The 72,089-nt window shown below is 38.1% G+C and overlaps 1 long non-coding RNA gene, 4 other non-coding genes and 1 gene segment (V, D, J or C); 2 read left to right on the forward strand and 4 right to left on the reverse strand.

The window, feature by feature from the left end:
- Positions 1 to 15,428: 15,428 nt before the first annotated feature.
- Positions 15,429 to 15,500, reverse strand: trnac-gca (transfer RNA cysteine (anticodon GCA)). Its single transcript has one exon. It is a non-coding gene; the product is annotated as a tRNA-Cys (tRNA).
- A 1,833-nt stretch (positions 15,501 to 17,333) lies between these two features.
- On the reverse strand, positions 17,334 to 26,437 carry LOC131350303 (T cell receptor alpha variable 12-2-like). The segment is given in 3 exon segments: positions 17,334 to 17,426; positions 25,968 to 26,257; positions 26,393 to 26,437. Coding segments are annotated over 3 exon segments (423 nt in total).
- A 7,520-nt stretch (positions 26,438 to 33,957) lies between these two features.
- On the forward strand, positions 33,958 to 34,039 carry trnal-uag (transfer RNA leucine (anticodon UAG)). The gene has a single exon. It is a non-coding gene; the product is annotated as a tRNA-Leu (tRNA).
- A 321-nt stretch (positions 34,040 to 34,360) lies between these two features.
- Positions 34,361 to 34,442, forward strand: trnas-gcu (transfer RNA serine (anticodon GCU)). The gene has a single exon. It is a non-coding gene; the product is annotated as a tRNA-Ser (tRNA).
- A 3,328-nt stretch (positions 34,443 to 37,770) lies between these two features.
- On the reverse strand, positions 37,771 to 37,842 carry trnap-cgg (transfer RNA proline (anticodon CGG)). The gene has a single exon. It is a non-coding gene; the product is annotated as a tRNA-Pro (tRNA).
- Positions 37,843 to 61,421: 23,579 nt separating this feature from the next.
- Positions 61,422 to 68,268, reverse strand: LOC131350301 (uncharacterized). Its single transcript, XR_009204164.1, has 2 exons — positions 68,130 to 68,268; positions 61,422 to 63,329 (listed from the first exon to the last, which is right to left on the reverse strand). It is a non-coding gene; the product is annotated as an uncharacterized LOC131350301 (long non-coding RNA).
- Between the last annotated feature and the right edge of the window lie 3,821 nt (positions 68,269 to 72,089).

A 72,089-nucleotide genomic window follows, 5' to 3' on the forward strand; every position in this document is an offset into this window, starting at 1 on the left:
AGAGCCGAAGTCTATGAGGCTGTCACGTGACGAGCAAGTTTCCCCGCACAGAACCAGATAGGATCTTGCGCATGCGCGGTCAATAAAAAATGAATCTCTCCCGAGTCATATTACGGATTCATTCAAAATGAACGAATCTTTCAAGGAACCGAATCGGAGCAACGGAGGCCAGCTGTACGCCAACTGCATCTTGTTAAAACGTAAAGAAAACAAAAAAAATCTCTCACTTATGGTGTTCTAGATGGCTACTTAATTTACACCTTAACACGAAGCAGGATGTAAGCCTAAACATATCCTGTTCTCCAAAAAAGATGATGTACTGTACATTTCCTCCCGCCGCCCCATCATAAGTGCTTCTTCTCATCGCAGTTTCATAATAACACATCTAACATTCTGTCACGTTCCTTACAGTAAAAACAGCTTGAGTAAAATAAAGGAAAGGTTTGTTTACTGGTTAAAAGGTTTGCATTACTCATTACGATATTTATCTTAAACGTCAGAGAGACCCTGATGTTTTTAGTGTTTTTTTTGTTCTGCTGTAGGTACTTGTGCTCTGAGACTCTGGGACTCAGAGACTGAGGGAGATGTCTGTTGTTCTGTCTCTGCAGGAAATTGAATCGCTTTTGGGATTTTCTGGCCCAGAAAAGATCCTAGGTGATTTGCCCCATACCTCAGACCAGCAGAGGAGTAATTTCTCAAAATGCCATGGTAATGCAAAATTATTAGTAGATCTACTTTCAATATAACAAAACTGTGTCAGTGTTTTTGTACAGTTCAGCTGGATTTCCTGTCACTGTGGCCCTCAGAACACAGTAGTATAGAGCAGAGTCTGATACAGCAGCAGAGGAGACGATCAGATCCACTTGTTTATCATCAACATTAACAGACATTCTTGATGGATTGTTGGGACTGATTGGTGTTCCTCTTTGGTGAATTTACAGAAGGAACTCAGGTTTAGATTTTGAATATTGCCTGTACCAGTGGAGGTAGTTGTTTGCTGAACTTGTGCTGGGTTTGTGTGTGCAGGACAGAGTAACATCATCACCTTCATCTACAGCTTTGTGAGTGAAACGTGGCTCTATTGAATCTGCCATGGAGTCACCTGTCATAGAGAAGAGAACATAAAGCATTTAACCTTTAAATAATCAACAGGAAATACTTAAGTCAGACCCACACTCTGCATTTTCACACTGCATCACCACACAGACTAATATTTAATATAATATAGTTAATATTTCTGCAATAACAAAAAGTCAATGTTAACTCACCTAGTGAAAGCCACAGATACATGAATATAACAGTGAACATGATGACTGGTCTTAGCTCAGTGAAAATAGTGGAGATCTTTCTGTAATCTAATATGTTAACACCATAAAGCTTCAAAATTGCTCCACCCCACAGCATCACATGACAGTGTCACCAATGTTGTTGTCAGATTGTTGATTCTTACTGAAACATCCTGGCTTTACATTCAGCCATAATCCCACAGTCATGTTTTAGTATATATACAGTAAAAGACACATTAAGCTTTATTAATCAAATGTACATGCAGTTAATGTGACAATGAACTTTCTACTGAACTTTCTATTCTCTATAGGAGTTTCTTTATTTATCCATTTCATTTGTACAACTGTATCTGTACAATGAATCTCATTGTTCTACAATCAAACTCACATCTGTTCTGAGGGGTTTGTAAAAGGTCATTGCTCTAGCTCACATCCAACAAAGTAACAGTGATCTGTACAAACATAAAACACACAAGACTGAAGGAATAAATGAATCTACCATTTTATTTATTTATTTGTTTGTTTGTTTGTTTTATATGACTATTAATTACAGTGAATCATGGACAAAACTGGCAAGAAAAGATCAATAAACTTAATTTCATGTCATATGCACCCAAACATCCAAAACAATGGATCTGTGTCTATAAAATACTGTTTATTCATAACAATGTAGATTTGTGACTTTAATGTGATGAATGTGCAGCTTATGTGGTTTTTAAACACATTTTATTTTTATTTATTAGTTTGCTTGCTTGCTTATTTTTTTATTTATTCAGTTATACCACAGAATTACCACAAACATTGTTTGTGTCTGTGGTTATCTGATAACAGGTTGGTAAAGGAAGGATCTTTGATGTGGTTTTAGAATCTTCATTTATACTGGTTTATACGTTTTTGTAAAGCCTTTCAGTGACTCCGTATCACTGTGCTGTTACTCTTAGAGCACAATGATAGAGTGCAGAATCTGAGAGCTTTAGTCCTCTGATAGTAAGTTCAGTAGAGTCTCTGCTTGTTTTTGACTCTAATCGATGGTCATCAGGAGTGCTCCCATCAGCACTATCTGACCTTGCACCTTTATACAGTAAAAACTGTGGTGCTCTGTTAGGATATTGTTTGTACCAGTAAAGCCAAATACGATCACTGCTTGACTCATATGAACATTTCATAGTAACAGTCTCTGTTTCCTTCCTAATGATGGTATCTTCATTTGTTGGCTCAATTTTATCAGCAAAAATGCCTGTTGAAAAGAACATTAAGAAATAAAACTGTAAAGCATTTTTTTAAAACCAAATATTGACCTGAAAATGAGAAAATTACTATATACTCGAAAAACGTAATTATTACTTAATACAGTGAATTAACTAATGAAAATGAATGACCTGTAACTAGAGTGAGAATCAGTGGTATGTATCTCACTATGTACAGTAAGTTGTATAGTTGATCCATTTCTGAACACAGCTCTGTGAGGATTCTGTATAATAGTGCTGTATGTGCTGAACTTTACACGTCTCTAGAAGGACACACCCAGGAAGTGATGCTGTTGGAGCATAATTTTACACAGATCATCACTTCACAGTATCAGTGACAGTGAACTGAGTCACTAATACAACACAGAACTATTCCACTGTTGCTGATCAACTTTTTGTGTGATTTGGTTTGGATATTTTTGGATGTTTTATTTACCTTTTGCTCTCTTTTTGATCTTTTGTCTATTTCTACACCTTAGTTTATTAGTTATTCCTCTTTTTTTATTTTTTACCATGAATGGTCTTAGCTGAATGGAAATATTTTTCTGTACTCTAATATGTTAATTCCATAAAGATTCATGAAGCTCCACCCACAGCATCACATGACAGCGTCACCAATTTTGCTGACAGATTGTTGATTCTTACAGATAAATCCAGGATTTACTTACAGTAAATAAAGTAATTAAAGTTATTTAATTACACATTAAATTAGTGGTGTCTGCATCTACATCTGGAACCAATATTCCATTTAACTCCAAACTAGTTTCTATAGAAAACAAACATAACATTTAAAACTAATCCATTTGACATAGTCATGTTGTTTGCATGTATTTTTCAGATCCCATTTAGAATAAACCAAATAAATCAAATGTCACATTAATATTCTAACTTTAATGGTACAAGAATGTCCAGAACAGAGCGTTTACTGGGTTTCTGATCCACAGTGTCCACTGGGTCCATGCAATAATAACCAGTTACACAACAAACTAGCTGTATGAGGAGTTGTTAGTGAAGTGCAATTTGGGCTTTATTCTACAAACAATACAACATTAGACTCTTACTACATTTGATGGTTAAATGATGGTTAATGTGAAAGGATGATGAAGTGAATGTAAAAGTGTAAATACCTCCATCTTGTGAGAAAAGAATGACTCTTAAGTTGGTAAAAGGAAAAGAAGAGTAAAGCTCAGTGTAATCACTGCTTGACTCGTATGAACATCTTCATCTGTCAGCTCAATTTAATCTGCTAAACTGCCCATTATAAAGAAGAATATAAATAAAATAAATAAATCTGTCAAGTATTTTTGTGAACAAAATAATACTGTCAAGTATTTTTGTGACTATGTTCACTCTTTCCACACTGGTAATATTTGTGTATAACTGGTTTTAGTTTAACTTTTCTAGTAATATATTGCCTCTAGTAGGCTACATAAAACAGAAATACTGATGAAACACTATACTTTAACTAAAAATCCAAATCTACAAAGCTCAGAGTGTCTATTTTCATATGAGACATAAACCACGACTGTGGAGTTTAACCTGACTTCTTCTTCTTCTTCTACTTTCGGCTTTTCCCTTCAGGGGTCTCCACAGCGAATCATCTCTCTCCACCTATCTCTATCTTCTGCATCCTCAACACTTACACCTACTAGCTTCATATCCTCATTTATTACATCGATATACCTCCTCTTTAGCCTTCCTCTTTGCCTCCTTCCTGGAAGCTCCATGTCCAACATTCTCCTACCAGTATACTCACTCTCCCTCCTCTGGACATGTCCAAACCATCTTAATCTGGCCTCCCTAACTTTGTCCCCCAAACGTCCGACATGAGCTGTCCCTCTGATGTACTCGTTCCTAATCCTGTCCAACCTTGTCACTCCCAAAGGGAACGTCAACATCTTCAGCTCTGCTACCTCCAGCTCTGACTCCTGTCTCTTCCTCAGTGACACTGCCTCTAAAACATACATCCTGGCTGGTCTCACCAATGTCTTGTACACCTTCCCCTTGATTCTCGCTGAAATGTTTCTATCACACAGAACTCCTGACACCTTTCTCCACCCATTCCAACCTGCCTGCACTCGCTTCTTTACCTCTTTCCCACACTCAACATTACTCTGGACTGTTGACCCCAAGTACTTAAACTCCTGTACCTTCTTCACCTCTTCACCCTGTAATCTTACTGTTCCACTTCCCTCCCTTTCATTCACACACATGTACTCAGTCTTACTACGACTGACTTTCATTCCTCTTCTCTCCAGCGCAAACCTCCACCTCTCCAGGTTTTCCTCCACCTGCTCCCTGCTCTCACTAAAGATCACAGTGTCATCTGCAAACATCATTGTCCAAGGAGACTCCTGTCTGACCTCCTCTGACAACTGGTCCATCACCATAGCAAACAGGAAGGGGCTCAGAGCTGATCCCTGATGCAGTCCCACCTCCACTTTGAACTCCTCTGTCTGACCTACAGCACACCTCACCACTGTCCTGCTCCTCTCATACATGTCCTGCACCACTCTGACATACTTCTCTGCTACTCCTGACTACCTCATACAGTACCACAGCTCTTCTCTTGGCACCCTGTCATACGCTTTCTCCAAGTCTACAAACACACAGTGCAACTCTCTCTGACCATCCCTATACTTCTCCATCAACATTCTCAGAGCAAAAATTGTATCTGTTGTGCTCTTTCTGGGCATGAAGCCATACTGCTGCTCACAAATTTCCACTACCTTCCTTAACCTAGCTTCCACTACTCTTTCCCATAGCTTCATTGTATGGCTCATCAACTTTATCCCCCTATAGTTGCTGCAACTCTGCACATCACCCTTATTCTTAAAGATCGGCACTAATACACTTCTTCTCCATTCCTCAGGCATCTTCTCACTCTCTAAAACCCTGTTAAACAAACTAGATAAAAATTCCACTGCTGCCTCTCCTAGACACTTCTGTGGAGTTTAACCTGACAATGAAATAAAATACTGAACATGGACACAACAAAACAGGTGAAAATTCTATTTAATGCTGGTGATTATTGTTTATTGACCAGTTGATTGACTAACAAAGATTAGCAGTCCAATTTCTCCTAACATCTAATATCTGAATGTCATCTAGAATGACTACAACACTTGATTTATCAGTATTAACAAATAAAACAGTTGAGTATTGGAATAGTGTAGTTTAGTTTCTGTGGTTCTACAAAACCTACACAGAATCCTGCACTTCCACAGAGGACCTGTCAATCTGATTAGATATTGTTTAATTAATATTAGTTCAGTTGATAATTTGTTAATTTTTTGTGTGTCAGGATGGCTGAGTGATCTAAGGCACTGTGTTTAGGTTGCAGTCTCCCCTGGAGTTGTGGGTTCAAATCCCTCTTCTGATACTGGTTTCTTTCCGTTGTGTCATGATCCTGTACAGAAGTCTGTTGTTAAACAGTTAAGGGTTTCTGGTTTGTTGAATGGCAGAATGGGGTTCAAGCCATGAGCAGGACCTTTAAAGTAATATATGTACTCCCACTGAAAAAAATTATATGTTAATTTATCAATTTTTTATAGTCAGATGTAAGTGTCAGGACATAAAAAGTCTTTTTGAGACATTTCAATATAAAACAATAACACAAACATGAAACAAGCTCATTTATTTGAATACCCCGCCCAACCACCATTATGTATGCAAATATATTCAGGTCACATGACCGTAAAAGCACGTGTCCGAACATGACGGACATTTCCCAAGAAAGCACAAACACGGTGAGCAAAAGTTTAATACTCAGTTAGATAGTTGAAAACATTCAATCAATAAACAAACAAAGCTAGTGGCTCGATGCACAAACTTTATTATTTTAAACTGTATTTATTGTACACTTTCTGGTAAGGATCCTTGATTGAAGTAAGAGTGATGAAGTTTTTTGTGTTTTTCACCTCATCTGTTTCATCTGTTGTAGTGTCTTGTGCTCTGAGACAGAATACTCTTTTCATATTAAACAATGGTATAGCTGCACAGGATGCTTTTTATTTCTTTTTTATGTTTTCTCTCATATATATCTGCAGGAAATTGAGAATTCTGCCTATAGATTAATCCTTCTACACTTGTCCTCGCACTCCTCCACCTTCTCTCTGTATGTAAACTCAATATTTTGCTGATGAGACTCAACACTGTATTGTCATCAGCATACTTGAAGATATGATTCATGCTGTGTTTTAAAGAAGATTTGTGCTTCAGCAAAGTTTTTATGATATTCAGACATTTTAAACAGTTTACAATTCATACCTAAGAACGGTGGAAACCAAAAACTTGTAAAGAATAGAAACTTTCCCTTCAGGGGTCTCCACAGCGAATCATCTCTGTCCACCTATCCCTATCTGCTGCATCTTCAACAATTGCACCCACTAGCTTCATATCCTCATTTATTACATCTGACGATTCTCATCATTAAATTTGGCAATGTTTTACGCCGGATGCCCTTCCTGATGCAACCCTCTTTATTTATCCGGGACCGGCACAGAAGTCACTGGACTGTGACCCCCATGGCTAGATTAATATGTTAACACCATAAAGCTTTAAAATTGCTCCACCCCACAGCATCACATGACTGATTGTTGATTATTAAGGCTTAATTAAGCTTAAGTTAATACTCAGCTGCAATAGTTAAACATGAAAAATAAAACTTTTTACTGTATTTGTTCTTATAACAGTTTAGTATTTCTTCTCTGAAATTATCTTAGGCACTAAGAGTAACCAGGGCAGGGGTTAGGATATTATATCAGCAGTATGTATGATAGAAGAACAAGTAAACTCTATGTCACAAAGGTTTTACTGTGAAAAGTAGCTTCCATCATCTCAGAGAATGTGAGCAGGTTGTGTGGTAGTGTCTCTAGTACTTAACCCACAATAAGATAAGCGACTGCGCCATCTTGTGTTCACTGAAGAGAAAAACACAACACATTAATAAATAGTTTTTTAATTTAGCAATTTAAAATCTCTCTCTCTCTCTCTCTGTCACACACACACACACACATTTTCATGAAAAAAAGGGATTTAAGGGAGAGACACACTTCAGCAGGTAAAAGATAGTGTAGTGTGTGAACATTATCTGTGAGTGAGCATGTAGTGAACACACCCCTATTACACCAATAAACTTATCACATGCAATTACAATTGTGTAGTATGAAAGGTTCAGTGACAACAGCCTATGCAAGATTATAAAGGAAATAAAAGATTTAAACATTGCTTGGTGAAATATGTTTATGGCTTGTTAAAGTTGAGGTGTCAAAATACATAAAACTTAAAATAAACCCCAGAATTCAGCCAAAGTGATATCTGTCATGTTTTCCCAGAGAGCCACACATATGCTCTGGATTAATAATTTAATATATAATATAAAATTATAGATAAATATATAAATATACCTTATATTTAAATTTCATTTACAAGACATCTGCAGTGTAATTACTCCAGTCAGAACAGAGAGGATCATGAGTCCACTGGCATTGTGGAATTCTGCTATGAGGATTGACCTGAGCCTTGTCTTTAGTGCACTTGTTATCAGTCAATATGGAACTGTACCATGAGGGTAGAAATCTTTCTTTATAATAACAATGACACAACACCACACTACAAGAAAACACTTTAAGCAGAAGGATTTTAACAGTGTGATAGCACAGTGACACAGCAGGTAGTGTTGCTGCATCACAGCTTCAGGATCCCCAGTTTGATGATGTGTTCAGGTTACTGTCAGTTTGTGTGCAGTTTTGCATCACCTCCAAAAAACATGACAGTAGTAAATTTACTAATAAATTCACTATGTGTAAATAAGTATGTGAAAGGGTTTGTGTATGGAGCTCTGCAAAGGACTGACATCCCATTCAGGGTGTTTCCTACCTCATGTGTGGGACGGACTCCATATCAACCATGATCCTGATCAGTAGAGAGAAAGAGAGAATCCCCCAAAAGGGCATGTAACTTTCTCTAAATCATTGGCAAAACTTCTTTCAATATAACAAATCTGTCTGAAAGTTTTTGTACAGTGCAGCTGGATTTCCTGTCACTGTGGGCCTCAGAGCACAGTAGTATAGAGCAGAGTCTGATACAGCAGCAGAGGAGATGATCAGATCCACTTTATTATTCGTTTTATCTGGTTTTATGGACAATCGTGGATGAGGTGGTTGAGCCTCAGTGACATAACTACCACTTTCATCAGTTAGCAGCAGAAACTCGGGTCTTGATCCAGGTTTTTGTCGATACCAGTGGAGACTGTTAACTGATCCAGTATATGTGCAGGACAGTGAGATGTTGCTGCCTTCCATTGAAAATACATTGGTTTGATCTGGTTTAATGTTATTGTCAGCAGCCTCTGCTATAAAAACATTACAACAATATTGTGATATTTTAATCATAAATGACACATTTCACATGGAAAATTGTCTTCTTAATTAGAAAAAATAATATTTTGTGTGCAGTGTATATGACTTACCAACATCAGCAAGAGTGAAAAACACCACGAAGAGGAACAACATTGTTTTCCTGAGTGTTTAGTTCAAACCTCTAGCTTTAGAAATGAATGTCAGTGTTACTATTTGATGTACATCTCCACCTCTAGCTCCACCTACTTGTATTCATGCATATTCATGACAGATCTGCTGTTCTGAATACTGTTTATATCAAGCTTGTAGAAATATTTTTGTATTAATAAAACAATGTGGTCCTGAGAAGCAATGGATTCGTTCATCCCATTTACTCAATTTTTCTGTGATATTTTGACATTAAAAGTTACAACACTTGTTTTGGGGTCTCTCTCTCTCTCTGTCTCTCTCTCTCTCTTCCTTTCTTTAGTAGGTGGTTTTTGGGATTGCACTGTGTGACACTGATTTTGGAATATGGAAGAAATATTTATACAAATACCTATGTCTTCATAGGCCCCATATATTTCTCTTTCAAATACTGCTGAATTTGTCATTTCCATGTTTTTTTTTCCTCACAAGAAAACAGATGTTGATAGTAGCTGTAAAACTTAACAACTCCACTGAATTGGCCATTAAGAAAGTCTTGTTGTACATCCTGTCCTAACAGGGAAGTAAACACACAAAATTACTTTAGATTTACTTAAATACTTGATTATTAATCAGAAGATAATATTTGAAACCTCTTCTTCTTCTTTCGGCTTTTCCCTTCAGGGGTCTCCACAGTGAATCATCTCTCTCCACCTATCCCTATCTTCTACATCCTCAACACTTGCACCTACTAGCTTCATATCCTCCTTTATTACATCCATATACCTCCTCTTTAGCCTTTCTCTTTGCCTCCTGCCTGGCAGCTCCATGTCCAACATTCTCCTACCAATATAGTCACTCTCCCTCCTTTGGACATGTCCAAACCATCTTAATCTGGCCTCCCTAACTTTGTCCCCCAAATATCCAACATGAGCTGTCCCTCTGATGTACTCGTTCCTAATCCTGTCCAACCGTGTCACTGCCAAAGAGAACCTCAACATCTTCAGCTCTGCTACTTCCAGCTGTGACTCCTGTCTCTTCCTCAGTGACACTGCCTCTAAAACATACAGCATGGCCGGTCTCACCAATGTCCTGTACACCTTCCCCTTGATTCTTGCTCTTACTCCTTTCTAAACTGTATCTTACCACATCTAGCTCCACCCACTTTTACTTAGTCAGAGTCATGTCAACTGTTCTGTTCTAACTCCTATATATATAACCCTGTGCTATTTCTCACACTTCATGTTCCAGCTTGGTCATAAGAACTAATATTAAGATGAACATACCTAGAAGAAGCATTAACAGTAAAAGATTAAAGATCAGCATGATAGAGATGGTAATCTGCTGAAAGATAAAGCTGAAGGAGTTTACTGTCATAGCCTGTGGAGCTCCACACTTCCTGCAGCTGACACTGTTGATCAGAATATGTCTCACCAGGGGGCAGAGTGATTCCTGGGTTTTTTAGATGTAATGTTTTAGTTGTAATTACTGCATCACACTGAATGATTGACAATGTTATTTTATGATAACTTAGAAAATATTCTTCACTAGATTATACTACACCTCTTGATTTAGACACTTCTGAATGTTGTGAATTGTTGACGACAAATCTTAGTTTGTTTTTATACATGTAAATTGTTGCGTCTGCACAAAGTGACCATGTGCTGTTTTTAATGATGAGACTGACAGGAGTTTTTCTATAACACAACTTTACTGCTTATGCACCGGATACAAGAGGGGAAAACATTGTTTACACCTACTGCGCATATGTAATAAAACAGAGAATCAATACAGAGTGCCGTAAGGCCAAACTGTGCAAAATTTTGATAGCAATACAGAACATACTCCTCCCCTTTTACTTTCAACATCAACCTCAACAAATACATTTTTTTTAAACATATATATATAAAACTTCTAACACTAGGGGAAAGAGGGTAGACTGCCTTGTTTCCCTGATTGAACCCTGGGGATTATTCTGCCCCAACATTGTGGGTCAACCACTAACTAGAGATCTAATCTTTGTGGTGGTTTCCGCACTCTGGTCGGATAACGATGAAGATCAGACACGGGAGGTGTTGTTACAACAGTGTCTGTTGTCACTGGTGTAGGAGATATATTCTCGGAGTTATCTGACTTTTATTGGAAAGTGGTGCGGGCAAGATTTCTAGTACTACATCCCTACCAGAGTCAATGTGAGACGTGTGTTGTTGTTGAACTTCCCATTCACTGGGATTATCACTGGAGATTGCTGAAGACAATAACTGGTCAACGTGTCTCCTCCATTGTCTCTGTGTCTGTGCCGTGTCTCTGATTGTCCTTAGTTTCAACAATGTATGAAACAGGGCCAGTCTGTGCAAGAATGGTTGCAGGTACCCACTTTTCTCCCTTCCCGTAATTACGAGCAAGTATGCTGTCACCTCTGCTGAAACTCCTAAATTTTGCCTTACGTCATCTCTCCAGCTGCCTACGCTGCTGTAACAGGACCACCTGTTTGGTTCCTTTTGGTATCAACAGATCCAGTCTGTTGCGCAGTTGTCATTTCAACAGTGTTGTAGCTGGGGAGACTTTTGTGACTGCATGGGGAGTGTTCCTGTAAGAGAACAGAAAAGTGTTCAAGTGCTGATTTAGGGAACCCTTAAATGTCTTTAGGGCCTTCTTCAGAATCTGAACAAAACATTCTGCCAGGCCATTGGTGGATGGATGATACGGTGCAGATCTTATGTGTTGAATCCCATTCACACACAGGAAGGACTGAAACTCTTCTGACACCAGTTGAGGGCCATTATCACTTACAAGCTGCTGAGGTAATCTGAAATGACTGAATGTGGATCTAAGCACTTCAGTGGTTTTCTCAGAGGATGTGCTGTTCATAACTGCTACCTCCGGCCATTTGCTCTGAGCATCGACAATCACTAGAAACATGTGACTCTCTATTGGACCTGCAAAGTCTATATGTATTCTTTGCCATGGCTCCTCTGGGAAGTCCCATGGGTACAATGGGGACATCTGTGGCATGTTTCTTACATTTTGGCAATCTGGACATCCCTTTGCTTCCTCTTCAATCTCTGCATCTATCCCAGGCCACCAGAAGTAGCTGTGTGCCATCTCTTTCATCCTCACTACTCCCGCATGTCCTGCATGAAGTTCCTTCAGCAAAAAGTTCCTCAAAGTCAGGGGTATAACGACACGATAACCCCATAGTAAGCAGCCAGACTGTACAGTTAGTTCATTTTGCCGAACCAGATAAGGTTTTAATTTTTCTGTCATCTCTCCTCTCTTGCCTTGAGAGATCCAGGTCAAAACTTCTGACAAAACTGGGTCAGTTCTGGTGAATCGTTTCACTTGAGCCGCCGTGACAGGTGCACTTTGAACTTCTTTGAAGTAAAAGATGTCAGCTTGACCACCTTCTGATGGTGTGTCCGGCAGGGGCAGCCTGGACAGTCCATCTGTGTTGCAGTGCTGCTCAGATCTCCTGTATTTGATGTCGTATTGATGTGCCGACAGGAACAGAACCCAGCGCTGCACGCGATTTGCCGCCAGTGAGGGAATGACAGTTTGAGGGCCAAAGATAGAGGTAAGTGGTCAGTGGTCAGCAAGTAGAGTGAATCTGCGCCAGAACAAGTATTGATGAAATTTCTTGACACCAAATATGATGGCTAAAGCTTCTCATTCAATTTGGGCATAATTGCTCTCTGCTGAGTTCAGGGTCCTTGACGCAAAAGCAACTGGTCTTTCTTCACCGGATGGCATAACGTGAAAGTACCGCCCCGACACCGTATGGTGAAACATCACATGCTATATTGGTATAGAAGGGTTATAATGTGTGAGGGCCTTGGACTGTGTTAATACACATTTCACATCCCTGAATGCCTTCTCACATCTGTCGGACCATTTCCATTGTTGGGACTAGTTCAACAGTTCGTGTAGGGGACGAAGCCTGCTGGCCAGGTTTGGCATGAACTTTGCGTACTATGTCAGTAGTCCCAGGAATGAGCTCAGCTGGCACACATTCTTTGGGGACGGTGCATCCATAATAGCTTTTACCTTAGATGGAGCTTTATGGAGACCAGCGCTGTCAATTACGTGTCCAAGACATTCGGTGGGTTTGAAAAATTCACATTTGTCTTTCTTTACCCGGAGACCATGCTCTTTTAGCCGCTGTAGCGTTGTATTTAGGTTATGGAGATGATCCTCATCATCTTTCCCTTGATTAACAGGTCATCCAGATAACACTATACTCCATTTAGGCCACTCAGGATCTGGTCCATGGCACGTTGAAACAATGCTGGAGCCGAAGTTATTCCAAAAGGTAGCCGCTGATATCTATATAGGCCCTTGTGTGTCACGATGGTCAACAGCTCTTGGGAAGCAGGATCAACCTGCATTTGAAGGTAAGCATGACACAAGTCTATTTTGCTGAATTTCTGGCCGCCCGCTAATCCAGCAAAAAGATCTTCAATTAATGGCAAGGGGTACTGTTCCACAGTTAAAACAGGGTTTATCGTAACCTTGAAATCGCCAAAAATTCTGACCGTTCCATCCTTTTTTAATGCAGGAACAATAGGTGTGGCCCACTCACTGATGCCCACTTTCTTCAGTACTCTGGTGTTCTCCAGGCAGTCCAGTTCTGTTTCCACCTTAGGCTTAATTGCATAAGGAACAGGGTGGGCTTTAAAGCACTTAGGTTTACTGTCAGGTTTAATGGTCAGCTTTACAATGATGTCTTTCATGTTCCCCAGCTTGTCTCCAAACACCTCTGCATGCTTCCTCAGGATGTTTTGTAAACTGGTAGACTCTTTTGCTACTAAGTGCACTTCTTGCCAATTTAACTTTATTTTCTCTAGCCATGCTCAGCCCATCAAAGCTGTGTGACTACTACCTTTCACAATATACAGGGGTAATTTTACCTTCTGGCTTTTCAGCTTTACAGTTACATCCACCACCCCTAAAAGAGGCACAAGCTCTCCTGTGTATGATTTCAGAGTCAGCTTTGCTTCCTTGGGATGGAGGTATGGCCACTTCTCTCTGTAAGTTGACTCAGTCACGAGTGATACAGCTGCTCCTGTGTCCACCTGCATAGGGACGGCCTCCCCATTTAACAGTGGCGTCACCCAGTAGCCATCAGAATTTGAAGACACAGACATTATGTGTGAGAAGTCATTTTCTTCAGATTCATCCTCTTGTTTCCCCGTATTTTCTACTTGATTGATGTGTTTCTTTTTAAATTTCCTGACATATCCTTCTTTTTGTTCCACCTGTTTAGTTGGCTTTACTTTCTCATTTATGTTCAGCTTTTTGCTTTGACATGCACGCTCAACGTGTCCCTTTCTTCCACAGTTTCTGCAGTCTTTGTCTTTGAACCAGCATTCTTGTGCCGGATGACCACTCTTTCTGCAGCGGTAACATGTTCTCTTGCCATCCTGTTTTATTTTCTGCTCGCTCTAATGTAAGATAGACAGGTGTTCAAAAGGCTGCGCCAAGCAAACCTGAAGCTGAAACCTGCAAAATGTTGTCTCTTCTGCTGCCAGGTAGTCTACCTTGGCCACATCGTCTCAGAGCATGGTATAGCCGCCGACCCAGAGAAGGTGCAGGAAATTCGAGAATGGCCACAGCCTGTGAGTGTTCACGAAGTTCAACAGTTTGTGGGTCTTGCATGCTACTACAGGTGGTTTGTCAAAGATTTTGCTGCAGTTGCAAAGCCCCTTCACAACCTGTTGAGGAAACATGCCCAATTTCACTGGACCCCTGAGAGCCAACAGGCATTTGATAAGTTAAAGAAGCTGCTCACTACCACCACCATCCTTGGCTACCCTATGGACATTGGTGATCTTGTTCTGGACACAGATGCTAGCAATTTCGGAATCAGACCTGTGCTTTCTCAATTACAACAAGGGAACTGCGTTCTGCTCAGACAGCCGATCCGGAAATTGCTCCCATCAAGAGGTGGATGGAGGAAGGCAATGAATGACCTTCCTGGGAGAATGTGTCCCCCTATGGCCCAGCAACAAAAGCCTACTGAAGCCAGTGGCAAAGACTGTACCTGAATGAGGGCCCTGAGTTTTATCCCCAGATAATCCTTTTTTTCCGGGATGATGTAATGCGCCAGATGCACGAGGAGCCAGTGGGTGGACATTTCGGTGTGGAGTGAACACTGTCTTGGTTGCGGACCAGGTATTGTTGGTACCAAATGTGAGAAGATGTTTCACTTTGGTGTCGCACACGCACATGGGTCTGCCATTATGGGGCACCACTTACACTCTATAGTGACCAAGGCACCAATTTTGAATCAGAGGTCTTCCAGAGCATGTGTGAGTTGCTAGACATTGACAAAACCCACACAACACTTTTCTGACCTCAGTCAGATGGACAGGTCGAGCAAATTAAAGGTACTGCAAAGCAAACCCCGCAGGGGGCACCTGGATTTGAACCAGGGACCTCTTGATCTGCAGTCAAATGCTCTACCACTGAACTATACCCCCACAGGTAAGTGCTAGCAACTGACAACAGATTGCCCTTTCAAAGCGTTTTAAACCTGTCATTTTAATATTGGACCAAGGGTGCATAGATTAAAAGTCAATCCGCAGTTTCCTACTGCGATGGGATTATCTACACATGATATCGTTTGTAGGCTTGGTCATTTCCAAACAACTTTTAATGTTGTAAACTGTTAACCAGTTAAGGATACCTGAATCAGCGGAGTCAGGCAGCGGTATGCGGATTCGTCCAGGGGGCCGTCTGATCCGCAATAAAATTATCTAACGCACTCTGCTTGGTCCCAATGAAAAGAGTGTCAACTGGTCTAGGTGGTCTACTGGTGTGGGAATTATTTGTTACAATGAAAACAGTCCCTGCTGGTAGACGTGGCATAATGATCAGGGTAACATATTACTGTGAAGACAGTCCTTGTTGGTGCAGGGTGTGTGGAATTTGTTCATAGCAGACTTTGGGCACCTTAACACAAATCAGTCGCCCCTTGAAAGCCAAAGCCTATTTGAGCATCTTTGCTATCCAAGAGCATCCCTTCAAGGCCACAATTTACCCATCTTTGTAAATTCACCACGTTGTTTAATCCATTCCACAGATAAGTGAGGCTGTCGGAGGACAAAGGTAGGTCTTACCCTGGATTACATTGTTGTCGTTGCTAATACTTTTATTTAGTGAGTCCCTGCGAGTAGAGCTGGTATAATGATCAAGGGATTTTTTTAAATGTGGAGACAGTCCTTGTAGATGGTGGAGGTGTTTGGAATATGTTCTTGGCCATCAATGGGCACCTTAACACAAATTCATTGAGTCTATAGGCAATATGCTTAATCTTTTTGGTTATGCCCACGGACGACTCAACAGTCTAGAGCGCAGAGCGCTTAATGCCACTCTACAGAAAATCCTAGCCACGACCTCCGAGCAATGTCATTGGGAGTGGGACCTTATGGTTCCTTATGCTGTAATGGCATACAGAGTGACCAAACACAGCTCGACTGGGCTTACCCCAAACATGATGCTTTTCAGCCAGGAGATAATGGAGCCCATCGACCTCATGACAGGGAAGCCCCTAAGCAACACAGTGACTGAATCAGTCCCACAATATGTGATTCAGATGAGAGAATGTTTGGAGTTGGCAAATCAGGTGGCGAGGAATGCACAAGGCCAATCTGTGGAGCGTGCTAAACAGTATGATAAGCGAGTGACCAGAACATGCTACAAGGTCGGTGATGCAGTGTGGTATCTTGTCAAAAGAACCAAGCAAGTGAAAAACAAGACCAGGAAGTCTCTCCCCAACTACGATGGCCCTTACTTTATCTTGGGACATCTTGACAACCTAGTGTACTGAATCCAGAGAAATCCTAGGACCAAAGTAAAGGTCGTCATGACAAGCCCAAACCCTACCACTCTCTGCAACCCTTGGAGAACAGCTGGGTGTTTAAAGACTCGGACGGTTGGCAACCTCAGGAAGTTCCTGCCCTAAGCCTGGAAGCTGATGGAACTGGACTTCACCTGAATCTGTCTTGTCTCTTAGCAGAGGAAACTGAAAATTTCAGTGGCACGAACAGCACGCCTCGCATGGATAATCCCGCTGAACCGATGACAGAGCAGGACACACAAAGAATGTTCAGTCGAGTGGGGGTAGCATGCTGCAACAGGATTCGACAGGGACTGTTAACAACCAAATGGGGGGTAGGCCAATGGTTGGACATTGTGTTGAATGTATTTCTGCCTTTCATTTACACCGTAGATCTATGATAATATCATGGCTAATGTGTGTGTTGATGTGCCGTGTATCCGTCATACTATGTTGCTGGAGTGGTGTTAAGGGTTTAATCACCATCCAGAGTGGGGGTAGTGTTGCGGGAGTGGGGTAAAGTAAGAGCTGTTGCTTTAAGACCACTGTCTATGGGGAGGTTGTAGTCCTGAGTGAAATGCATTATGGGTAGAGTAGTGCGGAACAATGTGCTCAGAAGTGTGTGCGCGCTCGCAGTTCATCTAGTTTGGAAAGCAGAGAAAAAAAAGCTTATTTGCTATTTATGTTAGAGTTCATGTAAGTTATTCCATCCGGGAGTAAATTTTGAGGGAAGTAAAATGGCATGCATCAGCTAACTTTGTCCGTCTCATCCTTTTTTTCGAACACTGAACTATCGAACTGCTACCCTGCCACTGTGAGTTATTGGAGAGGAGGAAGTAACACAGGGTTCTTGAAAGTGTCCTACTACTGGGGTAAATATTACATTGTATTGTATATTATGTTATATTATACTGTATATTTATTGTACATTTATTGTAAAATCAGTGTGACATTAAAGGATAAAGATCGTCCTCCCGTGAGGGGCTGAGTGTTGTCAGAAGGAGCTCTTTCTCCCCGCAGGACATGGTAACCATAGTAACCAGTGATTTCCGGATTGAACCTAAGATTTCCAGCCCAGCTACAGCTTAAAACCCGTCCATTTAAAAATGAAATAAAATAAAATACCAGCCCAAAATGCATAGTGTGATAACTAATACATTAACAAACAGAAAACCCAAAACAAAAGTGCAAAGGGCACTATTTAGACACACACACACACACACACTGACAGACCCGCAGCACAGGCGATCTCACCCAGTGTCCAGCTCTTCAAGTCCTGCAGAAATCCGCGGAAGTTTTGATAATTTTATGATCATTCCTAAATATTATACAACATTACATTAGTATTATGGACTGTAAGATACTGAGCCAGGAAGTGTGATGAACGAACGAACGAATCCGACCCAAAGACGGTACTGACTGCAGAGCCGTAGCCTATGAGGCTGTCACGTGACGAACAAGTTCCCCAGCACAGACCCAGATAGGATCTTGCGCATGCGCGGTCAATACAAAATGAACGAATCACTCCCGAGTCATATTACGGATTCATTCAAAATGAACGAATCTTTCATGAACGACACATCACTATCAAACACAGTGATTCATAAAAGCATTGTTAAACATATATAAACAAAAAGTGACCATGTGCCTTTATCATGAATTAAAGTTTAAACCTATTTTCCTCTACTAAAAATTAAAAGGCAGAAATCCCTTAGATTAACCTGAAGAAACCCGAAAACATTTGGTGAATTCCTCCAGAACACATTTAAAACGTCGCCATATAGCGCAAATCAAATCAAAAACTGAAACTATTATGCTATTCCAAGTAAACAAATCCACTAATATGTGTAAAATGGTGTTTGATCCTTTACAATTAGAATTTCAGACTATGATCCTGACAGGTTGGGTCTTGAAGGTTATCTGTGTTTTGTTATTTTGACATTTTCATTTCACACTGTAGTGAATGACTCAAAGTTTCTGATACTCTTTAAAAGGGATTTGTATATAAGTGAGAAATTAATTTCATGTATTTGAGTTGAGTTGAAAATCAACATTTTAAAAAAAAAATATTTGATCCCCTGCTGATTTTGTACATTTGCCCACTGACAAAGAAATGATCAGTCTGTAATTTTAATGGTATTTTAATGTATTTGAACAGTGAGAGGCAGAATAACAACAAAAAAATCCAGAAAAACGCATTTCAGAAAAGTTATACATTGATTTGCATTTTAATGAGTGAAATAAATATTTGATCCCCTATCAGTCAGAAAGATTTCTGGCTCCCAGGTGTCTTTTATACAGGTAAGGAGCTGAGATAGTAGGAGCACTCTCGGGGAGTGCTCTTAATCTCAGCTCATTAACTGTTTGAAAGACACTTGTCCACCGAAGGAAGCAATCAATCAGATTCCAAACTCTCCATCATGGCAAAGACCAGAGAGCTGTCCATGGATGTCAGGGACAAGACTGTAGACCTACTCAAGGCTAGAATGAGCTACAAGACCATCACCAAGCAGCTTGGTGAGAAGGTGACAACAGTTGGTGCAATTATTCCCAAATGGAAGAAACACAAAAGGACTGTCAATCTTCCTCGGTCTGGGGCTCCATGCAAGATCTCACCTCATGGAGTTTCAATGATCATGAGAAAAGCGAGGAATCAGCCCAGAATTACACTGGAGGATTTTGTCAATGATCTCAAGGCAGCTGGGACCATAGTCACCAAGAAAACAATTGGTCACACATTACGCCGTGAAAGACTGAAATCCAGTAGCGCCCGCAAGGTCCCACTGCTAAAGAAAGCACATGTACAGGCTCATCTGAAGTTTGCCAGTGAACATCTGAATGATTCAGAGGAGAACTGGGTGAAAGTGTTGTGGTCAAATGAGACCAAAATCCAGCTCTTTGGCATCAACTCAACTCGCCGTGTTTGGAGGAGGAGGAGGAATGCTGCCTATGACCCCAAGTACACCATCTCCAGGTGACAGGACAACTGCACCGCATCAAAGGGACGATGGACGGGGCCATGTACCGTTAAATCTTGGATGAGAACCTCCTTCCCTCAGCCAGAGCATTGAAAATGGGTCGTGGATGGATATTTCAGCCTGACAATGACCCAAAACACACGGCCAAGGCAACAAAGGAGTGGTTCAAAAAGAAGCACATTAAGGTCCTGTAGTGGCCTAGCCAGTCTCCAGACCTTAATCCCATAGAAAATCTGTGGAGGGAGCTGAAGGGTCAGCCACAAAACCTTAATGACTTGGAGAGGATCTGCAAAGAGGAGTGGGCCCAAATTCCTTGAGATGTGAGATGTGTGCAAACCTGGTGGTCAACTACAAGAAATATCTGACGTCTGTGATTGCCAACAAGGGTTTGCCACCAAGTACTAAGTCATGTTTTGCAAAGGGGTCAAATACTTATTTCACTCAATAAAATGCAAATCAATGTATAACTTTTTTAAAATGTGTTTTTCTGGATTTTATTGTTGTTATTCTGTCTCTCACTGTTCAGATAAACCTACCATTAAAATTACAGACTGATCATTTCTTTGTCAGTGGGCAAATGTACAAAATCAGCAGGGGATCAAATAATTTTTTCGCTCACTGTATGCTCTGGATTAATAATTTAATTTATAATATAAAATTATATATAAATATATAAATATACCTTATATTTAAATTTCAATTACAAGACATCTGCAGGGTAATTACTCCAGTCAGAACAGAGAGGCTCATGAGTCCACTGGCATTGTGGAATTCTGCTATGAGGATTGACCTGAGCCTTGTCTTTAGTGCACTTGTTATCAGTCAATATGGAATTGTACCATGAGGGTAGAAATCTTTCTTTATAATAACAATGACACAACACCACACTACAAGAAAACACTTTAAGCAGAAGGATTTTAACAGTGTGATAGCACAGTGACACAGCAGGTAGTGTTGCTGCATCACAGCTTCAGGATCCCCAGTTTAATGATGAGTTCAGGTTACTGTCAGTTTGTGTGCAGTTTTGCATCACCTCCAAAAACATGACAGTAGTAAATTTACTAATAAATTCACTATGTGTAAATAAGTAAAAGGGTTTGTGTATGGAGCTCTGCAAAGGACTGACATCCCATTCAGGGTGTTTCCTACCTCATGTGTGGGACAAACTCCGTATCAAACATGATCCTGATCAGTAGAGAGAAAGAGAGAATCCCCCAAAAGGGCGTGTAACTTTCTCTAAAGCATTGGCAAAACTTCTTTATATATAACAAAACTGTGTGAAAGTTTTTGTACAGTGCAGCTGGATTTCCTGTCACTGTGGGCCTCAGAGCACAGTAGTATAGAGCAGAGTCTGATACAGCAGCAGAGGAGATGATCAGATCCACTTTCTTACTCGTTTTAGTTTGTTTTATGGACAATCCTGGATAAGGTGGCTGAGCCTGTATGAAAAGTATACCGCTTTCATCAGTTAACAGCAGAAACTCAGGTCTTGATCCAGGTTTTTGTCGATACCAGTGGAGACTGTTAACTGATCCAGTATATGTGCAGGACAGTGAGATGTTGCTGCCTTCCATTGAAAATACATTGGTTTGATCTGGTTTAATGTTATTGTCAGCAGCCTCTGCTATAAAAACATTACAACAATATTGGGATATTTTAATCATAAATGACACATTTCACATGGAAAATTGTGTCTTCTTATTTAGAAAAAATAATATTTTGTGTGCAGTGTATATGACTTACCAACATCAGCAAGAGTGAAAAACACCACGAAGAGGAACAACATTGTTTTCCTGAGTGTTTAGTTCAAACCTCTATCTTTAGAAATGAATGTCAGTGTTACTATTTGATGTACATCTCCACCTCTAGCTCCACCTACTTGTATTCATGCATATTCATGATAACTGTACTGTTCTGTATACTGTTTATATAAATCTGTAGAAATGTTTTTGCATCAAGGGTGTAACTTGGATTTGAGAAGTGGGGGGGGCACAAAATGGGGGAAAATGTTTTTGATTTGAATCCCATTTCCTGCATTTACATACATTTAGAGACTTTGGTGATACAAAATCCAGGAAATAATGAAGTTGATTATAATAATAAATTCGGACAAAAAGAATAGTAGGCTACTAAACTGTGTATATAAAAAGATGTCTTACTTTCTTTATTGTTTAATAGGGGCCAATCACCAAGACTTAAAACTCATTTTATAAAGTCAGAAATGTTCATCATTAATGTTTTGTGTGTGAATAAAATGTAAATAATTTGAGACTCAATTTCCTCTTTTAAAGAAACTTTTATTTTAAACTGACTGCTGTACCTGAAAATGTAAAATAAATGACTTGTTTAACAGGACGTCTGTCAGAGACACATCCACCAAACCTCAGGGGTTTAGAATAGAAAAAGCAGAAAGCTTTTATGAACTGTGTGTGTTACAGCATTATTGTGTAATATCAGGTGCAGATAGACAGCAGTAAAATTAATATGTACTTATATGAAGATGTTGATGATTACTTTAATAATTGTCTTTCATGCATAAACCACCACCCTTAGTTAATGAATAAATTAAAATATTTACATTCCTTGTGCTTATTTTCTGTGCAGCACAAATACCTAAGGTAAATCATTTTTATGTCTCCAACACTGTATTACACCAGGGTAGGAATAAACATCTGTAATTCGTTACTGCTGTAATCCAAAAGGCTGGGAAATTGATAACACAATAGATACATTATGTTCTTGGTACACAGGATGCAAGATTCTCACACAATCTCACAAACATAAATATATATATATATACAAAGAAGATTTTTCATTGTTCTCCATCTATCCATTCAATCACATCTTTCCATGCATCATAACTGTCCACCTCATCTGTCCTCTGATATGAAAACCACTGAGTTATGATCATATTAAGTCTAACATTAAACTAGCATCCAGAGTCTGCTTGTCATACATTGCTGAGAGAAAATGCCCGGTTTAAAGTCAACTCGTTTTTATGCTACACAGAATGTTTATGAAAATATGATTATCCTGATTAATTTACTGAAGCAACCACAACTCACATCTCTTTTCTTTCTGGTGGTTATAAGAATCTATTCTCTCTCTCTCTCTCTCTCTCTCTCTCTCCACACTCCTTTGCATTGAAATACTTGCCCTCTATATGTTATAAACAGCACTTTGAAGCCAGATAATTGTATTTACTGTGAATTATTGGAAGTGTTGCTATTTCTTGATATTTTCTGTTCTCAGACATTTTCTGTTGTGTGAAATAGTGTGAGCAGTTAGGAATCTGAGTGATATATGTGAACAGTGAAGAGTTACAGACACAATAAACTGGCAGCAGTACACAATTACAGAGGTGTAAAGTTATTTTAAAGAGTAAAAACATATGCCTGAAAGTATGACAACATCCTGAGTTCATTGTTGAGTTTGTAAAGGTAAATAGTTGATTTACACTCTCATGTTTTTACGTGTTATTTGGTCGTGATGCTAATGCTAATTTCCGTTAACTTGTCTATGGCAATTCCCATTATATGTTAGCATCAAGCTAATAGACAGCGCGCTAATTATCTTCCACATTTTTAGTGGTGTTGGCAGTTATATTCTCTGTTCTCAATCCTTCATAATTGGATTTATAATAACTCAAATATGCTTTTGAGTTATTATATCTTTTGTGTGTGTTTTTGTAGTTTTGTTGTACCTTTATATTAGAGATAATAAAGGTTACAACTGCACAAAGAATCTTTGTCTCTCATTCGCAGAATTTTGTGTTTGTGTGTGTATGTGCGTGTTTGTGTGCGTGTGTGTGTGTGTGTGTGTGTGTGTGTGTGTGTGTGTGCGTGTGTGTGTGTGTCATTCCAGTCTCTGGGTATTGAGGAGTCTGATGGCTTGAGGTAAGAAATTGTTACACAGTCTGGTTGTGAGGACCTGGATGCTTCAGTACCTTTTTCCTGAACATATTTTATAAATTAAATATGTTAAATATCACCTGGCAGATGTAGATTTGTAAATTTAATGTGGTTAATGTGAAGTTGTGTTAATCGCTCAGTATTCTTTGTTTGCTGTTTCCTCCAGCTGTGTATGTTTTCACAAATGTTGTTTGTAGCTGAGGTTTACCAACAAGTTGTTAAATTGAGTCTCTTTCATCTTCTGTGGTTTTAGAAAGTTCATATGTACCATTTTACTGTTTTTGTACAGCCTTTCACTGACTCTGTGTCACTGTGCTGCAGAGCACAAAGATAGACTGCAGAATCTGAGAGCTTTAGACCTCTGATAGTAAGTTCAGTAGAGTCTCTGCTCGTTTTTGTCTCTAATCGATGATCATCAGGAGTGCTCACTAAACCACTATATGACCTGGCGCCTTTATACAGTAAATACTGTGGTGCGCTGTTAGGATATTGTTTGTACCAGTAAAGATAAATGGTCTCACTGCTTGTCTCATATGAACATTTCAGAGTAACAGTCTCTGTTTCTTTCCTGACAATGTTGGCATCTTCATCCGTTGGTCCAATTTTATCTGCAAAACTGCCTGGTGTAAGAAGAACATAAAGAAATATATCAGTGAAATATTTTATGCAAATCACATAAAAAAATAATTATGGTCCAATTTTATTTGCAAAAATACCTGGTGTGAAAAGAATATAAAAAAATATGTTAGTGGAATAGTTTTTTAAAACCAAATATTGACTTAAAAAATCAATAAATGACTAGATGAATAATAGAAAATATGGCCATTAATTAATGCACTGAATTAATTGAATAAATATTATTGTAATAATGAGGTCTGTTAATAAATTGATAAAAATGAATTACCTGTAACTAGAGTGAGAATCAGTGGTATGTATCTCACTATGTACAGTAAGTTGTATAGTTGATCCATTTCTGAACACAGCTCTGTGAGGATTCTGTATAATAGTGCTGTATGTGCTGAACTTTACACGTCTCTAGAAGGACACACCTAGGAAGTGATGCTGTTGTAGTATAATTTTACACAGATCATCACTTCACAGTATCAGTGACAGTGAACTGAGTCACTAATACAACACAGAACTATTCCACTGTTGCTGATCAACCCACTGCATCTGACTTCACCTCTTAAACATATCTTTTGGAGTTAGAGATCAGGGCTGTGTCTCACGACTCTAACGCCAAAAAGACACAATAACTCACAGTACTTTAACCTTTGATACTAACTTTTTAAACTAAATACATTTCCAAGTTTTTTCTATTTTATTTCAAGTAGAAATTGGAATAGAAAAGCTATACTTGTATTCAGGCTGTATAGGTAACAAGAGGTTTTGTGTTTTTGTTAGCTGATAATTCTGAACTACTGTATGAGTGCAGCATTTGACTCTGCAAGCTACTGTTATAAACAGACATAGCTAATGTTAGCTTGCTAGCTAGCTGTCCTCAGTTATATCAGAGAACAAACAACTCCTGTTCAGTCTTCTGCAAGAGTCTCGTCATGATGAGGACCAAAAGAGAAAAATGAAATAAATACATGGAAGTTTGCTGATCTTATGGCAGACTGTTGTACATACATTTATTTTTTTAATTATTTTGAATTATGACAACAATTACAACACAATACATAAACATAGCAACAAAAACATTAATTTGGGGAAACAAACACGTTTTAATTAATAAGGTTCTTTTTTTATTTCCCCTGTTTGAGTAAAAAAATCTATAACAGTATAAATAATAGCAAATAGTTACTTAAATAGTTAAAATGAATTGTTTCCTAGAGTTAGGTTTACTTAATTTTCTTTTATTTAAGTTGGTAAAACTGAAACTTTTTTCAAAATACATTTTTGTATATTTTTGAAAAATGTGTAATGAATTACTGTAAAATATTTACTATGATAATGCATTTAAAAAACTAACAAAAGTCAATTTAAGCAATTATTTAATGTACATTTGATGTATAATAATATCCTGTTCATGAGTTTATTCTGCTGTGTGAGTTTATTTCACTTGAAAATTTTGAGAGTCAAAAACTAGCAGAGTTCCTGATTTGATGGAATGTAGATTATTGAGTTTAAGCAGTTTATCTACCTTCAGTATAACAAAACTGTGCCAGTGTTTTTGTACAGTGCAGCTGGATTTCCTGTCACTGTGGGCACCAGAGCACAGTAGTATAGAGCAGAGTCTGATACAGCAGCAGAGGAGATGATCAGATCCACTTGTTTAGTTTTATCATCAACTTCAGCAGACAGACGTGGTGGCATAGGGTCAGTTTTATCTCCATTCCGTAAGATGTAAAAAAGGAACTCAGGTTTAGCTTTTGGATGTTGTTTGTACCAGAACAGATTTTGTGCTGTAGCACTGTTTTTGTAGCTGCAGGACAGAGTAACATCATCACCTTCATCTACAACTTTAAGAGGGGAACGTGGCTCTATTGGATCTGCCATGGAGTCACCTGTCATAGAGAAGAGAACATAATCATTTTTATTTTTCAGTTATATAACTCATATTATACTTTTTCTTTACATCATGAAGGCTAATTAATCATTAATGTAACACTTCCTTTCTGAGAAGGTCAATGATAACTTACCTAATGAAAGCCACAGACACATGAATATAACAGTGATCATGATGAATGGTGTTAGCAAAATGACAATATTCTGAGGTCTTTCTGTACTTTATTATATTAACACTTCTGAGGTTCATGAAGCTCCACCCCTCAGCATCATATGACAGTGTCACCAGTTTTACTGACAGATTCTTTACTGCATCCTGACATTACATTCAGTCTCACATGTGGAACAAGACATTTATCATTCATCTAATAATTAAGGTTTTACATATTATACCAGGGGTCTCTAACTCCTTATTGGACTCTTAGTCAAATATCAAGTGGTTTAGACAATCAATAAATCAATTAACCAATTAATTACTTTTTGTGTATTTATGTGACTAACAACATTACACTTAAATGTGTTCATTTATCAGCTTTTATCTGAAAGCTTTATCTTTAATGTGAAAATGATTTCATTAGGTAAAAAATAAAAATCCACATCATAGGTACAAAATCTACAATGTTGAGTTTGTTGAACATTTCCTGATAGAGACATGGTTACAGAGTGACAGCAGCACATGTTTATTAGTGGCTGGGTTTATTGTTTTATTCTGCCTCCTTGTGGAACAACAGAAACTGGCGCTGTTTTCTGAATATTTTCATTCAATTACTTTCAATAGATGATTTTAATGTAGAACAAAGTTAATTTCTAAATTTATTCAGTAGGACAGATTAGCCAGGATACCACTGGATAAATGGATAAATGGTAATTGCTAAATTTTGTATAGCTAATATTCATTTATTACATTCTGACTATTTAAAATCAACTTAAATTACTTCATAAAACCTTATAAAAGTATGCATGTAACATGTACAGTTCTTTTTGTTATTGATCTAGACATCACTCTGCTTCAGTAAAGAAATTAAATTCCCTAATGTCTTGTCTTTTGTTGTGTATGGAACACGGGAGCCTGTGTTAGCTACACACACCATTTTATTCTTTTTTAATTTTTTTATTTTGTGTATTATATCACTTTATGGATTCGTTATCTTTTCTTTCTCTTTTTTGTGTTATTTTGTTTAGCTTTTAGGAGGTTTTGTTTTCCTTTTGCTCTCTGGATCTTCATAAAGCTTCTTGAAGCTCCACCCTGCAGTATCACATGACAGTGCTGATCATTATCACAGCCCAACAAACTCTATTATCTTTCTGTGTCAATATATATATATCACTGGCCTTCTCTACTTTAGGGGCCACAACCCCACCAAATACCATAGATAGGTATTATTATGTGACATTGTGATTGTATGTATGTTCTGTTCCCTTATTTCCCAATTATTAGGTTTTGTTTCTGCTCATGTGTCTCTAACTGTCCTCATGTAGGTGGGACTCTGTGGCAATCACCATTAACTGGGTGACACACTTGACCATTGAGAAGACAAGAACCCAAAAAAGAACCAAAAGAGGTGGAGCTACCAGTTTAAAATGCAGCACATTGTTTCAGACTCTTGGTTCAGTGTTAGCATGCTATTCTGGTGTTTGTTTGTTTGTTTGTTTGTTTGTTGCTTGCACTCCGTGTGTGCACCTACATTCCACCATGTAATTTTTTTTTTTAAATGTCTAGACAAACTAGGTTAGCGGGCAGGGGTCACTCCTTGTGTTTCTTGCTAGCTTAGCCTTAGCCATTGATTGATGTTATGGCAGTTAGGCTGTTATATTAAATAAAGCCTAGTGTATTATATTTTTGCTATATTCATTCCTTTGGCAGCGTCCGTGTGTCCATGTTATCTCTCCTTGGTGAGACTACCTTTTATGGTATTCTGGTTTTATGGTTGTTGCTATAATTCAGTCAGCCCACAATCTTAAACTGTTGTTATTCTTGCACTTAAGGTTTCTGCTTCTCTGGAAACCTAACAATGATTAATTTTTTTTTTTTTTTGTATTTAATGAGTGCATAGGATAACAACCACTTTCTTTGGTATTTCAATGAGGTTTGGAAAAACATCTGCTGATCTTGACAATAATATCAAAGATGTTGTGTGTTGTTCATTAAAAGTTAAACAGAGACCCTGATGTTTCCAGTGTTTTTTTTTCAATCTGCTATAGGTTCTAATGCTCTGACACTCAGTTTCACATATTCACATATGCTAGCAATATTTATCTGAATGTAGTGATGATGATGGAACGGAGGTGTGTGTTCTTCTGTCTCTGCAGGAAATTAAAAACACTTCTGGGATTTTTGGGATCTCTGAGGATCGCTAGTGAAATATTTGTGTCTAAATGAATGAGCTTTCTCCTAATAATCCAACATGTGTCAAAAATAAACTCTTTATAAATCACAAGAGAAACAGAATTCCCCAAATTTATGCATGTAAATTCAAAACTATCATCAGAACTGATTTCAATATAACAAAACAGTGCAGCTGGATTCCCTGTCACTGTGGACACCAGAGCACAGTAGTATAGAGCAGAGTCTGATACAGCAGCAGAGGAGATGATCAGATCCACTTTCAGACTTATATTCTGCCTTTTCTAAACTTTTCTAAACTTCAGCATAATATATTTGAAATAAATATTCAAAACTCACCTAGTGAAAGCCACAGAAACATAAATATTACAGTAAACATGATGAATGGTTTTAGCTGAATGAAATATTCTGAGGTTTTTCTGCACAATAATATGTTAACATCATAAAGGTTCATGAAGCTCCACCCCACAGCATCACATGACAGTGTCAAGAGTGTGTGGCTTTACATTCAGGAGTGAGGTGGACTGGAAGGCTCTAACAACGCAAGATTAGAGATAGTTATACATGAAAAATGTACATATGACATGATTAGTACAACTGCACTAGAGGTATAATCAGAAAGAAATCTAAAATTAGATGAGTATTTATTCTTCTGACAGTTTAGTCTAAAGTGGACAGTTGTTTTATATGAACTGGTATATCTGAAATTAGCTTAGCTACTGAGATGAACCATGGCAGGGGTTAAGATAATATTTGTGCAGTATGTATGATAGAAAAACAATTAGAGCCTATATTACAGAGGGTTTATTGTGAAAAATATGTGAAAAGAATGTGAGAAGGTTTATATGGTGCTCTAGTATTTGGCTCTCTATAAGATAACTGAGTTCACCATCTTCTTTTCATTAAGGAGAAAAACCTGATGATGCAAATAAATGGTCACAGACAAAAAGATATGAAACTTTGCATTTCATATATTTGTAAAGGATTTTTATTTGTAATACTGTAATACATTATATGACTGTTTTTGCCTCTTCAAGTCAGGGTGGTGGGCTTGCTGTTTTTCACTGCAACAAACTTAAAATATTTAGTGCTGCCTTCCACAATATAACCTCATTTGAGTATCTGACATTGAAGGTGGTTGGTCCAACACCTCTCCTTATAATTCTAATTCATTGACCAACTAAGTGAACTACTTACTCTTGCTTGCACAAGATCTTTACCAGTAATACAACTTGATGACTTCAGATGGGAGGCAACATCCACAAGATTGTTGGCTTTATACTTGTATATTTAATATACAAGTATATTATTATATAGTATATATATATATATATATATATATATATATATATATATATATATATATATATAGTATATTTAATGGTGGATAGATAGACTCTGATGATCTTTCTAGTGGTTTTTATTATCTTCCTTAGAGTCTTCTGCTCTGACACTGAGTGGAATTTCATATTAAACAGCAGTTTAGTTGCACATGATGCTCTCAATATTTCCCTGAATGTAGTGGTGAGGATGGGAGAGAGGTATTTGCTCTCCTGTCTGTACAGGAAATTGAAACACATCTGGGATGATCTGGCCCAGATAAGATCTTATGTGATGCAACACAAAACTATCATTTCATATCGTTTCATTTCATTTCATTTCATTTCATTTCATCACTTTGGATCTTCCTGAAATGAACAATCATGTATTTTTAATCCATAGTTTGTTGCTTTCACATGTCTATAAGCCTCTTTCTTCTTCTCTCTAGATATAGACTCATCATTTGGCTGATGATAGCCAACACTATATTATCATCAACAAGCCTGAAGATGTTACTTAACCTAAGATGTAAGTCATCACAGTGATCACAGTATCTGAAGAAATACCCAAGAAGATTGAATACCAAAACAAGTTAAAGCTACTCTTAAAAGTTATATTAATAATCCCTCTCTAAACCAAATATTATACCATTAATGGATGCCAAAGATTTACCTAATTTCTACTTTTCAGGGACTGTGGAGCTGTCAGACCAGACATCATGACTATACAATGGCTCGCTGTATCCCCATGGGCTTCCTCAGGCTTTTCTGTTTTTCTTACATTTCTTCCTTATTCCCAGTTTTCCCAAGAAAGATTATAGATCTCTGACAAGGAAAAATTGGTTACTGAAGCAAAACAATGAATTTCCTGTCTCCTAATAATCCAACATTAGTCAAATTGTAATATATATATGAACTCTTTACAAAGAATTTGCCCAAAATAGCATGTAAGTTGCTCAAAATCATCAGTAGAACTGCTTTCAATATAACAAAACTGTGTGAAGGTTTTTGTACAGTGCAGCTGGATTTCCTGTCACTGTGGGCGCCAGAGCACAGTAGTATAGAGCAGAGTCTGATACAGCAGCAGAGGAGATGATCAGATCCACTTGTTCATCATCAACATTAACAGACATTCTTGGGGGAGGTTCAGACTTATGAGTTCCACTTTGAACAATATAAAGAAGGAACTCAGGTTTAGATTTTGGATATTGCCTGTACCACTGCAGGTAGTTTCCTTTAGTGCTTGCTTCGTATTTGCAGGACAGAGTAACATTGTCACCTTCATCTACAGGTTTATGAGGGAGAAGTGGCTTTACTGAATCTGCCATGGAGTCACCTGTCATAGAGAAGAGAACATAATGTTTTTAACCTTTAAATAATCAACAGGAAATACTTAAGTCAGACCCACACTCTGCATTTTCACACTGCATCACCACACAGACTAATATTTAATATAATATAGTTAATATTTCTGCAATAACAAAAAGTCAATGTTAACTCACCTAGTGAAAGCCACAGATACATGAATATAACAGTGAACATGATGACTGGTCTTAGCTCAGTGAAAATAGTGGAGATCTTTCTGTAATCTAATATGTTAACACCATAAAGCTTCAAAATTGCTCCACCCCACAGCATCACATGACAGTGTCACCAATGTTGTTGTCAGATTGTTGATTCGTACTGAAACATCCTGGCTTTACATTCAGCCTCATATGGGAAACCTGTCCAGAGGACATTTAAGACACATACTGAAAGCAGGAAGACAATGTATTTATGTAAAAATGACCATTTTAATCTAGTAAAAATCTTATCTAATAATTTCATTGTGTAATATTTAAATTATATATGTTAGTGATATCTCTAAATTAGAGAAAGTTTGTATAAACACTAGCAGGCAGATTAATGTTAGAAACACTAAGTGGAAGAGAATATGATTTATTTAAGAATGAGGAAGAAATGAGTATTTTCCCTTGGTAATTAAGGTTGAATTAATCCCTTATTTCTCAGCTCTAACAGTTAAATCTGAAAAATAAAACTTTCCTGTACTCACAGTAGCATCAGAAGAAGAGAAAGAAGAATAAAGGCACATTCACATATAAGTTTCTAGTTTTTAATGTTTCTGACACAGCAGGTGCCAAAGAAATGACATTAGATGAGAATTTATTCTTATGACAGTTTAGTGTTAAGTGGACAGTTGTGTTGTTTAATCAGAATGATATCTCTGAAATTAGCTTAGGCACTAAGAGTAACCAGGGCAGGGGTTAGGATATTATATCAGCAGTATGTATGATAGAAGAACAAGTATACTCTATGTCTCAGAGAATGTGAGCAGGTTGTGTGGTGCTCTGGTTCTTGACCAACATTAAGATAAGTGACTGCGCCATCTTGTGTTCACTGAAGAGAAAAACCTTGACACCAAAAAAAATTGTTTTTGAACTAACCAAATATGTGCAGAAATATAACTGAAAAAAAAAAATTGTTTCTCTCTCTCTCTCTCTCTTTCACACACACACACACACACACAGCCATTTGCTCACCCATTCACACCTAGGGGCAATTTAACATTATCAATCAATCTACTTAGACTAGCTTTATTTAGATATTACTTCAAACTTGTTGCAAAATATACACTAATAATATTAAAAATTAGATGATTTTTCAGTAAGTGGCAATATACAGTATCTCACAAAAGTGAGTACACCCCTCACATTTTTGTAAATATATGGCAACCTGTAGCTCTGGTGAACTCCATGCCCAAGAGGGTTAAGGCAATGCTGGAAAATAATGGTGGCCACACAAAATATTGACACTTTGGGCCCAATTTGGACATTTCCACTTACGGGTGTATTCACTTTTGTTGCCAACGGTTTAGACATTAATGGCTGTGTGTTGAGTTATTTTGAGGGGACAGCAAATTTACACTGTTATACAGGCTGTACACTCACTACTTTACGTTGTAGCAGAGTGTCGTTTCTTCAGTGTTGTCACATGAAATGATATAATAAAATATTTACAAAACCGTGAGGGGTGTACTTACTTTTGTGAGATACTGTATGTCCATGTGTCCATACAGCCCTAAAACATCAGGCATGTGTGGCTTGGGGTGCAGTCAGAATTCTAATTCATCCCAAAAGTGTTGAGTGGGTTTGAGTTCAGGGCTGTGTGCAGGTAACTCATTTTATTCCACACCAAACTTGTAATAAACATCTTCATTGAGCTGGAACATGTTTTTGTAAGAATATAAAAACATCCTATACAATTGTGCAGCAGTTGGAGAATGCCCACATACTGGTGTGATGGTTAGGTGACCACAAATATAGCCATATTGTACATATTCAGGACTTTGTAAGAATTAGTATTGTTGTAATAATGTTGTAATAACTGGTTGTGCATGTCAATAAAGAAACATATGTAAAAATATGTTAATATAAATACTGAACCCTTCTCAATATCTCAGTACCTCAGGTTATGGACTCTCCTTTCATACATATGCATACTTGTACCCTTTTTTAAAGGGCTACTGTAATATAAGCAGAACATTCATAAAGCTGCAAAAAAATGTTCCCAATTATATATTTGCTTGAAATCTAATTTGTGCAAAGCCAATATTAAGTTATAACTTGTACTCAATTCACAGACAGATTAAAGTGCACAGTATAATTGCACATTTTATTAGGTAGAATGTGTGTGTGTGTGTTCAGTGATTGTTTGCAGTCTGAATGGCCAAGGGGAAGAAGCTGTTTGTAAGTCTGGTGGTGTGAGACTTTGTTGACCTGAAGTGCCTCCCAGATGGCAACAGGTCAAACAAGTGATGAGCAGGATGTGAGGAGTCTCCTGTGATGGCCTTGATTTTGCTGAGGCAGCGGGACCTGGACATGTCATCCAGGGAGGGCAGAGGGCAGCCGATGATTTTTTGAGCTGTTTTTCACCCTCTGCACAGTTTGTCTGTCCTCATCTGTGCAGCCTGTGCACCACACACCCAGACAGTATGTCAGTGTGCTCTCCACAGAGGTCTATAAGTACTGAGCCCTTGGGTAGTGTGGCCGAGTGGTCTAAGGTGCTGGATTTAGGCTCCAGTCTCTTCGGAGACGTGGGTTCAAATCCCACCGCTGCCAGCTGAGCCTTTTCAAGGCAGTGGTTGTGGGCTCTGGCACCACAAAGGCTTTACAGGGGTTGTGGCTCCTGTGCCTTCTGCAAATGTGCTTAAGAGTTGCCATTAGCTGGCTGTCTGGCTGCAAAAAAAAATTGAGCTCACACGGTACCGGAGCCCCCAGACCCAGGTGCTGAAATAGCTCCTAGGGTTTGGCAACTGGCGTCAACGCCGGCTGCTCCGTTTCACACCTTGCTTTTTCAAACAGCAAGTCCAAACAACCACTCCTCTACGGAATTGTTGCGGTCTCTGTGGACATTTGGTCGTGGGTGCCACAACTGCACCTGACGAGGTGGCCGAGTGGTTAAGGCGATGGACTGCTAATCCATTGTGCTCTGCACGCGTGGGTTCGAATCCCGTCCTCGTCGCTTGTGTGCCCTTTAACCTCCTCTTTACCACAACTCTTGCACGCGCAATGCATCGGAGTGCTAGAGGGGATCGAGAAAAGCTAACCCTGGGTCTATGTTTTTCGCAACCGTGGGCTGTATTTCCATGTTGGTTGGACACAGATGCTGTAAGGCTGACGGGTCGCCACTGGAGATCCATGCAGATCAATGCAGTGCACAGTCCCAAAGACAGCGGCCCGGATCGTGCGCCTTTATATATCTCATCAAAACCAGATGAAATATCTAATTGGTCTAGATTAACTGAGTGTGTTAAAGATATTAGAAATTGGATGGCCGAAAATTTCCTATTATTAAACTCTGACAAAACGGAGATATTACTTATTGGCCCAAAAACTAGTACACAGAAGCTCTCACAATTCAGCTTGCACCTAGAAGGATGCACTGTTACTACTAGCTCAACAGTGAAAGACCTGGGTGTAATATTAGACAGCAACTTATCCTTTGAAAACCATATTTACAATATCACAAAAACAGCCTTCTTCCATCTTAGAAATATTGCCAAGCTTAGGAACATTTTATCTGTATCTGATGCAGAAAAGCTAGTTCATGCATTCATGACCTCCAGACTGGACTACTGTAATGGATTACTAGGTGGTTGTCCTGCATCTTCAATAAACAAGCTACAGTTAGTCCAGAATGCAGCCGCCAGAGTTCTTACCAGATCAAGAAAATATGATCATATAACCCCAATATTATCATCCCTGCACTGGCTACCTGTTAAGTTTAGAATTGACTATAAACTAGCTCTACTCACATACAAGGCTCTAAATGGTTTAGCTCCCACCTATCTATCCAGTCTTCTAACACATTACAATCCACCACGCTCTTTAAGATCACAAAATTCTGGACTTCTAGTAGTTCCCAGAATATCAAAGTCCACAACAGGGGGTAGAGCGTTTCGTATTTAGCTCCAAAACTCTGGAATAGTCTTCCTGACTGTGTTTGGGGCTCAGACACAGTCTCCCAGTTTAAATGTAGACTAAAGACTTATCTCTTTAGCCAGGCATACATCTAACACTTCCCATAACCTTGCACTCCAGTACATCTGATCAAATGCACATTCAGCTAGTACTGCTAATATTATGAACAGCAGCTACGCTAATGCTGTTCCATTGTTTCCTTTCTTCTACCCATCCCGAGGCATACAGAGACTGTGCCGGCTCCAGTGGCATCCGGAGATGCACCAGCTCCAGCCGGGTTCTGCTTGTGAGGATTGGGATATTCAAGCAGCGCCATGGACAACAACCTCCTTATTGATTCACATAACACTATACACATGCTGTATCTACATCACACAATTGTCACCCAAATGAGGATGGGTTCCCTTTTGAGTCTGGTTCCTCTCAAGGTTTCTTCCTCATACCATCTAAGGGAGTTTTTCCTTGCCACAGTTGCCTCAGTCACCTCAGGCTTGCTCATTTGGGATAACATCTAGGACTGTTTGTCTGTTCATATGTTTGTTGTTTTCTTATGTGGTTTCTCATGTAAAGCTGCTTTGAGACAATGCTCTTTGTTAAAAGCGCTATACAAATAAAACTGAATTGAATTGAATTGATTGCAACAGACTGGGATGCAAGTTCATATCAGCAAACCTTGTCAACAAGAGCCTAAGCCTTTCAAACCTTTCCTGGGTTTGGATCTTGAATCACATCTGGTAATGGAAGCATGCGTGGTACAACCATTGCGACCGCCTGCCAGAGTGCCTCTCTTTCCCGACCTGGCAGGCCTCCCTTGACCACAGCCCCACAACCCTCCAAGTGCATGGGTAGCGTCGCCAAAAAAAACATAGTTATTAATTAATGTAATTAATTAACTGATTAAATATGATTGTGATAGTTAAAACTATTGATAAACTGATGAAAATGAATTACCTGTAACTAGAGTGAGAATCAGTGGTATGTATCTCACTATGTACAGTAAGTTGTATAGTTGATCCATTTCTGAACACAGCTCTGTGAGGATTCTGTATAATAGTGCTGTATGTGCTGAACTTTACACGTCTCTAGAAGGACACACCCAGGAAGTGATGCTGTTTTAGTCTTATTTTGTACAGATCACTTCACACAGTGTCAGTGACAGAAATCTAGAGTCATTATGGCTGGTGTTGTATTTCAAGATTCATCATCTATACCATACTATAAGCCTTTATTTGTTTGTGTGGTTTTTAAATTATTTGTAAATTTATAAATAATTATGATAATTTGCTGTGGAAAATCATAGGAAACTGATCCAGATTTAAACAAAATCTCTCATAAGTAAATTTGCTGTGTCTATAACCAAAAGGTAATTAAATTCAGTTCAATTCAGTTCACTTCAATTTTATTTGTACAGCACTTTTAACACAGGACATTGTCTTAAAGCAGCTTTACAGAAATACAGAAATTCACAATAGAAATTACAAAGTTGAAAATTAACTTTACCCCTAATGAGCAACTCTGAGGCAACAGCGGCAAGAAAAAACTCTGTGAGACGATATGAGGAAGACTCAAATGTGAACCCATCCTCATCTGGGTGATACCAGAGAGTGTGATTATGAATAAATTACCTTCTAATTGTATATTATCAAACATTAAAAGCAGCAGAGGAGATGATCAGATCCACTTGTTTAGTTTCATCATCAACTTTAGCAGACAGACGTGGTGGCATAGGGATTTACCTCCACATGGACTGATGAAAAAAAGGAACTCAGGTTTAGATTTTGGATGTTGTTTGTACCATTGTAGGCTGTTTACTGAACCACTGTCTTTGTTGCTGCAGGACAGAGTAACATCATCACCTTCATCTACAACTTTATGAGTGAAAAGTGGTTCTAATAAATCTGCCATGGAGTCACCTGTTATAGAGAAGAGAACATAATAATATTTTAGTTTTGAGTTATATAACTCATATTCTATTTTTTCTTAACATCACACAGGCTAATTAATCATTAATTTATTATCTCCTTTCTGAAAAGATCAATGTTAACTTACCTAATGAAAGCCACAGACACATGAATATAACAGTGAACATGATGAATGGTGTTAGTAAAATGACAATATTCTGAGGTCTTTCTGTACTCTATTATATTAATATTTCAGAGGTTCATGTCTCCACAAAGTGTGACATTCTCTATCCCGCTCCCTGTATTCCAGAGATAGGCTCCAGGTTGGAGCTTTAATTTTCAGAGGTAGTTACAGTGGGATTTGAACCTCCTTGGACCTCTGGAGAAACAAGCTTCCAAGCGAAAACCAAGCCGGCCGTGCAAGTTTCCATGAGTTTTATCCCAACCACTCTATTCCATTTAAAACCAGGGCTCATCCGGGATTTGAACCCGGGACCTCTCGCACCCGAAGCGAGAATCATACCCCTAGACCAACGAGCCAGGTCGTCCCTGTTGAGCTTGCTGTGCGCCAATGGAGGTTCACTGTACTCTGTAACTGTATGACCTTCCTGTTCATATGGACTGGGGTCCGAGTAAAAGGAACTCAGTTACACAAAGTCAAGTTAACAATAAAGCGAGGGCTCCTGTGGGATTTGAACCTTTTTGGAATCGAGACGCTAAGTGTGAACCAAGTAAGCAGCTCTTGCCATTGGGCCAAATATATCATTAACCTCGGTGGACATGAAGATCAAAATCAATTCTTGTAGAACAAGCTTGCTTTAGTGTCAGGTGGAGGTTTCAGTTTAGGTCAAGTTTACAGGATTGTAGCTTCTTTGCTGGAAACTGTACTGTTGCTCCAGTATAGCTTGGTGAATATTATGAGGCTTCAAGTAGTTTCTGTGACATTTGCAGTAAGTTTAAAAATGATTCCAGTTGGTAATAAAATTGAATTAGCTGGTTGCTAAAGAAACTCAGGTGGCTGGTGGGGTATGGTTTGGTAACTGTTACAAGGTCTCATCTGTTCGATAGGGTGACACTAGGAAGCTGTAATGGAGTCCCATGTGGTTGCTATGGATTTTAAAAAATATTTTAGTATGATTTATGTCATTTACATGGTTGTTACTGTAGTCTTAGATTTCTGTTCTTGGTGAACAGGAATGAAACCCGATGTGGTCTTTAGCTGTTGTAGCTCATCTACCTCAAGAATTGATTATGGGGCACTATTTCAGTGGAGCTTATTTATTTCCTGATTGTGTGATGGAGACTGTGTTTTTATTTTCCACAATTCTTATTCTTAGTTATACATACTTTCAGGTATCCTGTAATTTCCCTTTTTATATTCCTGTAATATAAAAAAATATATTAAAGATCCTGCAAAGACACACATGATGAACACATTAAATCTCATGCTGAGAAACAAACAAACAAACATAAAATAAAATAAAAATAAATCAAATCAGCTGCTTGTCAAAAGAGTTGTACAATATGCACATTTTTATTCCTAGAACAGAATCAAATTCCAGCATGTGATCTTTACACTGTCATTAAGTAAATAAACCATCAAACCTGCCACTATTGTTTATGAGAACTGCACTTAATACTGCAGAGGGAGTGAACATGTGGCTTCTTCAAACACACACCTAACTTTTCTATCTGTATTTGGATTCACTTAGAATGTTTTGTCTATTCAATTCAAATAAAGTATTCATATATGGTTATATACATACATTTCTATTGGATCAATAATCAGAATGCTGATGTTATGCATAGCTTCCAGTCTTTTCTTCTTATTGTGATTCTTTAACACTTTCATGTTTGAGGTCTCTGTAGGTTTTTGGACAGTGAAGTTGACTTTCCTGTCACTGTGGGCTGCAAGGCGCAGTAGTACAGTGCAGAGTCTGATACTGAAGCAGGCGAGATCTCCAAATCCACACGCTTCAGACTCTTATGAACTTTAGCAGACAAATGAGGATGAGGAGTATCACCTGTCTGATTCCCTCCCGATTCCGTCAACAGAACGAGGAATTCTGGTGCTGCATTGGAATATTGTCCATACCACTGTAGATTGTTTATAGAAACAGTGTATTTATAATCACAGGAGAGTGTAACTGCTTGCTCCTCTTTACCATAGACAGCAGAAGATGTTGGAGTAATGCTGTCCTGTGTGCTCTCACCTGAAGAGGACATTTATTTCAGAATATTATCATTTTATATTATACAGTATACATACAGTACATGCTTACAATCTAAAACACTCACACATGGAAACATTTCTTTACAAGTTATAAAACATTTAAACATGATATATGGGGATATATAAAATATAAGCTTACCTATGAACATGGTAAAAAACAGAAACATACATAAAACCATCATGTTTTAATTTCCTCTGTTCTTCTGAAAGTTTCCTTTTTATGTTATTGTAAATGTCAAGTTTCCTTCTACTCTGTCTTCAGTGAAGCATCTAAGCATTTCTTGTGTACAAAGCCTCAACTGTAGCTTCCCTCTGTTTTAACCAATCAGAGTGCAGGATTTGCCGCATTATGTAAAATACACACACATGTTCTAAAAGAATTTAATGAGCAAAAGATTCATATATTTAGTTCCTGTATTTCCTATTTCTATGAACTTAAACCTTTTCTAATCTACAAAATATATTGTTGCAATTACAAACAATTCTTATTGTGAAATTAAATTCTTCAGCAGATTTATAGTACACCCTTAAAGACTAAACAAAACACCAGAGGTACTGTAGTGATTGATAGGATTTTAAAAAATTCCCCATAAAATTATAATAATATAAAACCCCTAACAAGGTGGTGTTTGAGAGCATGTGCACAAATACATAAGCATCTTGGATTAAGCTCAAGATTCTGCAGTAATTCAAGTGTTTCAGTCGGACTGCACTCCACACACCATGTATCTGTGCTGAAGCTTTGTTCAGGTTTAATGTTCATGGCTACTTTAACACTCCACATGGTTCTGTTGTGTCCAGGTCCAATCAGGTTCAGTTCTAGAGTATTTTCATGTCATGTACTGCCATCTGCAGGAGCTGAATTTAAATAGACATATACATTATTTACATCAAGAACCATCAATATATTTTTAAACAAAAGTATTGCTCACCACGCTGGGAATAGTTCACAGTTTCAATTCACAGATTCATTTGGAATCATTACAGCATTTCAGCATATCAGAACACAAGAATAACCCGTCTTTTTCTTTTTTATCTGTATTTCTGACATTAACCTAGACAAAAACAAGTCCTCAGATTCAGCATCCTTAAAGAGACAAATTTGCTGGTGTGCTTGTGATTATTGTCCTTTAATATGACCCAGTTTCAGCACAACATAAGCTCATGGACAGGCTTACATTTGTCTCAAGAATATTCTAATATAAAGTGGAGATCATCAATGTCCAAATGATTAAAAGTTTTCTAGAACCTGTGGCTGCAAAACAACCGAATCCTCACCCCTCCACCAACATGACACTTGGTATGAGGTGTTTGTTGTGATAAACTCTGTTTGACCTTCACCAAACATGAAACTATGAATAATGATTAACCATCAGGCCAAAAAAATATTGTTCCCGAATTTGTTAAGATGCTGCCATGTTTTTTTTGGAGAGAAAGGGCTTCTTCCTCTCACCTCCTCCATGAAAGCCATATGTGGAGGCAGGACTGAGGTGGAGCACAGGTTTGTGAATGGAAGGTGGTGCAGGGAAGAGTAAGTACTGTTTCCACAGGTCAGGGTCATAACACTTAAGACCTGGGAAATGCAACTGTGAATGGATTTTTGCTGATCCATTTAAAATTTGGCAGACATTGTACATCCATTTAACTGAAAATACAAATGTTAATACACAATTTCCATTTTCATTTCATTTTCACTCAATCTTGATGAATTTCATTATGATCAATAAAAGGAAAGCAAATTTGACTAACACTTTCCTTATTCATCCATTTTAACTTCTTGTAACTATACAATGGAATTATGGTCTGGAGTGCTCACATTTTGTTCTGGATCTTAGTTCACATTTGGTAAAGTAACATACATTTATACACACAGGAATAATAAACACATGAAAGAATAAATAAATGTATGAATGGAAAATAAATTACAGGATATAAAATATAGGATATTGTTTGTACCAATAAAGCAGAATATTATCTCTGCTTCACTTATATGAACATTTCAGAGTAACAGTGTACTGAATAAACAAAAAGTAACCATGTGCCTTTATCATGAATTAAAGTTTAAACCTAATGTCATGTATTGGAGTTGAGTTGAAAATCAACATTTTATATATATATACACATATCCTGATGTATAGAAATGATCTGACCGAGGCTGTAATAGATGCAAATGAAATACTTTATTAGAGTTAGGATAGGAGGATGATGAGAGGAGGGTTAATATTGGTTGAAATGATATTAGATGAAAGACAAACACAGAAAATTCATTAACACTAAACCTGGAAATGTAACGAGAAAGCAATTATTTCTAGTGAGAATGATAAAATGCTACACAGGCTACAACTGACTGTGCAATTCTGGTCCTAAAGTCCTGGGATCGTTGTGCAGACCTGTCAAGGGGAAAAAGAAGAGAGATATTTTAAAATGTGACAATTGAAATGTTACAAAATCAATTTATACTCATCTGTGGAGCGCTTGAGCAATGTAGGGACAAAATATGAACTGTAACAAAGTATGGAATGGGAACTTGTGCAATAAATTGTGTGTTTGTGTGTGTGTGTTGTGTTGGTGGGTACTGGGAAGGTGTAGAAGTAAGGGAAGGACATTGCCAAGAGCCTCTCCAAAGTCTTCACCATCTTCTTCTCGACATGCTGCCCGAGGAGATGCCTAACCGTGCTGGCTAAAGCTGGCGGGTCGGTGTAGAGCTCCAGGGGCTGAGAGAACAGTACCACAAAAAGGCCTGTAAGCTGATCCTATCAACAAATGACACAAACACAAATCCAGTGTAATGTCACTGTCTTAGAGATACAATGCTAACCATTTGTGTATCGTGGCATCAGAAGATATTTGAACACTTACAATAAGCACTGTGAAGTAGATCTTTGCTCCAGGCTCCCGAACGTCTACAACCCACTTGATGAGCGCAAGCAGGCGCTCCGAGAGTCCTCCCTGAAGCTTTAGGAAAGGGAGACGACAAGCTCTGTTAATGCCAGGGTTTAAAATATGGGAAAAGAAAATGAAATAAAATAGATCCTGTTCTCAAACTACATTCAAGCATCGCTTTTAAATCTCCCGATAAGACGCTTACTGGCTGAGGCGTTAAGCCCTTCGTGAAGTATCCGCAGAGAAGCAGCTCGTAAAACACGTCCACGAGGTTGTAGTGGTAGGCCTGCAGAGAGCAGAAAAGTTACAAAAGAAATTAACTTTACATAATGGAGTCCTAATGGAGTTCTCTATTATCAAAGTCTTTCAGATTTAAACAGCTGTCATGTTACACAGGCATTCATAAGCTTACATAGGACCCGGAGAGCTCTGCTTTGATGGAGTCCCGATGAGAAGGAGTCCTCAGGAACCGAATCGGAGCCACAGAGGCCAGCTGTACACCAACTGCATCCTGTTAAAACGTAAAAAACAAAAAAATCTCTGTAATTCACTTATGGTGTTCTAGATGGCGACTTAATTTACACCTTAACACGAAGCAGGATGTAAGCCTAAACATGTCCTGTTCTCCAAAAAAGATGATGTACTGTACATTTCCTCCTGCCGCCCCATCATAAGTGCTTCTTCTCGTCGCAGTTTCATAATAACACATCTAACATTCTGTCACGTTCCTTACAGTAAAAACAGCTTGAGTAAAATAAAGGAAAGGTTTGTTTACCGGTTAAAAGGTTTGCATTACTCATTACGATATTTATCTTAATGATGCTACCAAGTTAATTATCCAGGCTTGCTAACAGTGTAGATAAACCAGTGTTTTTTTCACCCACACCCAGAAATAGAGGATTTTGATTGTTTTGTTTTTTTTTTAAAAAAAAGGGAGAAGTAAAAAAACAAAAATTTCCTTTTTAATGCTGAAATGTTAATAAACCTGTGAGTTTGTAAACTAGTTAAGCTGAGAATAAACAGACAAATATTAGCATTAATTAGCATTAGCTTGTGTAAATTCACTGTACATGGTGACTGATTAAAGTCTCAAAAACCTCCTGTCCCAGTCCATCATCCGAAATCTATCTAAATATTATACGGAATAATTATTAAAACCTTCACCCGAGTTCAGCAAGCTTTACACTCTATATGATATTGTGTAAATGAAATGATTAGCGAGGTTCGCTAGCTAGATAACATACATCTGTAACCAAGTCCTTTGGGGCGCTAACTGGATAATCACTAGTCTAATCATGATTTAGTGTGAAACCAGTACTCAGGGTTGGGAAAAGTGACCTGTTTGATGGGGTAAATATTATAATGTGGAAATAAATTCTCGTTAGCCGAGCTCATCAGCTTGGTTCAGGAGTTTAGCATTAGCACCAGTAGGCAAGTTTGCTAGCAGGCTAACTAAATATTATATTTACATCAACTGACCCAAACAATTGTGTAATAATTACAACAAACAGACAAGCTCTCTCAGTAGATAACATTAATCTATAATTTATTATTTACACTAGCTAGCAAGCTGCCCAATCACAAGACTTAGCATGTTTAAGTTTTAAACAGTAGCCAGGGTTCTTAAAGGTGTCCTACTACTGGGGTAAATATTACATTGTATTGTATATTATGTTATATTATATTGTATATTTATTGTAAAATCAGTGTGACATTAAAGGATAAAGATCGTCCTATTGTGAGGGGCCGAGTGTTGTCAGAAGGAGCTCTTTCTGATCTGGTTTAATGTTATTGTCAGCAGCCTCTGCTATAAAAACATTACAACAATATTGTGATATTTTAATCATAAATGACACATTTCACATTGAAAATTGTGTCTTCTTAATTAGTAAAAATAATATTTTGTGTGCAGTGTATATGACTTACCAACATCAGCAAGAGTGAAAAACACCACGAAGAGGAACAACATTGTTTTCCTGAGTGTTTAGTTCAAACCTCTAGCTTTAGAAATGAATGTCAGTGTTACTATTTGATGTACATCTCCACCTCTAGCTCCACCTACTTGTATTTATGCATATTCATGATAACTGTTGTATACTCAATATTTTGACATTATGAGTTTGGATCTCTCTCTCTCTCTCTCTCTCTCTCTCTCATTAATAAAATAAGAATATTTTATTGGAGATTGCCACAGCAACATATGTCATGTTCTCCTAGATTGCCACTTACATATGCTGTAGTTTAATAATTTAATATATTAAGATAGTTGTGATGTCTTCATAACCCCCATATATTTCTCTGTTCGTGTTTTTTTCCCACAATGATGTTGAAAGCAGTCATAAAACTCAACTCTACTGAATTGGTCATAAAGAAAGTCCTACATTGTGTCCTATCAGGGGAGTAAACACACAATATGACCTTAATTTACTTAAATACTTGATTATTAATCACAAGATAATATTTGAAACCAAAATACATTTATGAAATGATTCTATGACAAAACAGTAGAAAAAATCAGTGCACTAATGAATGAGTTCTAGTCAACCTTGAATGAGGAACCTGTCCTAAGCACATAGTAAACAAATACTGACAGCATATCATTTTTAATAATGAAAACAATCAATCTATTCTATAAACATTAAATCATCATTAAATTACTATATATTGTGGTTGAAAAAAATAATATACACACATTGGGGCATTGTTTGTGTGCTTATTTGTTTGTTGTGATTATAAATAGGACAGTTTGGAGGGTATTTTACTGAGGTGATGAACAAACCAGCCTCTTTTCTGTCTTTGTCTATTTTACTTTGTCATGACCCATTTGATTTTAATATAATTGATAAAGCCATCTGCTTAATAAAGCCACTGTGAAAACATTAGGCATCATCAAAAACACTTTGCAGTTTACAGATTACTATTGATTCACCCCTAATTATTAACAGTAGTACAGATTTATTATCAAATATAATTAGGATCATCTGTGACTTTCCTGAAGTTTCCTAAACAATCTTGCTTTCTTTTACACGTTCTGCAGATGCAGGGTCTCAGAGGGTAACAGACATATTCCCAAAACCCACAGCAATTAATTGCTGAAATAACTCAATGTCAAAAGCACACTGGGAAATCAAACTAGGAGACATTCTTATTATTCAAGACTCAAGACCAAAGTAAACCTGCACAGAAACATACACTATATTGCCAAAAGTATTCGCTCACCTACCTTGACTCGCATATGAACTTAAGTGACATCCCATTCCTAATCCATAGGGTTCAATATGTGGTCGGTCCACCCTTTGCAGCTATAACAGCTTCAACTCTTCTGGGAAGGCTGTCCACAAGGTTTAGGAGTGTGTTTATGGGAATTTTTGATCATTCTTCCAGAAGCGCATTTGTGAGGTCACACACTGATGTTGGACGAGAAGGCCTGGCTCTCAGTCTCCGCTCTAATTCATCCCAAAGGTGTTCTATCGGGTTGAGGTCAGGACTCTGTGCAGGCCAGTCAAGTTCATCCACACCAGACTCTGTCATCCATGTCTTTATGGACCTTGCTTTGGTCACTGGTGCACAGTCATGTTGGAAGAGGAAGGGGCCAGCTCCAAACTGTTCCCACAAAGTTGGGAGCATGGAATTGTCCAAAATGTCTTGGTATACTGAAGCATTCAGAGTTCCTTTCACTGGAACTAAGGGGCCAAGCCCAGCTCCTGAAAAACAACCCCACACCATAATCCCCCCTCCACCAAACTTTACACTTGGCACAATGCAGTCAGACAAGTACTGTTCTCCTGGCAACCGCCAAACCCAGACTCGTCCATCAGATCGCCAGATGGAGAAGCACGATTCGTCACTCCAGAGAACGCGTCTCCACTGCTCTAGAGTCCAGTGGCGGCGTGCTTTACACCACTGCATCCGACGCTTTGCATTGCACTTGGTGATGTATGGCTTGGATGCAGCTGCTTGGCCATGGAAACCCATTCCATGAAGCTCTCTGTGCACTGTTCTTGAGTTAATCTGAAGGCCACATGAAGTTTGGAGGTCTGTAGCGATTGACTCTGCAGAAAGTTGGCGACCTCTTCACACTATGCGCTTCAGCATCCGCTGACCCCGCTCCGTCAGTTTACGTGGCCTACCACTTCGTGGCTGAGTTGCTGTCGTTCCCAAACACTTCCATGTTCTTATAATACAGCTGACAGTTGACTGTGGAATATTTAGGAGCGAGGAAATTTCACGACTGGATTTGTTGCACAGGTGGCATCCTATCACAGTTCCACGCTGGAATTCACTGAGCTCCTGAGAGCGACCCATTCTTTCACAAATGTTTGTAAAAACAGTCTGCATGCCTAGGTGCTTGATTTTATACACCTGTGGCCATGGAAGTGATTGGAACACCTGATTCTGATTATTTGGATGGGTGAGCGAATACTTTTGGCAATATAGTGTATGTTGAACAAGTCAGATCTCAATCACAATAAACAAAGAAATAACTGTTCATCAAAGAATTAGCATTTATTATCATTATTCCTGTAATAGTATAGCATTTTGTGGTATTTCTAACATGTGAACTTTACACTGTCATTTACTAAGCTAGCTAAAGTCAATCGGCTAAAAGCTGCCACCACTGGCTATGAGAACTGCCCTTAGTGCTGTGGAGACTGAGTGAACATGTGGCAGCACAGTGAGAGTCTGGAGTGGAGCAACCATTTCCATTTCAACCACAACTTGTGATTTCAAGTGCTATTTTATAATCTGCCAAATAATGAAGAGTGAAGTATTTAGTTCAGTGTTAAATGAAAAATCAGCATCCTAAATTATTTAAATACATATTGTTATTGAACTTTGTGTTACATTTTTATTACATCAGGGGAATAACAAATTCATTTTTTTGATTAAAGATTAACATTTATTTTTAAAGGATTTCTTCTCTGATTGTTCAACCAATAAGCATTACCAACATATGTAAGAGGATCATTGTTGAAATTCAAAGCAAATCAACATTAGAGTCTGAGAAATAAGAAAGAAAAGTGTATTTCAATGAAACAGGTAAACATCTCCCCCTGCTGAGAAAAAAAAAAATGCAGCTTGACTTTTTGTACAGTCTGTTTGAGTTTTGTGTCACTGTGGGCTCTATGGTGCAGTAGTACAGTGCAGAGTCTGATACTGCAGCAGGAAAGATCTCCAGATCTACTTTCTTCTCATTTTTAAGAACTTTGGTGGATAGTCTTGGGTCATGTTCAGATTTAGTGACACCATCTGTGGATTTATGAATTAGCAGGAGATATTCTGGTCCGGATTGAGGTTTTTGTCGATACCAGTGGAGAGATAAAGCTGAGTCATCATATGTGCAGGTCAGTGTGATGTTGCTGCCTTCACTTGAAGATATGATGGTTTGTTCTGGTGTAATGCTGCTGTCAACAGCACCTGCTATAAAACATTACAACAACATAAACATTTCTACTTTCATTGTGTAAGTTAATTAATCATGTTTAGGTATCAGCTCATTTCCAGCATTCATCTAAAGTTTGTGTATAATATAAATGACTTACCAATGTTTTTAACAACTATGAAAATAAAGAAGAGTAACATGACTGTTGTGTCTCTCTTGCAGTAGGTATAAATGGCAGGATCTCTGTGAAACTTTCTAAACTGTATCTTACCACATCTAGCTCCACCCACTTTTACTTAGTAATAATATTTTGTCAGTTCTGGCATTATATATGCTAAATCCATTGTTTAAACAACAAGCAGTGAATGTTCATAATATATTTTATTGCTTGTTTAAGTCTGTTAAGACTAAATTTTGATAGATTTAGTGATAATATTAAGCAGTTCACTAGAATGAGAATCTCTTTACTAATTGTTTCCATATTGTTTCTGTAGTATAGTAACTGCATTCAATCATATATTCAGATTAATTTTAATTATTCTGTAGTGCTACATGCTACACAGTGTCATTAATGCCATAGTTATCTGTTTGTGTCTAAAGCCAGACGTCAGTATCTACCCTGAATGAGCCTCCCTAACACACCCATATAAAATGATTCACTATGCTGGTGTAAACAAATACTTGACAAAATGAGTCCCATTTGTTTCTGAAGGTATGAACACCATCTAAATTTGAACAAGTCTTACATCCTCTGTGATAAACAGACAAGCATTAATGTGCTCCTTAATCTCTATCACTAGTGAACATTTGCTTACCTGCTACACGTTCTAATCATTTTTTTTTACAGTGAATCATTTTTGGCATACATTTATGCTGGTATTTTTTATTATGTGCACATTTTAGAGGCATGCAATACGACAATTCACTGCAGACTTTGGTCCAAGTAAAAGCATGTCTCTTTTGTTCAATTTGATGAAGGTCCTGCTGTGTTGTTTAGCTGTGACATGAAGTCATGTGAAGTCACCAGATTACGTCTACAATCTGATAGCAAGCAGTTGGCTAAGTTCTGAATCATCTATATTTTGTTAAAATTTGCGTAAAATAATACACACACTAGTGAGCTACAGCAGCTAGTTAGTCAAGTAGATAAGTAGCACCTTGACATAGCTTCAGCATCCCTGCTTTGATTCTGAGCCACAGATTACTCACTATGTGTAGTTTTGGATGCTCTCTCCATGGCCACAAGACATGCCAATAGCTGATTTATCTAGATTGCCCCTAGGTGTGAATGAGTGTTTTAGCATGGTGTCCTGTAAGAGGCTTCAATCCAAGGACCCACCCTACTCCCAGCATTCCTGGGATAGGCTCAAGGTTGGAGCTTTGATTTTCAGAGGTGATTTGGTGAAATACACCATGGGATTTGCACCTCCTTGGACCTCTCGATAAACAAGCTTCCAAATGAGAACCAAGCAGCCGGCACTCCAAGTTTCCATTAGTTTTGTCCCACTCAGTCTATTCCATGTAACATGTTAACAATATCGGAAGGGCTCATCACTTTTCAGTTGACGACTATTGTAATAATTTCACTAACTCCATTCTGTTGGAAAGGAGACATCAACAAGCAGTGTTCTTGGGGATGTGCCCAAAGAACAGAAAGGAACGAAAGGAAGCCAATATTAAGTGGCAGGACCTTGGTTCATTTCATGCAAACAATCAACATTAACTAAATACAAATTAATTTCTTTTCATTAAGTAGCACTGGTTTCAGTAGAAATAAAAATACTTACACAAATAGTGACAATGTGCAAAGCTTCATGTACATGTACATTCTCAGTACTTTTTCCACACCTGTGATATGGTGTATTCCAGTGGTGGGCTGTGCATTTCACACCTAGGCCTTCACTGGTGTCCTTCCTGAATTAATCCACCTCTATACCATCATTATGACGCCACGACAATAGATACTAATCAACCGTTAAATAGCAAAGTATATATTCTCTGATTATCCAATCAAAGGATGGGAAATTGCTGACGTAATCGTATGCCTGCTAGATGGACCCAATGACGCCAACTCGAAATCTGATTGGTTAATTTAACAGTTTCATTGCCATTTATTTTAAGCTATGGGCGCCTGCACTATTGATTCTGAAGGCCTTAAGGCAGATTTCTTTCACCCTGGCAACACATGATGTCAGCCACTGGCTGAAATATGATTGGATAAATACTCTTATCATAAATATACACTACTGGAAGCAGCGCAACCAAGAGAAAAGCTATGAAGTTTAGAGAATAGACAACTGTGAATAATTTAATACACATTCATGGAAAAATATATTAAATATATTAAAATGCAAGTCAGTGATTCAGATCACTGCTGTTTAGGCCAGCAGAGAAGGCCTTGCTGGCACTGATAACCCACCACTGGTGTATTCCCTCCTTATGCCTAGTGTGTCCATGATTCTGGAGCCTTTATTTAGGAAGATCAGTGAATGAGCCCATTGTGGAATTCATGTAATGATACACATGAAAATACATATTGTAATTAGTCATATTAACATGTTTGTGTTACAGCCTGGGAATTATGTTTGTTGGCAAAATTTCCCATCTTCTGATTAGGTCAGTAAAACATTTTAAAACTTTATCTACTGCCATCTGTACAGAGTGTGTAAGCTCTTCTCTCTGGCAATACAGGTCCATCACAGACATAATTAAACTGAACAAAGTGACATTTATAGAATGAGAAATGCAGCATAACCAGTTTTTAGACATCTTTAGGCAGACTGACTGCATTTACTGTCATGGACTGCTGGACAGTTCCCTGTCAGGACACCAGAGGGCGGTCTGGCAGGGTTTAATTATGTTCCCATGTGTTTTTGTTAACATTGTATGCACCCTGCCGCCCCACCGCTGCACACCTGTTCCTTACTTTTCAATGATTTTATCAGTACCTACTGCTTCTGATTCAGTATCTTCTGCTCGGCCACTGATACAGTACGCATTGATCAGTATAAGTGTGTAGTATAAATACAATATTGATATTCTTCATCTGTCATGTTGACATGGTGACCTGCAACTGCAAATCTGTAACAGTCTGCCAGTTAGAGCACCTGAACTTATTTTAATGATATTTATGGCTTTTGTCTGCATTTTGATGACATTTGGAAGTCCAAGACAATGGAGGCACCAGACAAGTGCTTTTTTTAAATAAAAATACATAAGTATCATCATCATCAAGCACACTGCATAAAATTTACCTCAGGTTTGATTCCCTGACTCCCCTGTCCTCCACAAAACCTTTAAGAGAACAATGGGGGAAAATGCCATTGGGATATTTTCTGCAAGGTTGACAATGTTACTTTGGGACACCTTTGAAAATATTATTCTCCTTCCCTAGATTATACTACACCTCTTAAATTAGACACTTCTGAATGTTGTGAATCCCCAAACAAGTTGTACAATATTGTGCCTCTTAGAATACATGACAAATCCTAATTTGTGTTTGTACATATAAATGAATGAAAATTCATTCGAATTAATCATGGGAAAAACTACAATGCAAAAGTACAATGAATTAAATTTTAAACAGTACACACCAGCAACAAATGACACAGTGCCTCTTTATTTTATTCTCTTTCTTCAGCTGCATATGTTACCACAAATGTCTTTTGTGTCTGTGGTTAACTGATAAGTTGCTAAAGGAAGTATCTTTGATATTAAACGTTGAACTTCAAATGAATTATTTCATAGGTTTTTGTACAGTCTCTCAGTGACTCTGTATCACTGTGCTACTACTGTAAGAGCACAGTGATAGAGTGCAGAATCTGAGATCTGCAGATCTTTGATAGTGAGTTCAGTAGAGTCTGGGGATGTTTCTGCATTGAATCGAGAGCCAGAGGGGTTGTACTGATCTGAACTTGCTAACTTTGCACCTTTAAGCAGTAAAAACTGTGGTGCACTGTTAGGATATTGTCTGTACCAATAAAGCCGAATGCTACCACTGCTTGATTCATATGAACATCTCAGAGTAACAGCTTCTGTTTCCTTCCCCACAATGTTGACATCTTTGTCCTTCGGCCAAATTTTATCAGCAAAACTGCCTGTTGTATTGAAAAATGATTAATAAAGATATAATACAAATATCGAAAAATTCTAAAAATGTTTTTTGTGTAACACCAAAAACACTGATATTAAAAATAAATGAATTAATTCTATGAATATTAGTTGATTCCATTAATTAATTGATGAACTGATGAAAATTACCTGTAACTAGAGTGAGAATCAGTGGTATGTATCTCACTATGTACAGTAAGTTGTATAGTTGATCCATTTCTGAACACAGCTCTGTGAGGATTCTGTATAATAGTGCTGTATGTGCTGAACTTTACACGTCTCTAGAAGGACACACCCAGGAAGTGATGCTGTTGGAGCATAATTTTACACAGATCATCACTTCACAGTATCAGTGACAGTGAATTGAGTCACTAATACAACACAGAACTATTCCACTGTTGCTGATCAACCCACTGCATCTGACTTCACCTCTTAAACATATCTTTTGGAGTTAGAGGTCAGGGCTGTGTCTCATGACTCTAACACCAAAAAGACACAATAACTCACAATACTTTAACCTTTGGTACTAACTTTTGAAACAAAGTTCATTTCCAAGCATGAAATGAAGTATTTTTCTACTTTATTTTGAATAGAAATTTTAATAGAAAAGCTATACTTGTTTTCAGGCTGTATAGGTACAGGTGTTTTGTTAGCTGATCATTCTGAACTACTGTATAAGTGCAGCATTTAACTCTTCAAGCTACTGTTATAAACACACATAGCTAATGTTAGCTTGCTAGCTAGCTATTCTCACAGTTTTATTAGAGAACAATCACCTCATAGAATAACCTGATACATTACTGTTACATATGAGATGTTAAAAGGCAATTATAATGTTGCAATATATGCTTGAAGACTACAAGTTATCTAGCAACAAAAACTGAAAATAACAGTCTGTGTCTTGGGGTAAAAACAAAAATCTCACTTAGAAGTTTCCTAAACAGACTTCATATGAAATTTAAAGGAGACTGAGGCGATCACGAATTTGTGTACAATTTATGGAGAAAAAGGAGAAAAAGTGTCCATGATAGATTCTGGAGCCACCGTGACCCTGATCAGGATAAAGTCTTTACTGAAGATTAATGAATGAACCCATTGTGGAATTCAGTTATGTAATGATACACATGTAAATACATATTGTAATTAGTCATATTAACATGTTTGTGTTACAGCCTGGGAATTATGTTCTGTTGGCTAAATTTCCCGTCTTCTGTTTAGGTCAGTAAAACATTTTAAAACTTTATCTACTGCCATCTGTACAGAGTGTGTAAGCTCTTCTCTCTGGCAGTACAGGTCCATCACAGACATAATTAAACTGATCAAAGTGTGACATTTATTGAATGAGAAATGCAGCATAACTAACCAGGTTTTAGACATCTTTAGGCAGACTGACTGCATTTACTGCTAGATTTGTTAATATGGGTCTTTATCATAATATTTGGGTGTTTTTTGTTTAGTCACAGTAATATCTGATGGATTTTCTCAGCCATCACACATTTAGTACATATACTACTTATATAAACTTAACTATATATGAACTTAACTCATGCATTGGTAAATTGTAGTTTTATTTTATTTGACAGCTGATTTTATCCAAAGTAAGGAATTGTTTACACAGAACACAGTATGAACACAGAACACAGTATGAACACAGAACACAGTATGAACACAGAACACAGTATGAACACAGAACACAATATGAACACAGAACACAATATGAACACAGAGCACAGTATGAACACAGAACACAATATGAACACAGAGCACAGTATGAACACAGAACACAGTATGAACACAGAACACAGTATGAACACAGAACACAGTATGAACACAGAACACAATATGAACACAGAACACAGTATGAACACAGAACACAGTATGAACACAGAGCACAGTATGAACACAGAGCACAGTATGAACACAGAACACAGTATGAACACAGAACACAATATGAACACAGAGCACAGTATGAACACAGAGCACAGTATGAACACAGAGCACAGTATGAACACAGAACACAGTATGAACACAGAACACAATATGAACACAGAGCACAGTATGAACACAGAACACAATATGAACACAGAACACAATATGAACACAGAACACAATATGAACACAGAACACAGTATGAACACAGAACACAGTATGAACACAGAACACAATATGAACACAGAACACAATATGAACACAGAGCACAGTATGAACACAGAACACAGTATGAACACAGAACACAGTATGAACACAGAACACAGTATGAACACAGAACACAGTATGAACACAGAACACAATATGAACACAGAACACAGTATGAACACAGAACACAGTATGAACACAGAACACAGTATGAACACAGAACACAGTATGAACACAGAACACAGTATGAACACAGAACACAGTATGGACACAGAACACAGTATGAACACAGAACACAGTATGAACACAGAACACAGTATGAACACAGAACACAGTATGAACACAGAACACAGTATGAACACAGAACACAATATGAACACAGAACACAATATGAACACAGAACACAGCATGAACACAGAACACAGCATGAACACAGAACACAGTATGAACACAGAACACAGTATGAACACAGAACACAGTATGAACACAGAACACACAGTATGGAGACTTTGAACATTGATTTCTGGCATAAATTGGCATAAATGTGAGTGTTTACACTGAATAACAAAATTTAAAAATTATGAAACTATTGAATATTATATTTATTTGTACACTCCTTTAAACACCAGACAATAACAAAGCACCAGTTCAAAATAAAATAAACAGTGATTACATTTAAGTTAAATTAAAAATGTAATTTTAAAAATTCCTGTTCTTTTATTTAGTTTCTTTAACCAGGGCTGGGGTTAAGATAATATTTGTGCAGTATGTATGATAGAAGAACACCCACTGTGGGTGGAAGGATCAGGATGGAGTTGGGAGGGTGTAAATACAACCATGAAACTATGTTACTGAACTTTAATACATAAAGTAATAACATCATTTTCATTCAACTTTTGGCCCTCAACAATAGAACAAAAACAAACAAATTAAAAAAAAAATGTTTAGCATTTAACACCTTTTACATGACACTCTTTCTTTCTTTAAGGCCATAGGTTAAAGTAAAATAAAAAAAATCAGTTGAAATGAAAAAAAAGAAGAAAATAAAATCACTATTTCAGTCAAAAATCATTTCAGTCCTCCTGATGTTCTCTCGTATACTTTCCTGAAGAACAAATCTTTCCCAGTAGTCCCTGATTACCAATTAAGTAAGCATGAAAGTCTCAGCTGCCGTGATTGCTTCCATCAAACAGCACAATAAGGTATGTCTTCCCGTGCTTTCAGAGCTAAGTCGACCGAATGTGGCGCTATCACAGCGTTAACAATTGCTTCAGTCTTCGTACGAGACTTCATAACAACCTAAAAATGCAAATAAAAGTTCACAGACAAAAAGAGGTTTGATTCATCAAAAAGAGTATTTAAACTTTGTATATTTATAAAGGATTTTTTCTCTGTAATACTGTAATACATTATATGTCTGCTTGTGGTGGTGAGCATGCTGTTGTTCACTGCAACAAACTCAAAATATTCAGTACTGCCTTCCACAATATAACCTTATTTGAGTATCTGACATTGAAGGTGGTTGGTCTAACACCACTCATTATAATTCTAATCTATTGACCACCTTAGTGAACACAACATCTTCAACAGTAATACAACCTGATGACTTCAATATCCATGTAGACACGGATTCTGCTAAAACCGAGGAACTTATGTCAATACTGGAAAACTTTAACCTTATGCAATATGTAAACTTACCCACCCACTCTCATGATCACACACTTGACCTAAACTATTCATTTGGGTTAAGCTGGGTATCTCTGACCATAAGCTCATGGACAAGGGATTGACCCAATATGTTTCTCTTCTCTATTTATGCTTTTTCTATTCTTGACTCTGCTAAATTTTCCCACCCTTCTGAGATTCTGTCCAGCTATAACCTTGCCATTTCTCAAGCTTTAGAAGGACATGTTCCCACCAGTATAAGTATATATATATATATATACTTATACACCAGTATAAGTCTGGTTCCCTCTTCCTGCACCTCCCTGGTTCACTCCTGAGCTTCAGAAAATGAAAGTGATTGAGTGACCCCTTGAGAGTCTATATATGAAAACCAGCCTAGCTGAACGCTCTAGGTTACTGTCTGTGCAATGGCTTTCTGTATCCTCTGATAGAACTTATAGATCTCTGACCAGGAAAAAAAATAATAATAATATTAGTCTCCTAATAATCCAACATTTGTCAAAACAAATTTATGAATTTTGTATGAATTGAAAAAGAGACAGAATTCCCCTAATGCCACGTAAATTCAAAATCATCAGTAGAACTACTTTCAATATAACAAAACTGTGTGAAGGTTTTTGTACAGTACAGCTGGATTTCCTGTCACTGTGGGCCTCAGAGCACAGTAGTATAGTGCAGAGTCTGATACAGCAGCAGAGGAGATGATCAGATCCACTTGGTTTTTATTTTTATCAATTTCAGCAGACAGACGTGGTGGAATGGATTCACTTTTATCTCCATTTGGAGTGATGTAAAGAAGGAACTCAGACTTAGATTTTGGATATTGTCTGTACCATTGCAGGTTGGTGTTTGCTGCAACAACTGTTTCATATTTGCAGGACAGAGTAACATTATCACCTTCATCTACAACTTCATGAGTGAAAAGCGGCTTTATGGAATCTCCCATGGAGTCACCTGTCATAGAGAAGACATCATAATGTTTTTAAACTTTACACAATCAAGTCAGAATTACATAAATCACACCTACAGTCTGATGCTTCATAACACCACAAAAAGTAATTATTTAGTAATTCAACAATGAATATTTCTGCAATAACAAAATGTCAGTGTTAACTCATCTAGTGAAAGCCAAAGACACATGAATATAACAGTGAACATGATGAATAGTTTTAGCTGAATGAAAATATTCTTTCTTTGCTCTATGTGATCATTATGATGGTTCATGAAGCTCCACCCCACAGCATCACATGACAGTGTCACTAATGTTACTGATTCAGCCTCGAAGGAGGAACCGGTCCTAAGCACACAGTAAACAAATACTGACAGCATAGAATTTTTTAATAATGAAAACATTCAATCTATTCTATAAACATTAATTAATAATTAAATTACTATATATTGTGTTTGTAAATTTAAAATATATACTGTACATTGGGGCATTGTTTGTGTGCTTATTTGTTTGTTTGTTGTGATAAACCTGTTGTTATAAATAGGACAGTTTGGAGGGTATTTCACTGAGGTGATGAACAAACCAGCCTCTTTTCTTTCTCTTGTCATTTGACTCATTTGAACATAATTAATATAGCCATCTGCTTAATAAAGCCAGGATATAAAAGTAGTTTATCAATCAACATCAACATCTCTGGGGTATGTGAGCAGGAACCTAGTCCTTTGCCCACAATAAGCTAACTGACTACGCCATCTTGTGGAGAAAGGAGAATGACTATACCACAACAAGGTTTTGTTTGTTTGTTTGTTTTCTCTACTTCTTTACCACTTTGCCCCAATTTGTACTGATGAATTCTGATAAAACATGTACAAAGTGGGTGATTTCTTAAATTCATTTTCCTGGTAAGGCTCAGCTGAAGTAAAAGAAACTGCACAGGATGCTGAATGTGGATGTGAATTCCGTGAATGTAGTGATGATAGAAGAGGCGAGGTTTAGTCTCCTGTCTCTGCAGAAAACTGACAAACTGATGGGATTTTATGGTGGACTATCATTGTGCTTAGTAAAAAAGGTGTAGTATTTCCTACACTGTTCACCCGATTTGAATGAAAAACTCTTAAATTAAAGGTGAAAGTATACACTTTAATCTCATTTTCACTCATATTTGGTTGTTTATTTCATAGAACATTTTCTAAGGCATTTCACTAAAGTGAGAAGAAAATCTTCTGCTGGTCTTGGTCATACTATCAAAGATGCCAGAAAGCCATTAAGCCTCACAGGAGAGAGGTGTTTGGTATGTGTGCATGACATTTGCTGATTTGAATGAAGGTTGGTTTTCACTTGGTGTGTGTTTGGTAAACTGAGTGTTTTATTTGCTTTAGGTGTCTTACCTCCTCCCTGTGGCTTTCATATACATTTAGATTTACTTTTATCAATACCACTGTAATCAGCTAATCTTTATGGACATGACTGTAGGTGTTAATCATGAATACACTATATGGCCAAAAATATAAAGATGCCTAAATTGACCCCCATATCTGAAATAGGAGGCCATGACTTTGCAATAGGATGTTCAACAAGCACATGTGGGTTCCTTGGTCAGATGTCCACATACTTGTGGCCATGCAGTGTACCTACATGTACCTCGGTGTTGACAGGTTGGGATGTGAAGTACACATGGATAATTTCTATGTGGTGTTCTCCTTGAGTCCTGTGTGTGTTTTCTCCAGGTTATCCAGTTCCCTGTCACATTCTAAAAACATCAGTAAGTGGATTGGAGATACAAACAGAATATCATCTAGACAGAAAAAGATCTGCAGAGGAACAGAAACTTTCTCCAACAATTCTCTCAGTTAAAAGAACATTCTTACTATAACCATATTTCACTGACAACCAGAAACTCATATAGATTTAATTTGTGTTCATCTAATAGTTATGTTTATCTACTTAAAGATGCTCAGTGTGACTACATTAAACAGTTTATTCTGAGTGACTGAATGAGCAGAATGTGTTATACACTCAATAAATGCAGAGCAGTGAGACTATTTTCTTTAATATCAGTTCATTAGAAAACTATGTTATATCTTGAATTATATCCTGATCACACTCCCACACCTGTCAATATACACCTACATTCATTCATCTTCAATAACTGCTTTATCCTGGTCAGGGTTGCAGTGGATCTAGAAGGCCACACCCAGGAAGTGATGCTGTTGGAGCATAATTTTACACAGATCATCACTTCACAGTATCAGTGACAGTGAACTGAGTCACTAATACAACACAGAACTATTCCACTGTTGCTGATTGACCCACTGCATCTGACTTCACCTCTTAAACATATCTTTTGGAGTTAGAAGTCAGGGCTGTGTCTCCAAAGGACACAATAACTCACTATACTTTACCCTTTGATACTTGAACTTTTGAAAATAAGTACATTTCCAAGTATGTATTTTACTTCATTTAAATAGAAAAGCTATACTTGTATTCAGGCTGTATAGGTAACAAGAGGTTTTGTGTTTTTGTTAGCTGATAATTCTGAACTACTGTATGAGTGCAGCATTTGACTCTGCAAGCTACTGTTATAAACAGACATAGCTAATGTTAGCTTGCTAGCTAGCTATTGTTACGGTTACATCAGAGAACAAACAACTCCTGAAATAACTTAATATATAACTTTTACTGTTACATGTGACAGGTTACAAATGACAGTTGCAACATATACCTTGAGGAATTCAAGCTAGCTAGAAAGAAATACTGAATGGATCATTAACTTAGGGAACAATCTCACTTAGAAGTTTCCTAAACAGACTTGCTTTCTTTTACAGGTTCCACAGATGCAGGATTTCTATGGGGAACAGACACATTCCCAAAACCCACAGCAATTAAGTGCTGAAGTATTTCAATTAATGTCAAAAGCACACTGGGAAATCAAATTAGGAGACATTCTTTATTGTTCAAGACTCAAGACCAAAGTAAACCTGCAAAGAAACATATGTTGAACACATCAGATGTCAAGCACAATAAAGAAAGAAATAACTGTTCATTGAATAATAAACATTTAATATCATTATTCCTGAAATGATGAAATGGGGTATTTCTGGTATGTGAACTTTACACTGTCATTTTCTAAGCTACCTAAAGTCAGTGAGCTAAATGCTGCTACCGCTGGCTATGAGAACTTGTGATTTAGTGAGATATTTTTGGATGAAGATCTTTCTGTCAGCTCAAAGGATTTAGAGCAGAGAAGTCTTTTCTGTTCAGCATGGGCTTGTGTTTTAATTAGTTTGCTAACTTGTGCTGTCAGCTCTTGACTGATCACAAATAACATGCAACACCAACACTAACAGACAGAAGGAGCACACAGCTGCCTGAGAAAGCTGACTGGCTAATAACAGTGCTGGATCAAGTGCTATTTTATAAACTGCTAAATAACGAAGAGTGAAGTCTTTAGTTCACTAGTGTTACATTAAAACTCAGTATCTTAAATTATTTAATACATATTGTTAATACATATATTGTTTATATATATATATATATATATATATATATATATATATATATATATATATATATATATATATATATATATATATTTATAAAAGCATTTATCAAAAGTTTGTGTATAATATAAATGACTTACCAATGTTTTTAACAACTATGAAAATAAAGAAGAGTAACATGACTGTTGTGTCTCTCTTGCAGTAGGTATAAATGACAGGATCTCTGTGAAACTTTCTAAACTGTATCTTACCACATCTAGCTCCACCCACTTTTACTTACTCATAGTCATGTCAGCTCTGGTATCATATATGCTAAATTCTTTGTTTAAACAACAAGCAGTGAATGTTCATAATATATTTTATTGCTTGTTTAAATTTGTTGAGGCTAAATTTAGATATGTTTAGTGATAATATTTAGCTGTTTGCTAGCATGACAGCTTCTTTACTAATTGTTTGCATTTTGTGTCTGTAGTATAATAACTGCATTCAATCATATATTCAAATTAATATCAGAGGTTATTTGGTTGAATAAAGCATGGATCTTGAACCTCTTGAGAAACAAGCAGCCAGCCCTATAAGTTTTCATTAGTTTTATCCCCCCCAGTCTATTCCACTTAAAATCAGGGTTTTGAACCCAGGACCTCTCACACCCTAAGTAACAAGCCACGACATCCTTCTCTCGCTTGCTGTATGCAGACGGATGTTCACTGTACTCTGCAACTGTACGGCCATCCTGTTTGTATGGACTTGGGTCTGATCAAAAGGTTACACAAAGTCAAGTTAACAATAAAGCAAGGGCTCTTGTAGGATTTTAACCTTTCTGCAACCCTCAAGAACCCAGCAGCCAAGTGTGAACCAAGTAAGCAGCTCTTGGCATTGGGCCAAATACATCATGAATCTTGGTTAACATGATAAGCAAAATCCAAGTCTTGCAGAACAAAGAGTTAATGGGAAAGCATAGGCTCATACAGGATTTGAACCCAGGACGTCTTGCACAAAAAGGATGAATCATTCCATCAAACCAACAAGCCAGAATGCTTTTTACTGGGTTGTCAAGCACTGATGCTATTGTACTGTACCATGCAAATGCACATCTTCCTGTTCTATGGGCCTGTGCAAAACTTTTCAGTTGACTACTATTGCAAGTCCAAAATGCTGGAAAGGAGACATCATCAAGTAGTGTTCTTGGGTATGTGCCCAAAGAACACAAAAAAATGAAAGGTATTAAGTTGCAGGAACTTTATTTAACTTTACGTTTATTTCATGTAAATAGTCAACATTAACTAAGTACAAGTTGGTTTCTTTTCATCAAGTAGCACTGGTTCCAGTAGCCAACATAAAAAAATGCTTACACATGATTTGTGTTAGTGTCCATGTGCTTGATTCCGTTGCTATGGTGTGTTCCCTCTTTGTGCCTAGTGTGTCCATGATAGGGAGCCACCGTGACCCTGATCAGGATAAAGACTTTACTGAAGATTAATGAATGAACCCATTGTGGAATTAAGTTATGTAATGATACCAGTGGTGGACTGTGCATTTCAGACCTAGGCCTTCACTGGTGACCTTCCTGAATTAATCCACCTCTATACCATCATTATGACGCCACCATGGGCGTTGCTAGGCCATTTTCTACTCAGCCCTCTACAATTCTCTATAAATTGTACACAAATTGGTGATCGCCTCGGTCCCCTCAAAATTTCATATGAAAACGGCAGCAGACTTCGGCTCCTCCCCGTCTTTCAGCGCGTTCTTCAATCCACAGACTGCTGCGTCGCAAAGCAAGGATCAGAGGACAAGTGTGTGTGTGTGATCAGGAAGACTCGTATTTGGCTTGTTCAGTACTGTGTTATACATATCTATGCAATACAGTGGAATGCTGCAATAAGTTTACCATCTTAACCTGTTAGTCAAACCTTTATTTTATTTTATTTTTTTATTTTATTTTATTTCTATTATACCCTCACTGGGGGCTGAGCCCCCCTTAAATGAAAATTCTAGAATCGTCCCTGGATGCTATGGCAATAGATAATAATCAACCGTTAAATAGCAAAGTAATAAAGAAATTAGGCTACAGTATTTCACACCTCACAAGGAATAGTCAATTTTTTTACGGTTACATTTCTCAAAAAAGACATTCTTGATGACATATGCAGCAAAGAGCAATCTCCTGAGGACGCAGCATCCGAAATGGGACACAGCGAATATAGAAACAATGTTTATGTGCAGTTCGCTGCCTCTCTGACTACTCCAATTATCCAATCAAAGGACGGGAAATTGCTGACGTAATCGTATGCCTGCTAGATGGCCCCAGTGATGTAACAGTTTCATTGCCACTTATTTTAAGCTACGGGCGCCTGCACTATTGATTCTGAAGGCCTTAAGGCAGATTTCTTTCACCCTGGCAACACATGATATCAGCTACTGGCTGAAATATGATTGGATAAATACTCTTATCATAAATATACACTACTGGAAGCAGCGCAACCAAGAGCAAAGCTATGAAATGTAGAGAATAGACTATGGAGAATAATTTAATACACATTCATGGAAAAATATTTTAATTATATTAAAATGCAAGTCAGTGATTCGGATCACTGCTGTTTAGGCCAGCAGAGAAGGCCTTGCTGGCCCTGACAGCACACCACTGAATGATAGATATATTTTTTATATAATTAAAAAATAAAAAATTATTAAATTAAATTATTAAACTATTTTATCCCTATTTTATTTTATGCCAAATGAGCAAGCCTGTGGTGACGGTGGCAAGGAAAAACTCCCTGAGATGATATAAGGAAGAAACCTTGAGAAGAACTAGGCTCAGAAGGGAACCCATCCTCATTTGGGTGACACTGGACAGTAAATAATGTAACTGTAGCTGATTAATGTCCTTTTTACAACAGCAATAAATGGCTCATGGGGAACTATTAGGTCACTGTAGTTTCTGAGGTCATTAAAGACACTAATTCCTTGCTGTCTCAAGCTGACAGATGTAATGGCAGATCTGTGATGGTGTGAAAGTCCCCAAGTGGCTCTGTCCATGGCTGTCTCCTGGGTCAGGCTGTCCACACAGATCCATCCACAGCATCAGTGAGCACCACCAAGCGACAAGACTCTGACCAGGGGTAGAGGCAGTGGTCACACCGGAAGCTGGAAAATAGGATATTAAGATATTAAGATTAATAAGATATTAAGTATGCTTCTGATCATGTGATGTTTAAAGACTCCGGCAAGACTAGCTATGACAGCATAACTAAAAGGGAGAGCCTGAAGGTGACAGACATGAAGGCTTCCCGGGACATAAAGCATCCAACCACTTCACAGTCAGCAAACCTGAGCGACTGACCTTCCAGATCTGCTCCTTAACTTAAGAAAACTATACATTAAAAGCTTGACTAAACAAATGCATCTTCAGCCTAGACTTAAACATTGAGACTGTGTCTGAATCCTGAACACTAATTGGAAGGCTGTTCCATAACTGTGTGGTTTCTACTTGAGGTACTACCAAATAACCTGCACCCTTTGAACAGAGTAGGCGTGTCGGATCATAAAAGACTAAAGATCGCTCAGGTACTGTGGCGGGAGAACATTTAGTGCTTTATAGGTCAGTGACAGTATTTTATAATCAATGCGAAATCTGACTGGGTGCCAATGTAGTGTGGCTAAGATAGGAGTGATGTGTTCATATCTTCTGGTTCTAGTTAGGACTCTAGCTGCTGCGTTCTGGACTAACTGGAGCTAATTTATGCTCCTACTGGTACATCCAGACAGTAAGGCATTACAATAATCCTATTGTAAGGACTCGTCTGAGACCGGAATGTTCGAATCCATGTGCAGATCTTTACTGATAAATCCACATGCAGAAATCGGAAACCATAAAGCGAGGCACAAGTCAAAAACCGGAAAGCAAACACTAGAAACCAAAACAGAAACTCGTAGTCAGATAATAACAGGCAAGGTTCATAGCAATATCAAGGTAGTAATTCAACAAAGGCTTGGTACATCTCGAGGGAATGATACTTTGCGTATAACAAAGGGTGTGTGCTGCTTAAATGCCCAAGCAGACCCGGAATTGAGTTTGTGTGTGTTAATACTCGGGTGAGGGCTCCCTCTGGTGTTCTGGATCTGGGCATGCTGTTACACCAACCTAGAGGTAACAAAAGCACTAAATAGCAACTAGTTTTTCTGCATCATGAAGTGAAAATAAATAAAACATTACAACTTAATCCCTATATTGCATGAGTTTAATACTGTTGCATGAAGTCAAACACATTAAATGATGTGCTTGGCCACGGAATTTCTCTCAGAAGCAGATTAAAACAAGCAACAAAGAAAGTAAACGTGTGGAATTCATATTTAACTTGGTGTGAGGTTTTATTGCGTGTGATGGAAGCGTGAAGAGCGCGTTGCCCTGCAGGCAGCTGAACACGGAGCGCGAGCCTCCATCAGGATACGTTTAAAAAAAATCTTAAGATTCTACAAATGCGCCCTTCTTCTACTTACGCACTCGTTTTGAGTGAAATGGATAAAACATATTGTGCCTAAAAGCTATTTCAAGCCATTGTTATAATATTATAGCAATATGTAAAAATTTGTTTATGGATTGGTCAAATGGCTCTAACATTTTTATGGCTCAGTTATTAATAGTTTTTACATCATACGCGTTTGATCGTTACTGTAGCACTTATATATTATCTTATGTCACGTTTATATATTCTCTAAAACACTTCTAAATATGAAATATATCTATCTATCTGAACATGGTCTCTGTTTAATAATCACTGCAGCATCTCCCTCCCGCAGCCCGCTGCTATGTACAGTACTGTAAACTCATGCGCTCTGAATCTTACTTCCCACATTCATCTGAGTTTATGTAGCGCAGTTCTTTGACATTAAATGGCATATAAAAAAGCTTTACAGGAGCCTCCGCCTACTACAGTAGTTCTGATATACTATCTGATTTAATATTGTTTGTTTATTGTTTCACAGCTTAAATATACATGAATATACATAGACAGCAGGATGTTTGTTAGTGGATTAAATTAGGGGAGGTTTTAGGATGTTTTTGAGGCGATCTCTTCGCCTTTCTTCCCCAAAGAGGTGCTAAATGTAATTTACATGTAAAAACCGGTTCGAGCGGTGTTCAGACGATCTGAGAGATCCTCCCCCACACTGACTTTTAGGGTTGGGGAGGGTTTACTCTTATGAGTTAGATTGTCAGAACACGGTGCCGAATTCGGGGATAAAACTGTACAATAACTCACCTTTGTATGTCACAATCTAGTCTTTAGTTAGTTTAATCGGTTTAATACTTTCTAACCAAAATGATGAGCAAGCTGAAGAGTCTGCATAATGTTTATTTTTTATTTAATGCAATCAGACCACATTTTTATTATTTTAAGGTTTTTATTGAGTGATTACATTGGTCGGCGGTTTCTTTTATGATAGCTTCCTCGAAGAAAGACCGGTCCATTATCCCTTCAAATATTGCAATCGCTCCTGGTCCATGTCTGGATATCGCCCCCCAAACAGTGCTTAATTTGTAAATGAATAATTTCCGGAACAAAACCAGCAGTGTCTCGCCGCTGTGACCGACACCAACCACACAACTTCAGTTTTCCCGGAACATGACGTCACTAACCGGTGGTAGCGCAATTATAAACATTAATCCGTTGCTGAATGGTCTCGTGTATTATTCTGTTCCATATTGATCATATATTTCAGATGATATGTGTTCCTAAATTCTGACGCCCGCTACATTAGAATGTATATATGCCCCAAGTTGAAGCCATTTAACTCTTTGCCAGGGGCGATTCTAGGATTTTCATTTAAGGGGGTCTCAGCCACCAATGAGGGTAAATAGTAAAAATAAATAAATTAATTAATTAAAATAAAGGTTTGACTAACAGGGTAGGATGGTAAACATTTGAGTACTGAACAAGCCAAATACGAGTCTTCCTGATCACACACACACCCACACACACCCACACACACACGTCCTCTGATCCTCGCTCTGTGACGCCGTGGTCTGAGGATTGAAGAACGCGCTGAAAGACGGGGAGGAGCCAAAGTCTGTTTTTATGTAAAATTTAAAGGGGATTGGGGAGATCACCATCCTACCCTGTTAGTCAAACCTTTATTTTAATTAATTAATTATTATATTTTTACTATTATACCCACATTGGGGGCTGAGCCCCCTTAAATGAAAATCCTAGAATCGTTCCTGGTGTAGAGTTTATGGAGAATGGCAGAATTTTAGGAGGGCTGAGTAGAAATGTTAGGGGGCTAAAGCCCACCTTAACATGGCCTGCCGTCGTCCATGCTGCTACCATATGCTTTCTGCTATCTGCTACCATATGCGATTTAGTAGGACTGTGCTCAGTATCATTTATCTGATCAGTGGAGGTTTCTGTCTCCGTGTAACTCGCTTTGCTTCTGTCTCCCACTATCTTGATAAAAGTTGTGCAGTTCCATCTTCTCAGGATCTCTTTTGATCAGGCACACCATCAGCTTTTCTCATGGATTTTAAAAAATTAAAAAATATGTTTGACGGTCTCTTTGACATTTTTAAAATATCATATTTATTTAGGTAGATCAATAAACCATTCTTTTTTCCGCTGCTCTCTGCGCGCGAAACAATAATCACCAACCAATGAGAGTAACTGTAACGAGTAAAGTTTCACTTTTATGCGTATTCTCATATGCATTAAGTCGTTTTATTAATACCTTAATTTCACTATACACAAATAGGCCTAATATAATATTCATCACTCTAAACATGTTAATGTAAATAATGACATTATTCTCAAAATATCACGAATTTAATCCTGTATTGCTACGAATCTCGTGATTTTTACGTTATTCTCATAGTGTTAACTTTATTTGCGAAATATTACTACTTTGTCACAATTTTATTTAGTTTGACTTTTTTTCTGGAATAACTACCAGTTAAATTTTGCATTATAATGACTTTAATCTGAAGAGGTTTTCCATTTTAATTTTTATCTTTGCACAGGCATCTTTAAAGTTGAACAAAAAAAAGTTATGTGCAAATGGCAGGACAACACCAGCGCAATTAAGTATTTACAAAGCACATAAAATACTTCGCAGCTTTACACTCACACAGTCACGGGTAAATTTATATATATTCATTTAAAATGTAAATATTATTATATATGTATTAAAGTATTAAAATATATATATAAGAACTGCGTTATACTGTATAATGTGCTCAGGCCAGAGTTGTACCATGTGCCACCTGGTGGAAATTCGGTGAAGTACAACACATGCATTTAAATACCAAAGCGCCGACTCGCAGGATCTCGCGGCACACTGCGGGCGGAATCGCGGCATACCGTGAGAAAAAGCGCGCATTTTTAAATGCCACATCTGTAGCTGCATGTGCTCCAAGTACAAGCACCTCTGTCTTGTCAGAGTTGAGCAGGAGGACGTTAGTGTTGCACAAGGTTCTGCTGCATATAGATGGTGTGTGCTTTTATACAGTGGTTTTACTCCTAGTTAGTTTTGCTACAGTACTAAATAAAAATTTAGGATTGTTTTTGTTATCGTCGATTAGGGCAGAGAGATATGCTGATCTAGCTGTACTAGAAAGATACTTGTTGGGTCCTGTGTTACTACATGTTCCTCCGTTCAGACACGGCTGCCGGGTGCCACACGTGTTTAGGTCTAAACCGCACACACACACACACGCACACACACACACACAAACACGCACACGCGCACACACACACACACACACGCACACACACACAAACACGCACACGCGTACACACACACACACACGCACACACACGCGATCACATCTCGATCTACACCCCGCTCCAACGATCCACTGATATTAATATCAGTTAGCATGTGAGCGTTAGTTATATGCTAATAACTTTAAAGTATATGGTAATATCGCGCACGTTTCCATGGAAACTGGACTACCTTTGTCACAGAGCAGTCCTCCCCAGTTGGTGTCGCAGAGACACTGCCACGGTTCCTCACAGGTACCATGCACACAGCCGGGGTATGGGATACACTGATTGCAGTACTCCCCCTGCCACCCATACGAACACCTTCACACACACACACACACACACACACACACACACACACACGGTGCTTATGGTTAGACAAGATAACCAAATGTCTCTGTAAAAATTTGCACACCAGGAATAATTTAAAGGCTGTGGATATTTGGCTAGCTATCACATAACAGTTTAGTACGAGATAGAAGTGCAGTGAAGGTGGAAATGAGACAGAACTATCAGGAACGTCAACATGTCGCTCCATACAACCAGAGTTAAACTGTAGCTAGACCTAGCATCAAGTGCTAGCAAAAAAAAAATCCTTCATAATGAATAAATCAACATTCAGTGGCATTTATGAGCCAGGTGTTTTAACATTATGCTATTTTCCAGGTTAGCATTTAAATACACACAGAATTTGGTTAGCGCTTGATGATAACATTAGCAACTCTGAGTGTAGCGAGACTTTTCCTAGTAAATGACTACCACATCTGAGGAAAAAGTTGATGTTCCTAACGTGTCTGTCTTACTTGCAGAGTCATCGCACTTTGCATAAAACAGTTATATGATACACTATATTGCCAAAAGTATTCGCTCACCCATCCAAATAATCAGAATCAGGTGTTCCAATCACTTCCATGGCCACAGGTGTATAAAATCAAGCACCTAGGCATGCAGACTGTTTTTACAAACATTTGTGAAAGAATGGGTCGCTCTCAGGAGCTCAGTGAATTCCAGTGTGGAACTGTGATGGATCTGGAACTGGATGCCACCTGTGCAACAAATCCAGTCGTGAAATTTCCTCGCTCCTAAATATTCCACAGTCAACTGTCAGCTGTATTATAAGAACGTGGAAGTGTTTGGGAACGACAGCAACTCAGCCACGAAGTGGTAGGCCACGTAAACTGACGGAGCGGGGTCAGCAGATGCTGAGGCACATAGTGCGAAAAGGTCGCCAACTTTCTGCAGAGTCAATCGCTACAGACCTCCAAACTTCATGTGGCCTTCAGATTAGCTCAAGAACAGTGCGCAGAGAGCTTCATGGAATGGGTTTCCATGGCCGAGCAGCTGCATCCAAGCCATACATCACCAAGTGCAATGCAAAGCGTCGGATGCAGTGGTGTAAAGCACGCCGCCACTGGACTCTAGAGCAGTGGAGACGCGTTCTCTGGAGTGACGAATCGCGCTTCTCCATCTGGCAATCTGATGGACGAGTCTGGGTTTGGCGGTTGCCAGGAGAACGGTACTTGTCTGACTGCATTGTGCCAAGTGTAAAGTTTGGTGGAGGGGGGATTATGGTGTGGGGTTGTTTTTCAGGAGCTGGGCTTGGCCCCTTAGTTCCAGTGAAAGGAACTCTGAATGCTTCAGCATACCAAGACATTTTGGACAATTCCATGCTCCCAACTTTGTGGGAACAGTTTGGAGCTGGCCCCTTCCTCTTCCAACATGACTGTGCACCAGTGCACAAAGCAAGGTCCATAAAGACATGGATGACAGAGTCTGGTGTGGATGAACTTGACTGGCCTGCACAGAGTCCTGACCTCAACCCGATAGAACACCTTTGGGATGAATTAGAGCGGAGACTGAGAGCCAGGCCTTCTCGTCCAACATCAGTGTGTGACTGATGCTCCTCACAAATGCGCTTCTGGAAGAATGGTCAAAAATTCCCATAAACACACTCCTAAACCTTGTGGACACCCTTCCCAGAAGAGTTGAAGCTGTTATAGCTGCAAAGGGTGGACCGACGTCATATTGAACCCTATGGATTAGGAAAGGGATGTCACTTAAGTTCATATGCGAGTCAAGGCAGGTGAGTGAATACTTTTGGCAATATAGTGTATGTATGTATGTTTATATGACATGCTTGACATGGTTTATTTTTTTCTGGTCATCCACGTCATCCAGATGTTCTGTATTAATCATTTTATATTAGATCATATATTTAAATTGCATTTACAGCACTGGGTAGTGTGTGATGGATTTATAACTCCAAATGTATTTCTATCTGAAATGTTGCTGAGTTTGTATTTGGGCATGTTATTGTTTTAAAGAGTTGTTGAAAACAGTGATAAACCTCAATAACTAAACTGTATTGGTTGTTTCAGAAATCTATCAATTCACATGATATACTTTCTGTCCAATCAGGGGATTAAACACACAAAATTCCCTTTAGATGAATTCGCTTAAACGCCTGATCATAAATCACAGCAGGATATTTTAAACCATTCAGAAGATTTAAGAGATAATTCTGTCTTTGCTTCACACTTTCTTCTTTTTCCAAACTTTTGCTAGAGTCTCTCTAACTCAAACTGAACACTGTGCACAAGACAAAAAAAAAACTGATGGACTAATATATAAAGGCAGTTCTAGTCACTTGTGTAAAAATTCCAGGAATTGGTCTGTAGTGGTTATACCATCTGAAGAGATAATTCTATGTGAAGTGCAGGTTTCCTGTGTAATGCTTTAACACAAACAGATTAAAGTACACACAACATATAAAATGAATTGACAAAACACTGCAGTGTTAAATTACACAGATATACTCCATCCCAATAGAAGCAACAAAGCATGAGAAGTCTAATTCTTATATCCTGCAAAGCCTCAAACTCATTCCTTAGTTCTGGAGATTTCCTCATTACTTCATCACTGGTCTGAGTGAATTATCCTAGATGCTATATATAGTTCAATGTTATATATCTGGAGCCATAGCTTGTCTTTAGTGCACTTCTAATTTAATTAGAAATTGCCCCTAAGAGTGAAGGAGAGTGTGAATGTGTGTGCATGATGCACTGTGAAAGACTGGCATCCCATCAAGAAAGGAGCTGTCTCTAAATAATACAACATTTACCAGTAATATAAACTAAATTAAAAATATACATTTTGAGAGAGAAAGAAAACTGTGTCAATGTTTTTGTACAGTGCAGCTGGATTTCCTGTCACTGTGGGCACCAGAGCACAGTAATATAGAGCAGAGTCTGATACAGCAGCAGAGGAGATGATCAGATCCACTTTCTTATCTTTAAGTGTAGCATTCATTCTTGGGGGACGGTTATCACTTAGAGCTCCATATTGGTGAATATAAAGAAGGAACTCAGGTTTAGATTTTGGATATTGTCTGTACCAGTGCAGAGAGAATCCTGTAGCACTTGTTTCATATTCACAGGACAGAGTAACATCATCACCATCATCTACAACATTCTGAGTGGAAAGTGGCTTTATTGAATCTGCCATGGAGTCACCTGTCATAGAGAAGAGAACATAAAGTTTTACACAATCAAGCCAGAATTACACACAGAAATCATGCTTTCTATAACACCAGACAATTAATAAACAATACATAATATCTAAACTAACAAAAGGTGTTAACTCACCTAGTGAAAGCCACAGACACATGAATATAACAGTGAACATGATGACTGGTTTTAGCTGAATGAAAAAGCTCTTTCTGTACTCTAATATATTACCATGATAAATGTTCAGGAAGCTCCACCCCCCAGCATCACATGACAGTGTCTCCAGTGTTGATGACAGTGAAACATCCTGGCTTTACATTAAGCCTTGTTTGGGAAACTGTGCTGAAACTGTTTACATAGTAAACAAAAAACAAAACAAAAACTGACAGCAGGAAAAAATAATACTAATAATTAAAATGAGTAAATATTTGATTTTATTATTGTTTATATTTTATAAGTGGTGTCTGGACAATAAGGTATTTGAAAGCATGTTTATTAAATAGGATTACATTTTCATGAGGTGGTATTTTATTATGTGAGGAACAAACCAGGCTCATTTCATTCTGTTATCTATTATTCTTTATTGTCATTTAACTCATTGCTTAATAAAACCGCTGTGTAAAACTAGTTGACTTGATCTCATA

Source organism: Hemibagrus wyckioides, unplaced genomic scaffold (genome assembly GCF_019097595.1).
Source record: "Hemibagrus wyckioides isolate EC202008001 unplaced genomic scaffold, SWU_Hwy_1.0 Contig31, whole genome shotgun sequence".
In the NCBI taxonomy this organism is placed as follows: domain Eukaryota; kingdom Metazoa; phylum Chordata; class Actinopteri; order Siluriformes; family Bagridae; genus Hemibagrus; species Hemibagrus wyckioides.